General features: G+C 40.5%; 5 protein-coding genes across 8 annotated transcripts in view; 4 read left to right on the forward strand and 1 right to left on the reverse strand.

The window, feature by feature from the left end:
* Window positions 1–2201, forward strand: part of LOC121976430 — a 4438-nt gene extending 2237 nt beyond the window's left edge. Inside the window, exons 5-7 of the mRNA XM_042528587.1 lie at window positions 1064–1141; window positions 1216–1311; window positions 1673–2201. Of these exons, the coding sequence (XP_042384521.1) occupies window positions 1064–1141; window positions 1216–1311; window positions 1673–1933 (435 nt within the window). The 3' untranslated portion in view covers window positions 1934–2201. The remainder of the gene's footprint in view (window positions 1–1063; window positions 1142–1215; window positions 1312–1672) is intronic.
* A 15652-nt stretch (window positions 2202–17853) lies between these two features.
* On the forward strand, window positions 17854–19894 carry LOC121976431 (receptor-like serine/threonine-protein kinase At4g25390). Its single transcript, XM_042528588.1, has one exon. The coding sequence runs from the start codon at window positions 17869–17871 to the stop codon at window positions 19789–19791; it is 1923 nt and encodes a 640-aa protein (XP_042384522.1). The 5' UTR covers window positions 17854–17868; the 3' UTR covers window positions 19792–19894.
* Window positions 19895–24963: 5069 nt separating this feature from the next.
* Window positions 24964–35643, forward strand: LOC121976432 (transcription termination factor MTERF8, chloroplastic-like). 4 transcript variants are annotated; one of them, XR_006110616.1, is made up of 4 exons: window positions 24964–25250; window positions 25327–26643; window positions 35106–35310; window positions 35400–35643. XR_006110616.1 is itself a non-coding variant. In XM_042528589.1 (2 exons), exons 1-2 carry the CDS (start codon window positions 24977–24979, stop codon window positions 26547–26549), a joined length of 1497 nt encoding a protein of 498 aa, XP_042384523.1. In that variant the 5' UTR covers window positions 24964–24976; the 3' UTR covers window positions 26550–26727. The 4 variants fall into 4 exon arrangements, 1 of the variants encoding a protein (XP_042384523.1); XR_006110615.1 differs by having other exon boundaries at window positions 35106–35643; XR_006110617.1 differs by lacking the exons at window positions 35106–35310; window positions 35400–35643 and adding an exon at window positions 32641–32799.
* LOC121976433 (UDP-glucuronate 4-epimerase 3-like) lies at window positions 32682–34531 on the forward strand. Its single transcript, XM_042528590.1, has one exon. The coding sequence runs from the start codon at window positions 32958–32960 to the stop codon at window positions 34299–34301; it is 1344 nt and encodes a 447-aa protein (XP_042384524.1). The 5' UTR covers window positions 32682–32957; the 3' UTR covers window positions 34302–34531.
* Window positions 35644–36089: 446 nt separating the features above from the next.
* On the reverse strand, window positions 36090–41184 carry LOC121976434 (enolase-like). Its single transcript, XM_042528591.1, has 17 exons — window positions 41028–41184; window positions 40737–40800; window positions 40363–40427; window positions 40125–40172; window positions 39941–40027; window positions 39771–39851; window positions 39593–39694; window positions 39434–39514; window positions 39273–39347; window positions 38417–38479; window positions 38258–38338; window positions 37923–38117; window positions 37782–37832; window positions 37214–37302; window positions 37095–37146; window positions 36952–37008; window positions 36090–36447 (listed from the first exon to the last, which is right to left on the reverse strand). Exons 1-17 carry the CDS (start codon window positions 41091–41093, stop codon window positions 36367–36369), a joined length of 1338 nt encoding a protein of 445 aa, XP_042384525.1. The 5' UTR covers window positions 41094–41184; the 3' UTR covers window positions 36090–36366.
* Between the last annotated feature and the right edge of the window lie 25741 nt (window positions 41185–66925).

Consider the following 66925-nt stretch of genomic DNA (forward strand, 5'->3'; position numbering starts at 1 on the left):
ATATTGTTACCCAGTATTGGGGATGAGTGAACACCCAGAGCCTGCCATCTAGATAATAGTATTACATTGCTCAAGTACTAGATCCTAACATAACCTATAGAAAATAGAATGAGGTGGGATAGATATATTATACAAATATCCTCGCCTAATGTAATACGCTCAGGTAAGTACCTTCCCACTGAGTATCCTCTTTTCCATTTTGTTCAGGTTTGCTGTAGGGACCTGTAGGAATAGGTCGTATAATATCTCCTTTGAGGCAGTTTGCATTGAAGTTATGCCCCTCCCATATCTTGCAACAGGATGGTGCTGTAATATATGTGGTTATTTCGGTTCTAGAGTTATATAGTCCACACTATTTATCCAGAATTATGTTTTTCCAGTAGTCACGTGAGCTGACCATTGGGGTTTACATGAACTGTTACTGCTGGCCACCCCTCTAGATCCATAACCTAGAGAAAGGGAGTATTCCTATTTGAGTTTTCTTGTAGAGAGTTGAAGGATTTGAAAAGTGTGTGGCGCTGTTGCTGCATCCAAATAACCTATATGTCCTATTCATGCTCCATCTTTTCCCAAGGAGAAGAATCTACTTTAGTAACTTTTGTAGTAATTGATTTTGCGTATGCATTATTCATTATTCAAAGACCTCCAAGACAATCTTGTGCTTCATGCAAGTACACTCGGATGTATTTGTCCTTGTCCTTCCAGAATAATCAAGTGTTATCTGTGACCTTTACGGATTTGGATGCCATCATTGATGATCTCCAAGGCCATCCAAATGACACATTCTTAGGAGTATCTTTTGAGTTCTGCTACCATTAAGGAAGAAGAGAATGGCGACGAGGAGTCTCCTGTGAAGATGAGAATCTCTAGTATTAGTTAATTTTACTTCTCAATCATGAGTCATGATAGCTATAACATTTCATCTGAAGAGGAAACAATACAACCAAATCAATAAGTACTTATGAGACATAGTAGATGTTAAAGAGTTAAGTAGCAGTTAAAAGATGGAAAAAGTTTCTCATATCAAGCATCCTTGAACGATAAACTAATTTTAGCATCTTAGGCTTGGGAAGCTGCAGTTCAAGCTGTTAAAGATGAGGAGGCAATCAAGCAAAAGCTTTGTGATGATCTGAACCAGCTGGTATATTTTTTCTAGCTCAGAGTGACATACTTGACTAAACTATTTTTGAAATCATTTTGATGCACCGTGAATAGGTCCAAGAAAGTACAAGCACTCAGTTTCTAAGATTGGAGGAACTAAAAAGACGGTTGGAAGCCCTAAACCCCAACAAAGTTTCTTCTGATGCACCAGTATACCTCCCTTCCCTTGCCCTTTATGATTTTTATTTTCTTTGTCCAAGTATACATCGGCTGGATTTTTATTACATACCAGCTGTATACCTCCCTTCCCTTGCCCTTTATGATTTTTATTTTCTTTGTCTAAGTATACATCGGCTGGATTTTTATTACATACCAGCTGTTTCTGTCTGTTCTTGTTGACACATCGTCTATCAACTATGTTTCTTCTTCCCAAGATTTTTCACATTTTGGGAGCTTCCTCGTTGCAGTGCCCTGGCATCTTTCAATCTAATTTTGGCAAACTAAGTAGCCTGTCTTTTTGATGTAGATTAGATTACATATATAACTTGAATTCTTCATAATGCTATGTCAGGATGGAAAATTGGATAGCAATGCTGTAGGACCTCCAATGACAGTGAATCAGTCAACGTCAGTTAAAGTTCCTAATGCAAATGCTGCAACCAATAGCAGTGAGTCAACATTATCAGATGCGAAGCGTCAAGTCGCAGAAGTGAAGGATAAAAAGAGAGTCATGAACACCGGGAGAACAAAGGGCAGCATGATCTTGCCAAAGGAAAGAGGACCTGTGACTGGCTGGACTGGTTCAGGATTCGATGTTGATAGTAGCACATGATAGAAGGTTGAGTTTGGAGCCACCTTCTAAAGATAGGACAGAATTGAACAAAATGGTCAGGACGTTGTGCCAAAATTGTTCTTTTTTTTGCTTGTCTATTCTTAGCGAAATGTGTTCTTTTTTCCTAATCATTGTTTGGGAAATCATGTATCCCAATGAAATTCTGTGGTGTAATAGTTGCCGAAGATTTAGACCGTAGATTAGTTTCTTTCTTCTACAAGTTTGTTGCTTCTATCAGTCGAGTACTTATCAATGTAATTTTAATAGACATATGAAGATCAATTTTATATAAGAAAAATGATATGCTCAAGAAAAGAATCTCAATGAAATATTCAAGGATAGACACGTAAAATGATAGGACTCACAAAAAATAAAATGATGAATCATGAATTTATGTGTTTATTCTTGAGTATTGAGATTTTTATTTCATTGAGATTTTTCCTTGAATTTATGTGATCCTTGAGATAAGCACATGAGTGTATAATAATACTTAAATTATAATTATTAAAAGACAATTAATTTTGAAATTCATATGAAATGTTAAGTATCCTCTTCCACCACCGGTTCATTTGGTTGATTCAATTAATTAATTTGTCATCATGTGGGTCGTGTGCAATTATAAAAGTGAGTGTCGAATAATCTATGATCTCGTCATTCAACTCACTGTATCATTAGATTTTTTACCAATCTCTACCTCTTTTACTAACAAGCCTAATCGCCAGCAACTTTTTTAGACTCTAGATTCATGAAATCTTTAAAAGTTATTTTTCTACAAATACGATAAATAATAAAGATTCATTTAATTTAATGGTTATTCCTTTTTTTTTTTTAAAAAAAAACAAAGATTATTTTCTTCCTCCAACTTAATTATCTATTGAACGTGTGTATAAGATAGTCGATTCCCGATAAGACACAACATTGACCAGTTAAGTATCGGTAGACGAAGTGACCGCCATAGAAATGAAAGAGAGCGAGTACGCGAGAAGGCACGGCGCGTCTGTGGCTCTGGCTCAAGCTCGTGATGCAGGATCGGTGTGGCTAATGAAGTGCTGGGCAAGCAGAGCGATCGGTGTGGCTAATGAAGTGCACGCCGGTCGTGTCGAGGTCATGGCAATCGTCCGTCACCGGCGGTCATGGTAATGCTCCGACACCAGCTCCTCTTCCCTGTCGTCGCCGCGGTCGTCCTTCCTCCAGGTAAACGCATTTCCTCTTTATGACAATCAATTTCAATGAAAGGATTAACTCATTCATTTGTTTGGTCCAACCATTAGCCGAAATGCTCATGCTTAACTAGATTTACTTTTTAAAGACAATTTGATGTTCAGAAAATTTTATTTTATTTTATTTTTTCTCTAAATCATGCTTTCCTAAGTTTCAAAGAAATATTGCATAAACATTTCTCTGTTATAAAAGATGTTGTATGCCACTTCTTTTAAATTTGTGATGGAAATTTCCATTCATTGGGCTTCCTAAACAGACATGCAGTGGACCAATGCATGTAGACTGTAGAAACCAAATTAAACTCTTTCCTTAGAGAACAGTTCGCTCGTAATTTTGTTATTTCAGATCTGCAAATTAGTATCATGCATTTGCTACCGTGGAATATCGATACATTAAAGAGGTTTTGCATGTCTTCTTTATATTTTCCTTCCATGTGATTCCATGGTCATTCATGGAGCATTGCCCAATTGGATTGGTAATAGATATTGATCGGGTTCGAAAATCGAAAAGATAGAAAATCAGGGATGTGGTGTTTTCGCCGACCATCTGTAGACTCTACTCGAATTTATTGTTAGAAATTATAAATGAAAAAATAATCAAAAAGATTTAAATATCTTTTGGATGATTAAAGGTGCATCTAATGAAGAGATAGTATGTCTCTTAGGAAAGGATACGATTTACCTCATCCATTTTGAAATGGATGGATGAGATCTAATTGAACCAAGTGGTTCTTATACTCTTTCATATGTATAAATAAAGTTCCTCACATATTCATTCATTCACTCACTTCCTTCCGAGCAAAGCAAGCATTGCATTCTTGCATTGGAGAGTTCAAGAAGCTTCCTCAGTTCGGAGGTCTTGCAATTTGCAGTGTTGCTATCGCAAGATAAAAGTCGTTGTATCTTGGGAGACGATTGGCGTATTTTGTGAGCACTGTGTGCGGGACAAATTCGTCTTAAAGAGATAGAGTATAACTCTAGCCTTGACTTAGCTGAAAACGGTGGTATATCATCATTCTGACTGTACTTAGTTTGCATCAGCAATAAAGGACCCAACATTTTTAAGACAAATTTTCTTCATGCAAACTGATGGCTGGTGATCCGGCGGTAAGAATGGGGGACCCACTTCCTGAAGGGTCCCAGCTTGAGGACAGGTGGAGGGCTGACTAAGCGGTTAATGATCGCGCCGAGCAGTTGAGTAGGTCCGAGCGGAGCCAAAGATAACCCAGCCATGGGCTTGAGTTTCCGACGCCAAGGCGGGAAGACTGAATGGCCGAGCGGGTGTCCGCACGGCTGGGACCGAAGGGCCGAGCGGGTGTCCGCCCGGCTGGGACCGAAGGGCCGAGCGGGTGGTCCGCTCGGCCAGGACAAGGGCGAGGATACAAAGATTAGCCGAGCGGCCTATTCGTTCGGCTCAGGATAGGGGATGTCAGCAAAGGCATGTCTGATGATTACGCCGTACACAAGAGTGCACGATGGAGGATCTCGCCGTCACATCATGGAGAGGTTGATACAGTAGCGGTATGACCTTATGGATGCCCTTCTGACAAACCCATACCTGAGCATGGTCGAAAGCAGGTGATTGCTTTGATTGGCGCGCCCAGGCTCCTTCGAGAGGTCTATATAAGGCCTCCATTTCTTCATCGGAGGTACGCGGGTCTTAATCTCTGAAGCCACCTCTTTGTTATTCCTCGCCTGACTTGAGCGTCGGAGGGCCGTCGCCGGGACACCCCTCCCGGCTCGGTTTGTTGCAGGTTCGCCGGAGCACTCGTATCCGGGCCGACGAGCTCCGTCGTTAAAGATCGAGAGCCGCGCAGATCGGCTATAAATATCCGGGCCGACGAGCTCCGTCGTTAAAGATCGAGAGCCGCGCCGATCGGCTATAAATATCCGCGCCGACGAGCTCCGTCGTTAAAGATCGAGAGCCGCGCCGATCGGCTATAAATATCCGCGCCGGCGAGCTCCGTCGTTAAAGATCGAGAGCCGCGCCAATCGGCTATAAATATCCGCGCCGACGAGCTCCGTCGTTAAAGATCGAGAGCCGATCGGCTATAAATATCCACGCCGACGAGCTCCGTCGTTAAAGATCGAGAGCCGCGCCGATCGGCTATAAATATCCGCGCCGACGAGCTCCGTCGTTAAAGATCGAGAGCCGAGCCGATCGGCTATAAATATCCGCGCCGACGAGCTCCGTCGTTAAAGATCGAGAGCCGAGCCGATCGGCTATAAATATCCGCGCCGACGAACTCCGTCGTTAAAGATCGAGAGCCGCGCCGATCGGCTATAAATATCCGCGCCGACGAGCTCCGTCGTTAAAGATCGAGAGCCGCGCCGATCGGCTATAAATATTCGAGCTGGGAGCTCGAGAGCGAAGGCCCCCGACTGAGAACTTACTGGACGGAACTAAGGACGCCAAATAACGAGCGTTCGCAAGTATTAAATTGATTAAGTCCGATCGGCCATCGGTTTGCCAATACTTCGCATTCACTGACTACAAATAGTGCAGCCAATCGCTAAACGATTTCTAGGAAAACAAGCCAATTGATTAACCTGATCGGTCGTCCAGTGGGAAACACGTGGAGCTTAACTGATTCTACGAATAAGCACCAAACAGACTAAAAAAGGGCAATGAAGGGCAAACAAAAATACAGGCAAAGGAACACAATTTGGCCGATCGGCACATGCAAAAATTTACATCAGCAGAGCGGATGAAATACAAGAAGTACTTGAAAGAACTCGCCTCACTCCGGGTCCTCAAAAATAAAAAAGGCGTCCGGGATATCATCTATCATGGCCGCCAGGTCGGAGGCAGGAAGGTGCATTCCCGCAGGAAGGTGGCCACCCTTCTTCAAGTACGCCATGGTGACCTTGACCGCCTCGGCGAAAGTTGAGGAGATGTTGCCACCGAATTTTGTGCCGAACCGCTCCGAGCGGAGGTATTCTTGGCGCGCTGCTGCTAGGCGAATCGGCTCTCCCTCCTTATATTTTCTGAGCGCCGCCCGGGAGGCAATAAGTGAATCTTGTAGAACTTTCTGGTCGACCTCCGCTTTAGTACGTTCAGCCGAGCGCCCCTCCCGTTCAGCAATTAGTTGGGCTTCCAGTTTCTTAGATTGCTGATCTAGGGCTCGGACTTCAACTTTCATCTTGTCCAGATCAGCAATCGCCCGCCTCTTCCGGCTACTGGCGCGCTTCACGTCTCCGTCGCGCTTCTTCACCAAGTCTTCGAGTCGAGCCACCTCTGTAGCCAGGTCGGCGGCCTTCTTCTGTTCGGCCTCGAGGGCTTGTTTCTCCCGCTCGGCTAATGGACCCCCCGAGACTTGGAGTTTTTCCATGAGATCCTCCAGCTTGGCTAGCCGATGGCTAGTGGCGATTTGCTCGGCCCAATGCTGTAAGGAAAATAATAAAATCAGGAACCGAACAGTAGCAGGGCACAAGAAGAAAAATGAACCTACCTGAGTGGCCTGCTGCATGTTGTTATCGCCTAGCTGCTTAGGCATCATGAGGGCCACCCGAATCTGGGCGTCCTCGAAAAGCTTGGCGAGCGGACCCGTCAAGGTTATTTCATGAACGGGGCTTGATGGCCGATCGACGGACAATAAATATTCCTCCGAGCGGAATCGAAGGGTAGTCTTGATGGTAGGGTGGCCGCCCGGCACTTCCTCAGACGCAGTCGCCTGGCCCGAGGACTCCCCTATGGTTGAAGTTTCGCCCAATCGTCGTAAGCGACGACGAGTCCGTGGAGGAGAGCCAGAGGGCTGTGCGGTGGGCGAGGCCACTGGGGTCCCGATCTGCGATGGCGTGCGATCTAGCGAAGCGACCCCGATCGGCGCTCGTGGATCGCCTTCTTGGGTCGGCGGAAGGCTGGAGCCTCTTCGACGTTTTCGCCGAACTTCCAGTGGTGAATCCCCGGCCCGGGGGACTCCCAGCTCGGCTGGAGCGGAGGAAACAGGATCCGCCTCAACCTCCGTTGAAGCGGACGGGGCAACCTCTGTTTCAGGGGCGGACTGCGCCCCCCCCCCTCTCCTGCATCTACCGGGCGGCTGGGGATGAGACCCCGCTCGGCGAGTTCTTTTTTAGTAGCCGCCTCGATTTCCACGGCCTTCAGTTTCAGATGATCGATAGCCTTGGAGCGCCACATGACTTCAGCTGCAGTGGAAAAAATTAAAATCAGTTAGATAAAAAAGGCGAAGGGAGTAAAGAGTCCTTACTCATGCGGTAGGGGAGATTGGCCCGAACAGGAGATAATCCAAAAATGTACAACACCCCCTTGAGAAGCAGCTGGTCGATTTTGTAGCGCTGACCGGACAACCAGTTTGCCGAGCTCCGGCTGGGTCGGCACAGCGGTCTGCCATTTGGTTCTGAATGCTGGCCGCTCGGGAAGTCGTATATAGAAGAAGAACTCCTTCCAGTGCTTGTTGGAGGTCGGCATATTCTCAAAAAATTTGAAGCCTATTCTACTTTGGAAAATAAAAGTACCCAACTCGGATTGTTTGGGGTAGAAGAAGTAGTGGAATATTTGGGGGTCGAGTGGGATACTGTGCAGCCTAAAGAGGACGACCACCCCGCTCAGCAGCCTGAAGGAATTCGGCACAAGTTGGCCGAGCGGGATGCGGAAATAATTACAAACCTCCAAAATAAAGGGATGGGTAGGAAATCTAAGGCCGCCCTGGAATTGGTCTAGAAAAAAACAAACGGTGCCGATCGGAGGGTCATGGGGCCGGTCGGTCGGGTCGGCTATAACTATTTCATGGTCATCAAGACGCCGAGCGCCCTCTTCATCAAATCGACTCTCCATGGTCAGATACCAAGGGTCATGAACATCAACAGTGGGTACGGAAGTGCTTGCCATGACTAAAGTACCAAGAAAAAGAAAGAAGGAAGCCGAAAGAAACTCGGAAACGGAGGACAGATAAAAGTTCGCAAGCAAGGGAACGCAAGAAGTCCCACGCGAAAGGGAAAGGCCGAACGAAAGGAAGGGAGAAGCTTACTGAGGGAAGATGAGCGGAGAAGATCACCAGAAAGCCGAAAACCACCAAGAGGCAAGAACTAGGACAGCCGGAATGAGGCAGCCGCGGGCACCTTCGACGGAAGACGCGGAATGAAACAGGGAATGCAGCGTAAAGGCGAAGACGAAGGCTTTATGCGAACGAGGCTGGTCAGCCTCGTCCGTCGGATGCAGGTCACGAGAGGCGAGGTCATCATCTAACCGTCCATTTCAAAGTAATCGGCGTCCCATCGTACGGATCATCACCGCCACGCAAGAAGAGCCACGTGGCGCTTTGTCACCAGGCGCAATTAATGTGCCCATACCGCGCATGCTTCGACTTAATGAAGAGGATTTGCGTGATTTTCCAGAAGATTTAGACAAGCAAACATCCACGTTGAGCGACAAGACAACCAAAACGAAGAGCCGAGCGGCTGAATTTGGCATAAGGGCCGAACGACTCAAGGGATATTATAAGCGACGGTAAGCCGACGACCGCCCGCTCGGACATAGTCCAGTCAGTCGGACTCACTGCCTCCTTCGACTATACTTGAAGGGAAGGCAAGTGATCCGGCGGTAAGAATGGGGGATCCACTTCCTGAAGGGTCCCAGCTTGAGGACAGGTGGAGGGCTGACTAAGCGGTTAATGGCCGTGCCGAGCAGTTGAGTAGGTCCGAGCGGAGCCAAAGATAACCCAGCCATGGGCTTGGGTTTCCGACGCCAAGGCGGGAAGACTGAATGGCCGAGCGGGTGTCCGCCCGGCTGGGACCGAAGGGCCGAGCGGGTGGGCCGCTCGGCCAGGACAAGGGCGAGGATACAAAGATTAGCCGAGCGGCCTATTCGTTCGGCTCAGGATAGGGGATGTCAGCAAAGGCATGTCTGATGATTACACCGTACACAAGAGTGCACGATGGAGGATCTCGCCGTCACATCATGGAGAGGTTGATACAATAGCGGTATGGCCTTATGGATGCCTTTCTGACAAACACATACCTGAGCATGGTCGAAAGCAGGTGATTGCTTTGATTGACGCGCCCAGGCTCCTTCGAGAGGTCTATATAAGGCCTCCATTTCTTCATTGGAGGTACGCGAGTCTTAATCTCTGAAGCCACCTCTTTGTTATTCCTCGCCTGACTTGAGCGTCGGAGGGCCATCGCCGGGACACCCCTCCCGCCTCAGTTTGTTGCAGGTTCGCCGGAGCACTCGAGGGTCCAGCAGGGAGCGCCACGTCCCCAGCGTCCGTTGACTTCTGATTCGGACAGGATCAGCTGGAATAAACAACGTTCCAACCGCCGTTCCAACCGGAGAGAAGCTTGAAAAGTTCAACGGAGCCGACTTCAAAAGATGACAGCAGAAGATGTTGCTCTACCTGACAACATTAAACCTCGTATGGTTTTTGCATGAAGACTCGCCAACCGCTACGGAAGGTAATTTCGATAGTAAGGTTGCATGCGATGCGTGGTCGCACGGAGATTTCCTGTGCCGTAACTACGTTCTCAACGCATTAGACAACGCGTTGTATAATGTGTATTGTTCAGTAGAGACGACAAAATCTCTATGAGAGTCACTTGAAAAGAAATACAAAACCGAAAGCGCTGGGTTAAAGAAATTCATCGTCGGCCGATTTCTGGATTTCAAAATGCTGGATTCCAAGAGCGTAACATCTCAAGTCCAAGACATGCAACTGATAATGCATGATTTGGATGTCGAAGGCATGAAGCTGAACGAGTCGTTCAAAGCAGCCGCAGTAATCGAGAAACTCCCTCCGTCATGGAAGGATTTCAAAAATTATCTAAAGCACAAGCAAAAGGAGATGAGACTTGAAGACCTAATCCTGAGGCTACAAATAGAGGAAGATAATCGAAAGATGTCCGACTCCAGAGGAACGAAGCGGGCAATCGACGAGATGTCCAACTTGGCTGAGCCAAAAGCCAAAAGTCAAAAAGCCGAAGCAATAAAAAAAGAATGCTCAAGGCAAGAAATTCAAGGGCACATGCTACAACTGCGAAAAGCTAGGACACATGTCTAAGGATTGCAGACTCCCGAAGAAACCAACCAAGAGTCAGAAGGATACTGCGAACCAAGTCGTAACTTCTGACGACATGGAACTGAATCTCATTGCGGTCGTGTTTGAAGCCAACATGGTGGTGGATAACTCAAAGCAGTGGTGAATCGATATTGGAGCAACCTGTTATATTTGTTCTGATAAGGCGATGTTCTCCAAGTATACTCCAATAAGTGGAAGAAAGCTCTATATGGGCAATTCCATGACATCCCCGATTGTCGGACTCGGGAAAGTTGTTCTGAAAATGATGTCTGGAAAAGAGCTAACGCTCATTGATGTGCTCCATGTTTCCGACATAAGGAAAAACCTAGTTTCTGGATCGGACACTTGTTAAGACCAATTTCAAACTAGTGTTTCAATCAAACAACTTTGTACTTACGAAAAATGGTGTATTCATAGGTAAAGGGTACTTAGAACAGAGTATGTTCAAAATGGTTGTAATGACTGTACACCGTGAATTTGATGGTAATAAAATAAAAGCTTGCAGTTATGTTGTTGAGTGTTTTAATTTGTGGCATGATCGACTTAGGCATGTCAATAATAATACTCTGAAACGTCTCGTCAAGTTAAATTTATTACCAAACGTTAATGTTGACAAAACACACAAATGTGAAGTGTGCGTGGAAGCAAAAATGACGAGACTACTTTTCATTCGGTGGAAAGGTCAACGACTCCTCTAGAGTTAATACATAGTGATCTATGTGACTTAAAATTCGTACATACTAAAGGAGGTAAAAAGTATTTTATTACTTTTATCGATGCATGCACGAGATTCTGTTATGTCTTTCTTTTAAGAAGTAAAGATGAAGCCTTAGAAACTTTCAGAACCTACAAAATAGAAGTTGAAAATCAACTTGATAAACGAATTAAAATAATTTGTAGCGATAGAGGAGGAAAATATGGTACACCGTTTGATGAGTTTTGCTCAGAATATGACATTATTCATCAAACAACGGCGCCTTACTCTCCTCAATCAAATGGTGTTGCCGAATGTAAAAATTGGACACTAAAAGAAATGATGAATGCTTTGTCGATAAATTCAGGCTTACCCCAGAACTTGTGGGGGGAAGCTATACTATCAACAAACCACATTCTCAGCAAAATCCCTCACAAGAAAAATGATAAAATACCATATGAACTATGGAAAGGCCGCGAGCCATTGTACAAATACCTAAAGGTATGAGGGTGCTTAGCAAAGGTTGAAGTACCTAAGCCAAAGCAAGTAAAGATCGGACCTAAAACGTTTGATGCGATATTTGTTGGATATGCCCATAATAGTAGTGCATATCGATTCATAGTTCACAAGTCAGACATTCCTGATATTCATGTGAGAACAACCATAGAATCTCAGAATGTGATATTCTTTGAAAACATATTCCCAAATAAGAAGGGAAACGTTCAAAGTGATAATAACGAAAGTTCTAACGAAAATGACGTTTCTGAACTTAGTTGTCGTAAAAGGACTATTGACAATCAAAGTGAAGAGTCACGTCGAAGCAAATGAGCTAGAGTTGAAAAATCGTTCGGGCCAGACTTCATGACTTTTATGTCGGAAATGGACCTAAGAACATTAAGCGAAGCTCTCTCTAGTCCCGACGCCCTAATTAATGTGGAAAGAAGCCGTCAATAGTGAAATCGAGTCCATCATGAATAATCATACTTGGGAACTAGTAGACCTTCCTTCTAGTACAAAACCATTAGGTTGTAAGTGGATACTAAAACGCAAGTATAAAGCTGATGGATCAATTGAAAAGTATAAGGCCAGACTTGTAGCCAAAGGGTACAAGCAAAAGGAAGGCCTTGACTACGTTGATACCTACTCATCGGTGACAAGGATTACATACGAGTGTTGATAGCCATCGCATCATTGTATGACCTTGAAATACACCAAATGGATGTTAAGACTGCGTTCTTAAATGATGAGTTGGAAGAAGAAATCTATATGGAGAAACCTGAGGGGTTCGTAGCTCCAGAAAAAGAGGAAAATGTGTGTCAACTTGTTAAGTCATTGTACGGACTTAAACAAGCACCTAAATAATGGCACGAAAAATTTGACAAAATAATCCTGTTAAACGAATTCAAAATAAATGAATGTGACAAATGCATTTATGTCAAAAACACACATGAAGGTCATGTAATGATCTGTCTATACGTAGACGACATGCTTATAATGAGTAGTAATCATGAGGTAATCATGAGTATAAACAAAATATTGACCAAGAATTTTGATATGAAACACATGGGTCTAGCAGATATTATATTGAGAATTAAAATTCTCAGGACATCCGATGGGATAGTTTTGACACAATCCCATTATGTAGAGTCAGTATTGAAAAGGTTCAATGCGAACGATCTCTCTACAGTGAAAATACCTATGGATCTAAGTCAACACTTAGCTAAAAACCATGGTAAGCCCATATCGTAATTGGAATATTCTCGGATAATAGATAGCTTGATGTATCTCACAAACTGCACACGTCTGGATATTGTCTGTACGGTCAACAAGCTGAGTCGTTTTATGAATAATCCAAACGACACTCATTGGAAAGCATTGATATGAGTTCTTAGATATTTGAAATATACTATGAACTATGGATTACATTACGGAAAGTATCCCGCTGTCTTAGAGGGATATTGTGATGCTAATTGGATATCAAATACAAAAGATTCCAAATTCACTAGTGGGTATGTATTCACAATCGGTGGAGGGGCGGTATCTTGGAAATCCACAAAGCAGACATGCATAGCTCGGTCAACTATGGAATATGAGTTTATAGCATTAGATAAAGCAGCTAAAGAAGCTGAATGGCTGCGAAATTTCTTGAAAGATATTCCGAGCTGAACGAAACCTGTGTCCGCCGTACTTATACACTGTGATAGTCAATCGGCGATTGGAAGGGCATAGAGTAGTATGTATAATGGTAAGTCTCGACATATACGTCGTAGACACAATACCATTAGACAGTTGATCTCGAACGAAGTGATTGTAATCAACTATGTCAAGTCCAAAGATAATTTGACAAATCCTCTTACGAAGGGGCTAAGTCGAGATCAAGTATACTGATTATCGAGAGGAATGAGATTAAAAATCTACAACTAAAAACAACTGTAGCGGTAACCCAACCTTGTTGATTGGAGATCCCAAGATCTTGGTTCAATGGGATAACGAAGTTACAGAAGTTGTGTTATAGCACATGAGATATATTATCATTATCCCTATCCCAATCCTAGGATGAACTTGTGCTGTCCAACCACATGTAGTGAGAATAAGCTTATGCTTTTAATGACTTCTATACCTTTATAAGGTGGAGTATGGTAGGATACTCTTGATAGAAGTGTTACCTATATGAGTGTGAAAACTGACCGTTTCAATGAAACACTCATGAATCCAAGATGGTATTCATGGCCAAAATGGAACCAACCATGAGAACCCAAAGTAAGTGAGATAAATCTTTGTGTGGGTGTTATTGTCTTAGTATACACAAACAGTTGAGCAGTTCAAGACATCACGTTCACTGCGCAACCTAGTATGCTCGATAGCATTCCACTACGGAAGGTTCAAAGCCACAAGCTACCTCTCCCGATGCATTGACTTATCGATTGAACTCTCCTTAGGTGATAACATGCATGCATTATTTTTCATTTATGTGGGGAATTGTTAGAAATTATAAATGGAAAAATAATCAAAAAGGTTTAAATGCTTTTTGGATGATTAAAGGGTGCATCTAATGAAGAGGTAGTATGCCTCTTAGGAAAGGATGCGATTTACATCACCCATTTTAAAATGGATGGATGAGATCTAATTGAACCAAGAGGTTCTTATACCCTTTCATATGTATAAATAAAGTCTCTCACATATTCATTCATTCACTCACTCACTTCCTTCCAAGTAAAGCAAGCATTGCATTCTTGCATTGGAGAGTTCAAGAAGCTTCCTTAGTTCGGAGGTCTTGCGATTTGCAGTGTTGCTATCGCAAGATAAAAGTCATTATATCTTGGGAGACGATTGCCGTATTCTGTGAGCACCGTGTGTGGGGCAAATTCGTCTTAAAGAGATAGAGTCTAACTATAGCCTCGACTTAACCGAAAACGGTGGTATACCATCATTCTGTCTGCACTCAGTTTGCATCAGCAGTAAAGGACCCAACACCTGTAACACAAACTACGTTAGTATCGAGACAGGGAAGGGTTCCCCAGCGTTGGTCCTCCGACGCTCAAGTCAGTCACCGACGATGAAGTATAAGGCGGAGCAACAAGAAGACCGCAGCGCAAACAGTGAATATTGCATACCTCCACTGATGCTTGGACCCCCTTTATATAGATAGAGCACCGATAGCGCACGCGCATGCTTCCCAAGGTGAGCACGCTTCTCAAAGTTTTTCTGAAAAGACTTGTCAGTAAAGTGTCCCTGACACAGTAACTTAACGGGCTGAGCATATTTCTGAAGTGACAATGGAAATTTTCGCCGTACGATCTTCTGGCTGTCCATGTCCGGTGTCAGTGACACCAACTCTCAAAAGGATATTGTTAGATATCAGAGGGAGTGCACTGCTAGGCCGAGGGAGTTGACCGCTTGTCTGGGTTATCGCCGCTCTGGTGCCCCCACCGGTCGGCCAGGACTTTGCTACTTCTGCGCTTGTGTCCGCTCGACCGGAGTTCCACTTTGTCACTGTCGAGCCCTGCTGCCGGGCCGAGCGGAGTAGTCGCTCGGTCGAAGTTGAACTCTGCCCATATGAAGCTCAACTGTCTTGGTCGAGCGAGGTAGCCCTCGGCTCGACTTCTGCACCTCGTCTCCTCATCCGTTCAGCGTCCAATAATCTTTTGAGTGTCGGTCGTTTGGCTTCCCTCGCGTCGAAGGCAGGGGCGGATCGGGACCTTCTCCCCCGGTCAGGGCATGCTTCGCCTGACCTGCCGATGCTATCCGTGCGTTGACCGCCTTGATTTTGACCACCGTGGTCACGGGGTGGGCCCCTCATCATCACCGCATCGGATATCATGTTAAACTTGTGTAGCCCTTTTGTGTGGTAACTGTTGAAATACATAATACAGAAACTCATAAACATAAGAAAGAACTAGAGAAATAAGGGAAAAAATAATTGTTTCTTTATTATTGATTGATAATTGTCATAGACTAACTCACATATTTATATGTATTGTCAAGATAATATATGTAAAATATAATGACAAATATAGAAATATATTATTATAAATATGATAATAATAAATATAGAAATAATGAAAAATATGGTTTAGATTATAATCCAAATATGATAAATCATCAATAATTAAAATCAATCTATGAATCTCCTGAATTATTATTTTTGTCGTCATTAGCAACATTGTGTTTTCAATTTGTAGCTTAAGATGGAAATGATTCAAACTGATTTTGTTAAATACACCCAAGAATGAGGGATCATTATATTAGGGTTGAGGAGGTCGATGATGTGGATTATCTTGTAGACGATGAGGGGAGATGGAAGTCAGTAGACAACAAATTGTCTGTGTTATTCTTTTTCATCCATAAAAATATAAATTTGTTTTTCTTGGATAAACTCTTGAACTTATGGTGGTGAATATTAGTCTTGGATGATAGCATGGCATGCATGGGCAGAAATACTACTGACCAAACTCCAAATTTGCTTCAGTTGATACTATACTAATTCATGGCCATGGATGATCAAATTAACCATTCAATTTAGAGCGATGTCGTCATCTCAAAAAATTCAGCAGATTTGAGATGCAGTCAAGGGATATAGCCAGGTTTCTTTGAGAAAAATAGTGCTAATAGTTCAAAGAGAGCATTTCAGACATTACTGACCTAGCAGAACTTGCTTAGCATGATCAACGAAATGAAAGAATTGACAACTTTTAGGCATATATATACAGTGTTTAGAAATTTTTTTGGAGAAACATTGAATATGAATAATTAGCCCAATGGAGTAGTAATTTGGCAACGAATCAGATTTTGAATATAAAAATTAGAGGAATTAGCAATTATAGTATAAATGTGTGACAACAAAGAAAGTAGCAAAGGCATTATTGAATCACAGTTATAGAGAATAACAGAAAAAGAATAAGACAGACAATTTGTTGTTTATTGTTCTTCACCTCCCCTAACTCCTTCATCGCCAAGATTGTCCTCACCATCAATCTCGTCTACCCTGACTGTCCCTCAGGTAAATGCATTTCCTCTTTATGTTTTAAATTTGCAGTTTACCTCAGTAACAGCTCAAATTGATTCTGTTAATGCACCTAGGAGTTTTAAACTGAATCTGTCCAAAGATTTTGTTCTAATGTGTGTTTTTTCTGAATCTAACCAAGGTAAGCATATGCCCTTTCATTCCTTTTTAAACAAACCAATAATATTTATTTTTGTTGGACTAAAGATGGTGGCTTTACAAAATATAATGCCAATTTAAAGAATAAGATTCACCCGAGAAGAAAAGAAATAGAAAAATAGGGGTAGGGAAAAAGGGAGATCAGATCTCTTGGTTCACTCCTAATTACGACCGGATCGTAATTACGATCCGGTTGTAATTGGTTGTGATCCCTCCTTAAGTTCATCGTCCCATTAAATTATAATTTGAGTCAAAGTTGACGGTTGAAAGCCGCCCCCGCTCAACGCTTGGACACTTGCCCACTTTCGATAGATTCCGAGCGACCTCCAGTCATTTGTTTCGACTCAAATTATAGTTTGATGGGGATGATAAATTTAAAAGGGATTATAATTAATTACGATCAGATTATAATTACGATCCGACTGTAATTAAAAATGGACCATTATCTGATCTAATTTTTTTTTTAGATCAAGAGATCTGCTTTTGTAGTACGATGAGAAAGAAACAAAGCATAAAGAGGGACGAGTAAACGCGTCGGCTGTACTTCCTTCCTTCCTCTGCGTTCCCTCACGAGTCAAACCGTGTGTTTAAGTTGAAGAGTCAAGTCAGCATCTTTCATCTGTCGGCTCATCCAAATTTCTTTATACAAGTAAAGTGACGACCATCAAGTGTTATTGTCTTATTAAATGTGACAGACATTTTAAGGTCTACTTTCGAGTATCAGAGGGAAAAGATTCTCAAATTTAAACATTAATCGAGTTAACATTTATTAAATTAGAATTCTTCAGCACTTATTAGTGTTGCTACTCTGTTAAATGAGTTTATTACTAATAGTTTTTATCATGTTTGACCACTATATCATATCCGATCAATAATAATTGGAGCTTACTTTAAAAGAATTTTTTGAGAAGATATTTTAAAAGTTTCTGACTTCTAAAATAAAGAGAAGATCATCATTTTCTTGTATTGTAGGTGGAATTCAACCTAATTCCACCCATACCGTGTATTTAGTGTGTCACTATCATGTTTTTCTCGACTTGCTTCTACTTGAGTTTTATGCAACACGTATTGTGCTCGTGTCCATAGATTGTTAGTTTCATCTAGGAAAAAAAAAGAAAAATTAACTTTATTTACATTTTTCTTCAAAATGTATTTTATTTTATTTTATTTATTTTTGGCAGGATTTGAAGACTATTCCTGTAATTTTATTTTGCTTGTTTCGTAGACTTTTTCTATTTATATAAATCATATTTTATTATATAACAAGGTTATCCAGCGTTGCAGAGGCCTGCGACCACGATATATCTATATATATTCGAGGATTGCGGATGTGCCCTGCATCCGCCGTCCTCGTCGCCGCCCTGGCCGTGCTCCTCTTCCGCTGCCATGCTCGCCGAGGCGACAGCGGCGGTCCCTCCCCTCCCCAGACCCCGCCCCGCCTTCTCCGCCAGTTCTCCTACGCTCAGCTCCGCCGAGCCACCGCCTTCTTCGCCCACTCCCACTTCCTCGGCCACGGCGGCTTTGGTCCGGTCTTCCGAGTCGCCCTCCCTTCCGGCGAGGAATTCGCGGTCAAGGTCATGGACTCCTGTGACTCCCTTCGCGGCGAGCGTGAGTTCCTTAACGAACTCGCCCTTGCCGCCCGGTTCCTCTCCGTGCCATCCGCCGCCTCCGCCGTCGTCCCGGCTATCGGATTCTGCGTCGTCGACGGCGACCGGGAGCACCGTCGTCGTTGGTGGCGATGGTGGGGCCGGGAGGACGCGGTCGACGCGTTGGAGGCCGTCGGGGCATCGCCGAGGCGGCGGCAGCGGAAACTCATCTTAGTCTACGATCTGATGCGAAAGGGGAGCCTCCAGGACGCGCTGCTGGAACGCCGGTGCCCGGAGATGATGAATTGGGCGAGGCGGTTTGCTGTGGTGCGCGACGTCGTCCGCGGCCTCCACTTCCTCCACGCCGCTTGCGATCCACCGGTGATCCATGGCGACATCAAGCCCAGCAACATCCTCCTCGACGACAGGCTCGCCGCCAAGATAGCCGACTTCGGCCTCGCGCGCCTCCATCGCGTCCCCCTCTCGGCCTCCGAGGACGAAACCCTAGGCATCTCGGCCGCAAATACCGGGGAGAGCGCGACGTCAACGGAAACGGGGTTCGAGAACGTCGAGGCATACGGCGCGTCGGATACGTCGGCGGCCTCGCCGGCGTCTGCTTCGGAGGTCGAAGCTCTTCTAGATAGCGTCAGCATCGATGAAGAGATGGGCGAGGCGATTCCCGGAAGCGAGGATGGCAGCCGCAAGAAAAAAATTGGGGCTTTTCCAGGCAAAGACTGGTGGTGGAAGCAGAAGTCGAAATCTGTGTCTTGTGACCGTGCAGAGGACTATTTGACGGAGTGGATTCAATCGGAGACCAAGAAGGAAGCTCCGACATGGGAGAGTGATGATCAGGCAACAGGGAAGAAGAACAAGAAGAACATCATTCGTCGCGGAGCCGAATGGTGGGCATCACTGTATCAAGAGAGGTGGCTAAAGAGGGGAAACAAGAGCCGGCCGACGAGGGAATGGTGGCGAGAGGAGTTCTACGAGGAGCTGCTCCTGCGCCGCCATAAACCGAAGCCGGAAGCATTCACCAAGTCTAAGAGCACCAATTACGGCAGCAGAGAGCAGCTACGGCGGTGGCAGAACGATGAGCACTCCACTTCTCCTCTCCAGAAAAGGAGGAGGAGCAAGAAGAACCATAACCAGTGCCGTGATCCCGGTCGCCGTGTAAATTCTTGGATCGATCAATTTAGCGGCGAAATCAACACAGTCGAAAGGAGTCAAAGAAGGAGCAGCAGCACACTGAGCCGGAGGGGCACCCTCTGCTATCTCGCCCCGGAGCACAGTGGCAGCAGCGGGATGCTAACTGAGAAGTGCGACATCTACAGCTTCGGCGTTCTTCTCCTGGTCATCGTTTCCGGCCGACGACCACTGCAAGTGATGGCATCCGTCGCTGCATCAGACCGGGAGCGAGCTAACCTCATGTCATGGGCGAAATATCTCGCTCGTTCTGGGAGGCTTCTTGATCTCGTCGACCCTGGTCTCTGCGCTGTCGACATGGAGCAAGCTCTTCTCTGCGTCAAGGTTGCGCTTTTATGCCTGCAAAAAACTCCATCCGCTCGCCCAACCAGCGAGGAAATACTCAGCATGCTTAATGGTGAATCAGAGCCTCCAATCCTCCCCCTCGAATTCTCGCCGCCGACGATAATCATCGGCGAGTGAAGTTAAACTGATAGTTTAATGCTATAAGTAACCATCTATTATTTAATTGTTCATTCTAAATCATTTCAACAAGTTAATGTAGAAAAGATTGAACAGGAGGCCATATACACGCTCGGTCTGGATTGAAGCTTTATCTGGAATTCTGGATAAACTGCCATAAATTAAAGCAAAACCCTTGTTCATAGATACAGTTGATTCAGTATTCAAAACCGTATCCGGATGAACTGCCATGAATCAAAATGCTACCGTTTCTGTTAACAGAAGGCAAAACCTTATGCCAAGCGTTTGCACTTTGTAATGGGCAAAAATAAAAAAAAGGCATTTATGTTTTTACAAATCATAAAGAGACATTCCATTTTAATTTTTGTCAAAAAGCATCCATACTACCGCATATTTTTTTTAATCAAAAAGTACTTCACCCATTAGCAACTCATGTACAATCACTTAATTATCATCCATTATAGTATTTTCATTATTATTTTACATCTATATTTTTATCTAAATTGTGAACTAGCAACCTATTACAGTAACTATAAAATCATCATAGTTGCTATAACTTAAATGGTAGGTGAACATGATTAAATTTATATTATGAATCGTAACTATTACAATGTGAATATTTTTAAATAGTTAAATATGAAATCACAATCAGAAAAAAGTAAGATACGATAGATCCTTGGGGAATAGGGAAGTTGATGAATTATCTATCTATCTCTTTCTTTAGCTGAGGTTGTGCCTATTTCTGTTGTATCTTTATGTCTCCCCCTACTTCCTCTTTAAAGGCTTTCGATGCTTGGTCTTTTGAGGAGTTAGGGGCTAAGTATGAAGTGATTAACCAACTTTTTTTTGTCTTTGGAAGGGCATTACTATGAATTATGTTTCCTGCCTAAGTAGAGCCAGCAGAGAAAAATCAAATTAAGACAAGAATTTACCACTTCGAAGAGAAGGAGAAGATATCTTAGAAGATAGGCTAGTTTTCATGGCCATTGGAGAGTCTAAATTCCAGGACCGAGTGAAAGGACGAATGTATGAGTTCATAGGTCATATGAATGACCTCGTGTAGTGAAGTGACTATGAGAGGCGACGTTGATGGGACGACGTTGACAGGACAACATGTCTAGTGGTAGTTTTTTCATAATTTTATTCCAGGGCAAGAGATAGGATAGTCTAAATAGAGTTTATTGCAGTCTTTCTAGCTTACTATAGAGTAGCTGAAAGTATAAGGCATTGAATCATATTTTGCTTAGTTTGTGTTTCTTTATAATTAAAATCTAAATTCTTCTTCCTTCCCTTATTAATATAATGAGATCAAATGGGTTCTTTATGAATGAATTGAGCCCTCAGGGCGTCGCACAGATGGTGAGCGTATGACATCTCTGACATAATAATCAGGAGTCGATTCTTAGGAACTAACGACAGATTTATCCTAACATATGTCTGACGGTTGTGTACCTATATTTACCTCCTTCCATATCGGTAGGGTCGACATTAGGAGACCATTAAGGTAACGGATTTATTTATTTTTTTAATGTATGAATTGAATGAGAAATTACTACAGAGATACATGATTTAAATAATTTCAAATCCAATATTAAACAATTACATCTAGAATAACTAGAAAGAAAGAAGACCAAATAGAATCTCATTGTTATGATCCAATCCGTAAACCAAACCGTTGTCCCATACGAATGCATAGATAAGGAAGAAGCAGAGATAGTCACTTGTTATGTTCAATTTTTAACTCGTTGCTCTAGCAATAGAACGCACAAGTTCATGGTAACATTCACAACCTGAGCATAGTGACAAACAAGTGACAGACAAGTGATAATGATGTGAACTCTATAGCTTATGCTCTCATAGTCGCTTCAATTGTCCCTTAGGCATCAAACTTCTAACTTGAAATTAAACTCCCAACTTAGAACTTCAAACACCATCTCAGACTTTCAATGAAGCATATGAACTCCGGCTCATGGCTCAACATTCACGTTCAAACTCCTTGAAACACCATCTCAGACTTTCAAATACTAAACCAATTATAAATTGAGCTTTTTTACCCTATCTGACTTCTGCTTAACACTTTTCAACCACAAGGTCCCATCCTTTTCTTAACCGGATTTATTTTGTTCCATTCATTTGATTTATCTTTAATCATTAGTGTAAGTTTATTTTTAACTCTTTCCTTATTGAACTCTTTTATCTCATGTTGCTATCACTAGCTAGCTGAGAGAGGAAAAAAGTAGTGAATCGTGAGACCAAAGGATGAGTGAAACAACGAACGAGTGATTAATGACGATTGAACGACATGACAAATTACTAGAAGTTTATTTTTTTCAAATTTATTTTCTCTTTCTTGAGTGATAATTCCATGAGTTCGGAATGACTCTCTCTCTCATCCAGTTGGTTAGTTCATTCTGTCGAGCAAAAGTATGCTGTTTCAGTACCAGTTCTATTTTCGTAAGGGTTCTCTATTAGCCGTCCATCCTTCATGTGGCTTAGACTTGAGCAAAGAACGCCATTCAACCCTCTCCCTGACAGGAGAGGCCTAGTTCCTCTCCCTTATGGTCGAGCGCATTGTTATCACTCCCCATGTCGCCAAAGTAGTGTGTCTCATCCCGTAGTCGTGAATGGTTATGAAAAACTATGAAAGATATGTTCGTGGGGGGTCAAGCCCTCCTTAATTTTGGCCCAACCGCTATAGTCCAATATTTGAATGGAATTGCATACCGTAGTCGAATCTAGAGCCTGATCGATTGTCAGAGAATATCGGGTGTCAGGACTTGTCGGGTGATGGAGGACGTGTGACACCCTCCCATGGGCTTGAAGAACGTTCCATTCGCAGATGACCGTAGACTATTGGAATAATCCCTTATATACAACAGTTATTCTCTGACATGTGGTTATGATTCTTTGATCTTGTTGTTGCCTAGTGCCTTCTGTCTCGCCCGAATCTGATTAAGGGTAGCTCGGGATGATCTTTCAGGTACAACACCGAGCTTGGGTCATGATGAGAAGGACGAGCTGTGGTGAAAGCCCCATCTTCATGTTGGGATTGCTAAAGAGCCGACCGAGAGTTGATCTACTAAGAGCATCATGCCTAGATATGTCGACCGAGCTAAAAAGGCCCGACATGTCGAAACAGGTGAGACATTACCGCAGTTGCACATCATGTCTTAGATCTAGAATCCTGATCTATGAACACCTAATCAGGAATCATGCAACTGATGATATGTTTTTTCCTGACTATTAGCTATCACATTCTGATGATAATTGACGGTCACGTATATCAGATTTTTTTTTTTTTTTTTTATTTTTTTTTACTATCATGTCTGTATTCACCGTATCAAGGATCGCCATAAATTTTTATATGCTTTTATACGATGATGTAGAATCGCTTCATTTCATTTCCTGCCGCTTAAGTTGTGTTGTTTTTTAGTTGGTATTTATGCCAACTTGAGGATGATTTAATTTACGCCAATTAATTCTTAAAATAATGGATCCGACTCCATAAACTTTTTTCTATCGCCTACCATAATTAAATTAGTGATATTTTTATATAATTGGTATTGGTACGAGAACACCTCATTATCAAACTGAACTATTATATCTATTTCATTGATTCTCCAGGTAAATACAATTAATTTTGTTATCTATGAATAATCTCGAATAACAAATAAAAACAAAATCACCCCTTTGAAAAAAATAAAAATAAAAAAAATAAAGAAGAATATTTTCTAAGCAACTAATTAAGGCCATTAATCACTTGGAAACAATATTTTCGAAGCAACTAAGGCCGTCAAATTCCATAGCAAATCGCCACTTCTGCTGGACGCTGTCGTAGCGGCCACTGTTCCCCTTCGCCGTCGAGTCGGCGTGCTTCTTCCTCTCCTCCTCTCTGACAGAATCCTTCTTCGCCGACCATCCGCCGTCGGGGACCGCTTTGCCCTCCCCGCCGCCGGAGCTGAAGAGAGAGCCGAGCCACTGCGCGCTGGAGAAAGCCATGGTCGAATCGAGAAGACAGGAGAACAAACAACCAAGAGCGGTGAATAGACGGCGATTGCTTAATGAATTAGGGATTTGGGTTGTGGAAAGGAATTTAGCTGGGCAGGGCTTTTATAGGCGTAGATAGAGCTGGCAGAAAGGGAATGAATACTTAACACGTTTCTTTTCTCGCCGCCTCAGGGAATCGGTTCCGTTCCATGAATGTGCTAGAAGCGTGTGGACACCACCCCATTAGGCTCGGTCAATCGTTTGCCACCTGGATCAACGAATCTGCCGCGAATGGGTCGTTGATTAAGAATTATTGTGTGTTGGTCAATTAAAATAAAGTCAACATGATGGGTTCGTTGAACGTTGAAATTATATGCCCGTCAAAATTGGCATTCTATTTCTTTTGTTTTTATTTAGAATTTTTTTTCAAAGGATAATCAATTAGGGCAAAAGTAAAAAAACAGACGTCATTTTGATTTTTTTTTTATTATAAGGATTCTTATTTTTCTTCTAAATTTTGAGTTAGCCAGACGTATTATAAAAAAAATAAAAAAATAATCTCAATTAATTTTATTAACTATTCTTATGATGATTGATTTGATTTCATGAAAATTATCAGAATATATAAGAAGCATATATTTTGAATCGTGGATATCTAGGTGATAATCTGAATGTTCTATCATGATATCACGATCCCGAGAATAGTCAGACGTATTATAAAAGAAAATGATAATTCCAGTTAATCTTATTGACTATCTCTTGGGGGGTGATCGATCCGGCCTTATGAAAGTTTTCCATCGATTACTAGAGTAAATCGAGAAGTACACACGATGATCGGTCCAGAAGCCTAGTATCCTTTAATTGCTATTCTCATTTGAAAGAAAAATTTCTACAAATATGTCATAGTTGAGATTTAAACTGTGAATATCTAAATAATAATCTGAATATCTTACCATGACATCATAATTTCAGAGATTAATCAGACTAATTATAAGTACGAGATCATAGTTGTTCAATTGAAAAATTAAACTGAAGATAATAGTATTAAAGGATAATTAGTTAATGGTATATTGAATAATAAGGTGGGATGTTTTTTTTTAATAAAAAAAATAAATGGAGCGCTCTCGATGATTCGGGAAAAAGAGGTTTTCTTAATTTTGTTCACAATTAACTATCCACGAAAATCATAGCAGGTATTATGTGCCACGTCAACTGTTGTTGCTCGGGAGTTGCTCGGTCCGTCGTTGGGGTTTCGTGGCCAGCGGCGGAAGCGATTTCGACAGTCTTCAGTTCAGCCGCCGGGACAGGAGGAGCGATGGCCCCGGTCGCCTTGCGATTCTCTTTCTCAGCACTCACTCTGCCTTATCCTTCCACATACAAGCGCCGCCCCTTCCTCCCTTTCTCGGCTCTCACCGCCAGTCTCCTTCGCCATCTCTGCATCGCTCGCGCGGCAACGGGCACCTCGCCTTCAGGTACCGAATCGAGATTTTTCCCCACAATCATCTTTCGATTTTTGTTCTTTAGGCGACATTTTGAATCCTGGACCAGCGTTCTGGATCCTGCGAGAGCTCCATTTGGACGAGAAAGAAGCGGATGCGCTCCTCCTCGCGCATCCAGAGCTCGAGCTCACGGCTCAGGAATCCCTTCGCGACCATGTACTCACCCTTAAGTCCCTTGGAATCTCTGACTCTGCGCTCCGCCGCATCGTCGTCCGGCGCCCAGACGTTCTCTCGGCTACCGAGTTCGGCCCCTTCCTCGATTTTGTGCTCGCCAAATTGAAGGGGATCAAACGGGAGAAATTGGAGCGGATTTTGGCGACGATCCACTCCGAGTTCCTCGAGGGCATCATTGCGGGCGCCACGCTTCTCTTGGACCACGGTTTCCCCGGCGAGCATCTAGGGCATGTGTTCAACCATGTGAACATCAGGAAGGTGTTCCGCGAAAGGCCCCTGAGAGACTTGGAGGAGATGATATTCTATCTTAAGCGATTCGGCTGGCCCAAATGGGTCCTCAGCCGGCCAATGATTCTGAATCTCGATCTCCATGGCCAGCTGATCCCCAGGGTAGAATTCTTTATCGAGCTTGGCGGCGGAGATGAAGCGGCTGGTGCCGCCTTGATCTCCAAATTGCCTGCCCTGTTAACCTATGCAGCAGATCGCTTCCGTTCCCACCTGGAGTTCTGGAGATCCGTTGGCCTCACTGACGAAGAGCTCTTTAAGGTTGCATTGGTGTATCCCAACATCTTCAGTGTTAGCAAGGAGCAGAAACTCAAGCCCCGGATTGAATTCTTGAGGCAATGTGGCATGAGTGCAGAGGACATCTTCAAATTCTTGGTCAAGGCTCCCTTGTTCATGAGCCTGTCCTTCGAGAAAAACCTCTCCAAGAAGCTGAGCTTCCTCGTAAAAATCGGCCACAGGCACCAGACTAAGGAGTTGGCCTGGGCATTTGGGGCTGCTACGAGAACAAGCTGCGAGAACATGCAGAGGGTGATTGAAGTCTTATTGAGCTATGGGCTGTCTTTTGAGGATATACTAGCTATGAGCAAGAAGCATCATCAGGTGCTCCAGTACAACCATAAGTCACTGGAGAAGAAAATGGAGTTCCTGATAGAGGATATGGAGAGGGATGTCAGCGAGATATTAAACTTCCCAGCATTTCTTGGATACAACCTAGATGACCGGATTAAGAGACGGTACGAGATAAAAAGGAAGATAAGAGGAAAAGGAATGTCGCTTAACAAGCTCTTGAGTGTGTCTACGGAGAGGTTTTAAGGTTCTACCGCTGATGGAGCTCAATCATAAATTTGAACAGAGAGAACCACTGGAGAAATGGTTCTTCATCCAACTGCAGTGTGAAGTTTTGCAAGTAAGATATTTTTCTCATCTTGTACACTAATTATTTCATGTTCACACGACTTGCTCTTCCTCAAGTTAGATAAGCTTTCCATCATATTACAAACATCTCAATAATTTGAGAGAAAAATAATATTGAATCAATATCACAAATCAAGATAAAGAGCAGCATAAAACCAACAAACATAACATTATCTTCTAGTACTTTGAGTTCATGTGGTAGTTTTATTTCACTGCGGTCACAAGTAGAAGAAACTTGAAATTTCATTGAACTCCAACTTTTCATTAAACTTGGATTTAGCTTAACAAACTGTAAAGTGGGCTAGGTTACAGTCGTATTGCTATCAATCTTGTAACTCAATAGAATAATTTAGTGAATTAAATACTATATCAACATAGAAATACCAAGAATCTGTAGTATTTGTTCCATGCATTGGGAGTTTGGTTTTTGTTGTAGGTCCCTTGGCGGCCGGCCCCTGCACAATAAAAAAATCAAACCGTTCTCGAACTTTATAGCGTTATTAAACTAAACACGTGCATAAAAGAAATAAGAAACTGTTTAAAAAGAAAGATGCACAAAAGGGTTACTTGGTTTGCAATCAAGGGATTGCTAATCCAAGGAAATTGAAGTTCACTAATCAATCTCCTTCCGGCGGAGAAACCTCTTACAGCAGTTGAAGCACTTAATTACAAAACAAAACTAAAGAGAAATCGTTTACAAGTGTTGTTCGGAGTTACTGGGACCAGGGTTGTAATACAACCCTGGTTAGGGTGCCTAGAGGAGGATAATCTTTTATCCCCGTCGCAAAGGAACGTGCCACGTTGTGTTTGGATGAAGTTCCTGCTCCGGGCGCCCAAACCAAGAAAGTCAACTTCCTATTGACTTTCAGACCCGGTCTTCCGCTCCAGTTTCGCTCGCATTGGTCCGAGTCTTCTGCTCGGGTTCTACTTGCTTGGGTGATTTTGGCCATCCGGAATAGGGCTCACCCGAACCCATTTTCCGGCCTTTGAGCAGTCTTTCGCTCCAGCTTCTTGTCCCTCAGAAACGTGGCGTGCCTCTTTCTCGTCCGCCAGCGTACTCTTCCGTAGTACCTCGTCCCTCGGACGTACTAAGCCCGTCGGCTCTTTCCTGTGCCGTCCTTCTCGCTACCTGCGTCTTTCGCTCGACTTCCTGTACTCCTAAGTTCCTACACACTTAGACACAGGGGTTAAATACCAACATAACCTAACCTGATTTGGTTAATCACATCAAAGATACCTTGGGGTACTAACAATCTCCCAATTTTTAATGTGAACAACGCAAGTTAAGTTAGGGGGGAAAAAAGCATAAACCAATAATAATAAGGTAAATTTTGTAAATAACAATGTGCAAAAATTAATGATACCCTTCCCTTAGACTTAATCTTCACTTCTCCTCATTTGAACACATTAAAAATGGAGTACTTGTAAATCCTTTGAAAAATAAATCTAAAACAAAGTCTAAGGGAAACACTATTTTCCAAAAATTTTTTTTTTGAAAAATCTGGAATCTTATAACGAATTTTGAAAAAAAAAATTACTAAGGGTTGAGTAGACATAAATTTTTTCAAAAAAACTCTTTTCAAGAAAGATGATAATTTTTCATAGAAAAATAAAGTCTGAAAACAACTCTGCAAAAAAAAATTAACAGAAAATATTTTAAAATTTTTGTATAGCTAAAAAATTAACTTCTAAATAGTTTTTAACAGAAATTTTGACAAACAATTTATTTAAAAACAACTTCTTGCAAAAAGCAGGGTAAGATTGCGTACAATGGATCTTTCCCCAAGACCCCGCATAGCGGGAGCTTCGTGCACCGGGCTGCCCTTTTTTTTTATTAGATCATTTTTAATAACATGCTTAATAGTTAGTCAATTAAATATTCATTTAGTAATTGGCTTCCAGACTGTGGCGAGGCACTAGGCCTTCTTGGTTATTGGAACAACAACCACTTTTAGACGAAGCCTTTTAAAGAAATTAAATATTTAATTTTCTTTCTGAAAGTCCTAGGTCTAACTTTAAAACATAACAATTTAATTTAAGCATGTTTTTGGAACCCAATATAAGTTTCGACCTGGGTTAATTAAAAATTTTTTAGGGATATATTTCTGTAATATTTTTTTTTGTTTGGCCCATGTGATATCTAAGATGTCACTTAAGTCCTGAATTATTTCTAAATTTTGAAGAAATGTAAGTGGAACATGCAGAAATTTTCAAATTTTGTATTTGTTCCTTAAAATTTTTATTTTCTAATTTTAGTTTGTCAAAATCCTCTAATCGACAAGTCGTTAGAGTTCCTTTTAACTAATTATTTTATTTTAATAATTTTTATTTTCTATTTCTAATTTGGAAGAAATTTTTGATAGCATTTTTATAAAGAGAAATAACTTATTAGGAGTTAGGGACCGTACCTGACTTACCTTGTTGATTCTATGATCTGAAACTCCTCCTGAAGTGCTACTTCCTTCTGATGTTGTTCCCCCTTCATCGATGCTCTCGATGCTCATTGAGGATGAGCTTGCTTTGTCTTCATCTTCCTGGTGACTTGCCACTAACGCAAGTCCGACGATGGCTTCGATTTCTGACTCGGACGATATTTCGTCCCACATCACCTTTAGATTATACTCGGTCTGAGCTGGCTTCTTGTTCTTCTCTTTGTCCTTACTTTTCAATTTAGGATAGTTGTCTTTCACGTGCCCTTCTTGTGGTAACATCTTATCTTTCTTTTCCTTCTATTACCCTGCACTTGATTAAATTTATTAGTTTTAAATATTTTTTAAAATTTTCTTACCATGAACATCGTTTCATCATCATCGAGAGAAGATCTAGAATCTGGTTCGTCCATTTTTGCCTTTTAAGGTAACGTTGTGCTTAGGCTCCTTCTTCAGATCTACACATCTTATTTCATGAACTTCAAAAGTTAAAAATAACTCTTCTAAAGTACTTACTTCTAGATCCTTAGAGATATAATAAGTATCTACTAATGATTTCCATTCATTAGACCTAGGAAATGCGTTGTGCATGTACCTTAGCGAATCTCTGTTGGTTACTTTTTCTTTGAGATTCGTGAGTCCGGTGATGAGTTCCTTTATTCTTGAGTCAAGGTATGCAACGGTTTCGCCTTCCTCTAATTTGATGTTGCTGATCTGATTCCTGAGCATATCCCGTCTCGCAAGTTTTGCCTCCAAGGTCCCTTCGTGTAGTTTCAAGAATTTCTCCAGATCTCTTTTGTTGACTCGTAGGCTCCGATCCGGTTGATTTCTTGAGATAGTAAGACGCTAAGCAAATGGAACTCTATTTTGCCATTTTCCACGAAGTTAGCTTGCTCCTTCTTTGTCCATTTGTATTCTTCTTTGTTCTCTGGTGTTACGAAACCAAATTTCATGATTAATAGTAATCGAAATCTGTCTTAAAGAATACCTCCATCTTTTTTTCCCAGCTCGCGAATTCCCCCTTGAACTTCGGTGGGTTGATACTCGGTCCGACCATCTCTTGTGCTTCGTTCGGTGGTTAGTCCTCCTGAAGCTGTTGGGCTCTGATACCAATTGTAAGTCCCTTGTCGGCCAGCTAGAGGGGGGTGAATAGCCTACATAATAAAAAAACCGAACCTTTCTCGAACTTTACAGTTTTATTAAATTAAACACTTGCATAAAAAAAATAAGAAACTGTTTAAAAAGAAGAGACACAAAATGGTTACATGGTTTGCAATCAGGGGATTGCTAATATAAGGAAGTTGAAGCTCACTAAACAATCTCCTTCAGGCGGAGAAGCTTCTTACAGCAGTTGAAGTACTTAATTACAGAACAAAACTAAAGAGGAATCGTTTACAAGTGTTGTTCTCAACTACTGGGATCAGGGCTATATTTATAGCTTTGGTCGGGACGCTTGGAAGGGTTCCAAGCGCCTAGAGGGGGATAAACTTTTATTCTTGTCGTAGCGGAACACGCCACGTTGCGTATGGATGAAGTTCCTGCTCCGGGCGCTCGGACCGAGAAAGTCAACTTCTTGTTGACTTTCGGTTTCGATCTTCCGCTCCGGTTCCGCTCACATTGGTCCGGGTCTTCCGCTCCGGTTCCACTTTCTTGGATAATTTCGGTCATCCAGAATAGGGTTCACTCGAACCCATTTTCCGGCTTTCGAGCAGTCTTCCGCTTTGACTTCTCGTCTCTCGAAAATGTTGCGCGCCTCCTTCTCATCCACCAGCGTACTCTTCCGCAACACCTCGTCTTTCGACGCACCGAGCCCGTCAGCTCTCTCCTATAATGTTCTTCTCGCTAGCTGCGTATTTCGCTTGACTTCTTGTGCTACTAAGTTCCTGCACACTTAGACACAGAGGTTAAATACCAACAGGACCTAACTTGACTTTGATTGATCATATCAAAATTATCTTGGGGTACAACATTTGTAAACTCGTCATTTTGGTATACAAATATAAATTGCATGATTTAACATCTGCAAGTAGAAGAAGCTTTCTTAATTTCACTAAACAAGAGTTAGTGTCCAACTTGCTCTTGAAAAAATCATGTGCACCTCACTCACCTTCAAAGCATCTAGTCTGAGAAAGAAGACTCAATAATCACACATCTTGTTGTCCATGAACAGAGAAAGTGGAAGAAATCTTATTGTGTCATCATCAAAAACATACATCACAGTGTTTCTTGATTACGCACATGAGATGATTTTATTTCTCCTTGTAGGCATCTAGCACTTTAAAGTTTACAAATCAAATTTCATAATTACCACATGACATGGGTATTAGATTGGGTCAGCTGAACATACAGGATTAATTCAGTTGAACACCTTATGGGGGTCAACATAATATTAGATTGGATCAGCTGAACATACAGGATTAGTAGTGTTAAAATACATGTTAAAAGTAGAAAGTGAGAAAAAAAGGGATGATACTTCTTCTCTTAGTCTTACATTGTTAAGTGAAGCCCATTAAACATGCTTAAATAGATAAGTTGACATCTATCTACATCTCTTGTTTTTAATTTTTTTAATTCTTTTCCTATTTTCATTATGGTCTTTTATGTTGTCATTACTCATTTCTGTAGACTTGTTTGGCTGTTGTGGTTTCTGACACTATGAAAGATTGCATTGTAAACCTGCATCATGTACCAAGCATTCTTTATTATGGCTTTAGTTGTCTCAAGAAAAACACAAACCTTAAGAAATGGAAACAAAAAAAAAAAAATCACTTTGCTTTCTCTCATTACTAGTTACATCAATTATGTAAAAAAAAAATATAATAATAGCAACAAACTCATAATTAGACTTCTTCAACCCTGCTGGCAGCAAACTCATACTCTGGGAGAAATCGAAGATTTCTCAAGAACATTTTTTACACTGATCATGGTCTAAACCTCTGGATTTGTACGAGTGCATTGCCCTCATTATTATGATGATGAATTTTGCTTTACTGCTAAGAAAAGTAGTGTTCCTCAAAATCACTTATTGTCCAAGCAAGTGAATAAAAGGCCGACCGATAAATCCGAAATCATTGCAATAGTTCTTTGAATGATGCTCACCTAATAGTAGTACTGGTAAACTCTCGACATCATTTCATACCGTGCCTACCATGTTTGATGGTTTTAGTCCAAGAAAGATTGGAAGAACTAACACATGTCCTCTCTCTATGTTATGTTGATTTTAATGTGTTGATGGATATTGTTTTTCACTCTCTTGCCTATCTAACCATTTTCTTATTTAAAGAAAATCTAAAAAAAAAAAAGACTTTGTGCTGTAAAGTCTAGCAATGTCTTTCAAAGCTAAAACAAAGTCATAAATAAGTACAATAAATACGCATTTATAAAGATTAAGCAAACAAAGTCAAAGTTATTAGTTGCATAGATTACCTCACAAATGACAAGACCGCATCCAACCCTAATAAACCCATGGGCCCCCACCCACTTGACTTGGTTTAGTTCCTTCCTTCCCCCTTTCCCTTGATTCCATTTTTTTTTTAAATTTTATTTGTTTATTTGGGTAGGTTTATTTTTTTGGAGAGGAAACAAAGGCAAATCCTGCCTTCATTCCCCCCCACGGCACTCTTGGCACGATCTCAAACCACAAATATATACAAATAGATTTCATCCTGCCATGAACACCACCACCAACTGTTTAACAGTCGTTGCTACAAGAGGAAGAGGAAGAGGAAGACGAAGAGGAAGAGAGGAGGAAGAAGAGCCAACGTCGAAGTTGAAACCATTTTAATTTGCTATTTTGATTTCATGCTTCAACTTCCGACAACGAATTGATCTATAGGGCAATCAAGAGAGAAGAGGGAGGGATCTTGTTGCCGTGGCCATGGATGCGGACGCGGCACCTTCCACCCCCGGCAAGTGGAAGATGGAGAAGCCCCACCACCACTACCGCCACCGCCTCATCCTCCTCCACCGCTTGCAAAATCTGCCAAAATTGGCTTTTTGGACTTTCTTCGCCTTCGCCCTCTTCCTCGCCGTCTTCCTGCTCTGGCCTTCCCCCCGCTCCCACTTTTCCTCCGGGAGCGTCCGACGCTCCCTCGGCGTGAGCGCCGCCCCCTGGGGCGGCCCCGCCTGGGAGAAGCGCGTTCGGTCCTCAGCCAGCGCGCGCCGCGTCTCCTCCGGGAAGTCCGTCCTCGTCACCGGAGCCGCCGGGTTCGTCGGGATGCACGTGGCCGCCGCCCTCAAGCGCCGCGGCGACGGCGTCCTCGGCCTCGACAACTTCAACGCCTACTACGATCCCGCCCTGAAGCGGGCGCGCCGGGCGCTGCTCGACCGCGCGGGCGTCTTCGTCGTCGAGGGCGACATCAACGACGCCGCGCTGCTCCGCAAGCTCTTCGACGTCGTGCCGTTTACCCACGTCGTGCATCTCGCGGCCCAGGCCGGCGTTCGCCACGCCCTCGCCGACCCCGGCTCGTACATCCACTCCAACGTCGCGGGGCTCGTCGCGGTGCTGGAGGCCGCCAAGGCGGCGGACCCCCAGCCGGCCGTCGTCTGGGCCTCCTCCTCCTCCGTCTACGGGCTCAACTCCAAGGTCCCCTTCTCGGAGGCCGACCGCACCGACCGACCGGCGTCGCTCTACGCCGCCACAAAGAAAGCCGGGGAGGAGATCGCCCACGTCTACAACCATATCTACGGCCTCTCTATCACCGGCCTCCGCTTCTTCACAGTCTACGGCCCCTGGGGGCGTCCGGACATGGCGTACTTCTTCTTCACCCGCGACATCCTCCGCGGGAAGCCAGTGTCCATCTTCGAAGGCCCTGACCACGCCACGGTCGCTCGCGACTTCACCTACATCGACGACATCGTCAGAGGCTGCGTGGCCGCCGTCGACCACGCCGGGAAGAGTACCGGAAGTGGCGGAAAGAAGCATGGTTCAGCGCCCTTCCGAATCTATAACCTCGGCAACACCTCCCCTGTTTCCGTCTCCGATTTAGTCTCCATCCTGGAGCAGCTTCTCAAGGTTAAAGCTGTCAAAAAGTTGGTGAAAATGCCCAGGAATGGAGATGTGCAATTCACCCACGCCAACATCACGCTCGCGCAGAAGGAGCTTCGTTACCGCCCGACCACTGGCCTCCAATCCGGCCTCAAAAAATTTGTTCGTTGGTACCTCGATTACTACTCTTCTTCCTTGAGTAAGCATGGAAGCAAAGGAAGAACAACAAATTGATTAATTGCCTTGTGATTGAGGTGACCTTGGTTCTTCTTCTTCTTCTATTTTATCCTGTCGTTCAAATTTCTCTCCTTGGAATTGGTTCTATTAGTCATTTTGATACATGTAACGAGGAATCCGAGTGCCGCGGTTGGAGAGTGAGTAGGTTCCTATTGCATTATTATTATCCCTACGCACAATCTGTTCTAGCAAACAGCACTTTAATAATTCTCTTCTCGCATCATTTAGTTTGGGTTGTTCATCCGTGCCTGAGATGCGACGAATGACATGGTAAAACATGGGAGAATGAATTACTTTACCTTTCCTTGTGGACCTTTTGCTTTGTTGGTTTGCAATGATGGGCATAATTTGAGGCCTTCTACTCGAATGATTCCAACATGTCATAGCCTTTGTCTATCTTCTTTTAGTTGCTAGTACAAACAAAAAAAAACTATGACAGGGGTTCACATGTCCCAACTTTTCAGATGACAACAAGATTATATTTTCGCATGGATGAGATTTGATAGTTTATCATTTTATGGTTTTTCTTGTTCCCAAGCCCAAGGTGGTGAGCAGGCATCCAAATTTTGTGGCTAGTAGATTGGGAGTTGGAACTTGATAGGTAATTCTTGAAATCTAAGAATTAACAACAGCAGCTCGGTGAGTATTAATATGTCTAATTCATTTTTAATACAAAAACATTTATTCCAATGCAAATTCGCAAACTTCTTAATAAATTATTTCCATGCTCAATGAATTACTATACATCTAAATTTTCGATTAACAACACATAAATCAAGTAACAACACGATGTTGATACAGGAGGAATGCGAAGTGTCGCCCCTCAGGCGTGGTGGAAAAAGATATGACGTATATCCCAAGTAAATAGGGTTTATATTCCATGCTGCAGGGTATATCTACGGAGATTGGATTATCAGTGAAGCTGAGACACCGTGCAGCGATAAGGCACTTTGTGGATATCTGTTTGATTCTTGGCTGATGCATATATTCTATTTGGAAGAAAATGGTAAGAAGTGATACAAAGTACGATTATCTAGGTGAGGTTAGATGACTCTTACCTAATGGAGTAGTCATGTTTGCGGCCCATAATTCTAGGATACGAGTGGAGCATGAGTAATCATGTTTGTGGCCCATGATTCTAGTATATGAGTGAAGCACGACAGCCTATAACAATGGATCAATTGTGGAGGTTGATTGTCAGTGGTCTTCAATGTGAGTCACGTACTTCCTAAATTTATTACAATCATAATTTTTAATCATGTTTGTAGCCAATGATTCTAGTATATGAGTGAAGCATGACAGCCTATAACAATGGATCAATTGTGGAGATCGATTATCAGTGATCTTCAACATGAGTACTTTCTGAATTTATTATAATCATTGATAAAAAAATTTACGAGACTAAATCAATCACTTTAAAAATTAGTTACTCAAGTGTCATAAAAAAAATAGAAGATTTGATTTTGTATCCCTTGAAAATGTTAATTATCTATCATACAAATTATTTATTAATAGATAAAGAGGGTAAAAGAACAAAAAGCAGCCATTATTTTTATATTAGTGTTAAAAGGTTGTTTTGTTTTGATACTTTACCACGTCCTATTTTTCATCCTAAAATTATTAATTATCCAATTATTTTATTTAATGATTCTATTCATATGAAAAATAATCACCCAAATTCTTTTAACAAGTGCAAATTCTATGGCAAGTCTCAAGTCAATAGTTGGCTAAAATAGCCAACGAAAAATATTTGCCAGAACTGACAATAAACGGATGCAAACGGGGTTCATCATGCAAATAACAGCACTTGTTCTCCATTAAAGCTAAGAGGTTTATTTTTGGTATATTAGTAAAAATTTTCCAGGTTCCAAGACTCATCTCCTGATTTAGCACACTCAAAAGAAAAGAACCATTGCCTCAACACGAGGCAGTTGCAACGTGTCAAGCCGGAAATTATTCCTCAGAAGACCAAACTTTTTTCGACTGAAAACTCAAGCCAAAATCAAAACTCAGTTGAAGGACAGCAGCCTCCTATAGCTTCGGCCAAGTGTTTGTTGCCCTTTTAGTAGGGCGCGACGGGAGTTCTGAACTTGTCTCCTGCATAAACTGCAGCAGCGCCAAGCTCCTCCTCAATTCTCAGAAGCTGCAAGCAACGCCCAAAAATAATGGTTTCAGCAAAAGAAAGATCAACTGAGTGAATTGCCGGAACATACTTTGATGTCTATGAAACTAAATTGTTGGACCACAAGAGAGAAATTTCCATAAGATAAACTAAAGCGAGATTGTCCCCAGGATTTGATGTTTAACAGGTATTCAGATGCCGTGATCAAAATTAACAGCGAGGAGCCCTTTAACCTGAATTGCCCTCCAAGTGAACAATGGTCTCAAATTTCTTAATTCTATTCTATTAATCCAAGCAAACAAGGTTAAGAAAAAAAATGATACTTCTCTTGTTCTTCCCTTCCCTTAAATGGATAGGCATATACCCAGAATAATTGAATGCAACCACCAGAGCTGGGTTAAGCCCTATTTTTGTTTTTGCATTTGTTCCAAATGACAACCCAAATTGGTCGGGAGGACTAGGTTACATAACTACACTATGATGATAATATCCACATCACACTACAAGTGGCTCAATATAGTTTACCTGGTTATACTTCGCAAGGCGCTCCGATCGACATGGAGCTCCAGTCTTGATTTGACCCTGTAGGATAAACTCTCAAACATTAGACTTATCAACACAAGCACATACCACGAAATCATGGGGAATATCTGAGTTGAAGTACATACAGTTGCTAAACCCACTGAGAGATCAGCAATGAAAGTATCTTCCGTCTCACCACTGTGAGAAGAAAAAGACAAGTTAAAAAGAAGAGTTAAAAATGACTAGAAATGAACAAAGAACATACCTTCTATGGCTGGCCATCACTCCCCAACCAGCTTGCTTAGACATTTTGACAGCCTCTATACTCTCAGTAACAGACCCAATTTGATTTACCTAAACAACCATGAACACAAAGAAACACTGCTTACTCGGATACACCAGATATAGGAACTTCTGTCATCAAGATAACTAAGGACCAACGCATCTTCAATATGAAGGGGAAATGAACAAATGAAATACCAGTCTTAACAATTCAAAAAAAAGTTGTTCGAGATATAAAGAACTGGAGCTTTGTAGGAAGGTCGTAACCTGATTTTAGATGTCTTTTCTCATCCACAGTTTTTTTATTTACATTTTTTATATTCGTTTATTGCTTCTTGTTGTTACAATTCTGTCAGATTTCCATTTTTTTCCTCTGATTTGCATCAGCTATACTTTTGTGCCTCCCGCGGTCAGCAGAACATATCCTCAAGTCGATCTAAGCTGATTTCTTTTCTCAAAGGCCTCCGCATAAACAGCACCTCTCTCTCTCTCTCTCTCTCTCTCTCTCTCTAAACAAGGAACAAAAGCAGCCAACTAGTAAAAAGCAGTACCTTCAAAAGAAGAGCATTGCAGGATTTCTCCTTTATTGCCTTGGCAACTCGCTGCAGAAATAAATTGAAAAAAAAGGAATTTAAATCTCAATGAGGAAAAAAGATCACTGAGTCTTTAGCAATTTCCAAGTAAAAGATTACTGTTGGGTTGGTGACAAGTAGGTCATCTCCAACAATTTGCACTTGCTTTCCAATCTCTTCTGTCATCTTTGTATAATGAGTCCAATCATCCTGATCAAATGGATCCTCAATTGATACAATTGGGTATTCACTCACAAAGGACTTGTAGACATTTTTCAAACTGTCTCCGGAAATTTTTTGAGAGCCATCATTGTTCTGCATCAACAGACTTTGTTGTTACCATGAACAGTGAATGACAGAGAATCTAGAAGAAAATATTGCAACCGAAGATTGAAGAGTCTAAAATTGTAGCAAGTCATTCACCTATATCTATCAACCAACGAAAATAAGCTTACCTCCTCTTTGAAATTGAGGTCATAAGTCTTATCCTTCTCATTATAGAATTCCGACGCAGCAACATCCATGCCAATCACAACCTGCAGCAATTCCCAAGCACAATAAGATAATGTAACTTTAAGAATAAGTTTACAAATGATAATAGTAATAGTACATACTTTTCCAGTGTATCCAGCTTTAGCTATAGCTGTCTTCAGAAGTTCAAGACCTTCCTTGTTCTCCTGAAATTTCAAAGAAAGAAATATCAGAATCCACAGAAAGTAAAGAGTGCAGATGAAGCAGTTTAACTTATAATTAAAGTCTCTCATAAGCAAGTATGCCTTGTTACAATTTTGTCCAACAACTCAAGCACAGACTTCAAGTTCCCATAAGTTATGGTAGAAAAAATTATATCATGTAAAGAAAAATCCTTAGGAAGACTACATTGTGAATGCAGCTTGACAGAAGATTTTGATAAGTTAGTTGTATATCGAGACTAAGAAATAACAGTTCAAGCAGTACGTCCATAGCTACTTGTGCTCTTAACACTTCCATGTTAACCAGAATTAGCTGGGCATACTAATAACAAGAGTAGCTTCGTGTCATGCCCAAGCTTCTATTTGATTAATTGGTAGATGTTGAGTCAATGTCAATTTCCAATTAGTTTTATATTAGGTAGAATATATGTCAAAAAGTCTAAGCAGCAGCTTAACGAGACCAGCTCATGGTGGATATGATGGGCTGGATGGTACCGAGTAATTAAAGATAGTAATATCCACCAAACTCAAAGTGGCCATCTGACTTGTTCCAAGATAGCATGCCAACTGAGAAAAGCCCCCATGCTCAACAAACACATCCAGCTGAATAATCCAATCAATCCCCAAATGGCTAGCTTAATTCCAAATGTGCAATGGTATATTTTTTTACAACATTTATCATGAAAATAAGATTACTTTAAAACGAGTAATAATATATTCATCATGAAAATTACATCAATCATACAAAATCTCATAATAATGAATATGAGCATCAAACCTGAATGTTGGGAGCAAATCCACCTTCATCTCCAACATTAGTCGCATCCTGTCCATACTTCTTCTTGATGACAGCCTAAAAACAAAAAAAAAGGTTATATCCCAATGTTCTTAAAACAAGTGTTAATAAAATAACTAAATAAGTTACAACACGACACTAACCTTCAAATTGTGATAAACTTCTACACCCATCTTCATGGCTTCCTTGAAATTAGAAGCCCCCACTGGAAGAATCATGAACTCCTGGTATAACAAGAAACCCAAGATAAGAACCATGAATACCTTACATTTTGTGAAACTCATATCTCACATGGCTCTAACCTGCATAGCAAGCTTGTTTCCTGCGTGTGATCCTCCATTGATCACATTAAATGCCGGAACAGGCAAAACTAAGTTCTTGTTTCCAGCAAGATTGGCTATGTGCTACAACCCAAAAAAAGAATATCAGACATAAAAACATTATCAGTTACTCAGAGTCTAGTCTAACCATTTTTCCAACCTGATAGAGTGGAATTTTCTTCACACTTGCACCAGCTTTACAAACAGCAAGGGATACTGCTAATATGGCATTGGCACCAAGCTGAAGCAACAACATTGAACCAAATAACAAATTATTACAAACTAAATAAATAATAATGGCATAATACCAATGACAATAGAGAAGCTCACCTTCTGTTTGCACCATCCCCACTCATTTTGAGTGCCGTCAAGTTGTTGGACCATGTAATTATCAATCTGTGCTTGCTCAGTAGGATCCTGCAACAAGTTTAAACATTCATATTTGTTAGACTTATACAGTATAATGGAAGGAATATAATACAACTAGGAGAAAAATTAAGAACATTTGGCATACCTTGCCTATCAATGCTGGAGCAATTATTTGATTCACGTTCTCAACGGCCTAAGACAGTATGGATAACCATTTTTTTATCATATCATCGAACAACATAAAAAAGAAATCCATAGGTGCAGTCAAATATTCAATCAATATTGAGAACATGTAAATCAGATGCTGACATCTTTGGAGAACCATGGACTGAAATACAACTCAAGAGAGGATTAAGCTAATTTAAACAGGAAAAAACAAGAACCTTGAGGACACCCTTTCCAAGATAATCTGATCCTCCATCTCTCAGCTCCAGTGCTTCATATACACCTTCGATTGCAACACTTTCTAATTAGTAGTTTTAAAACAATAACAGTAAATTAGAGAAATGTTACAATCTACCTATCCGAAACTCATCATTAATAACCAGAACAATAAATGTGTTCAGCCTTCTAGCATTAGTTTCGACTTTCGATGGTGGTTATAAATATTTAAATCGCTGAATTGCAATACGAATCGTCTTGATACACTACTAGAAAAACAACTGAAATACAACAAGGGAGCAAATATTAAAAAAGAAGAATCAGCGATATAGAAGTGCGCCTAACCGCACGTCAACGACTTGACATAATAGGTTACCTGTGGATGCACCACTGGGTACGGCAGCCCTCGCAAAGATCCCATTGTCACATGTAACATCAACCTGAAGCAAAAAACCACATCGACAATTAATATAGCGAAGAATTTGGATTATTTTTCAGTCAAACAACATCAAATTCTCAAAATCCCAAATAGATAAATTAGATCCAACACAAGAGATCATCAACATCGCGAAACCTCTCGCGAATGATGATCGCAGAAGCACAAAATCCAAAACCCTAACATAGACGACCAATCGAAGAGAGAAAGAGAGAAGGAAGAGAATCTGACCTCGACGGTGGGGTTTCCGCGGCTGTCGAAGATCTGACGAGCCTTGACGGATTTGATCGCCACCATGCTTCTCTCGCTTTGATGGATTTGAATCGGAGAAGAAAGTGAGTGGAAACTGAGTTGCTTGCGGCTCAAGCTTGCGTGCCCTGAGACCTCTTATATAGTGTAACAGTGGATGGACGAGATCGGTGGATGGACGAGCGATCTCGTAGACTCCGACTCTGATGCGGCGAATATTCGACCGTATAAATTCAATTATTGATGATTTTTCCAAAATACTTTTTATTTAGATTTAAATCAGGTTTAAGTATTCAATAATTAAATTTCATGAAATTATTATAGATTAAAATTGAAAATCTGCTTAAGATATATAAAATATTATATTATATACATAACTTATATGAAAAAAAACTCCTGGGTGCTTGATTCGTGGAGAAAATGGAATTGGAAATGAAAATGATAGGAGTGAAAAATATAAATGAGATTTTTATTTTTCTCATTTTACTAAGTAATGATTTATTGTCATATTTAGGAGATTGAATTCATGAGGGTACTTTTTGCACCCCTTTTGACGCACCTCCTCCCGGCCCCACCTCACATTTTAAAATTACTTATGTTTATAGCCTTATTCATTTTTTTTAGCTTGTTTATTTTTTAACCCGTTTTTTAAATTTTTATCGATTTTATTTTTTTAATAAATTTTTTTATTATATGTTTGTAATCTTTTGTTTATTTTCTAATTGTAAATTTTAGGAATTATTATTTATAAAAATTTTAAAAAGTATAAAAATATGGATCAAAATAAAAATCATACACATATAAAACTAATAAAAATACTAACAATTAATAGTAAACACATTTATAGCGTAGGAACAAACATTTTTTTTCAAATGAAAAGTACATGTAATAATACAAAAAATATGCAAAAATATATAAAAATATAAATTTTAATCAATATTGCCTCCAAATTCTACTCCCGACACGCTTGGTAATATACCTATTACTTCGTATCACAAATAAGCACGTGTTCTATAACGAGTGACTCATCCTTTAACTTCATATGATGAATATTGCTACCACTACGTTGGAATGGGTGGTACAGGATAATGAGGGTGTAAGAAAACTTGTACGAAATGATTGCCAACATGACTAATAGCTATTTTCTCAACGCTCTTAGTTTGGAACTGGAGTTCTTAATGGCAAGTGAGTTTTTCCCAACATTCTCACCAAATGTATACAATACAAGATTGTACCTTGATGCGATGACAATTCCCAAAGGTATAGAGTCCATCCAATACATTTATAGTGCCCACGGCTCAAACCAATTCAATGAGAATAATAGATTGACTATCAAATTTCGATTTGGATAAAGTTGATCATATAAATCCTTATTTTGTTGAATCTCTTCTATAAGCTCGAATTGTACTTGAAACCAACCTTCTTCACCATACTCAATCAGTGCAGCCATTGCCCTGAATTCACAATGATTATTAGGTTGAACATCAATAGTATGAGAAATATAACACTGCAGAGGCACGAGTAATTTCTCAATATAAGTATCATGAATGGGTGAAACTGGAGAGTGATCATGGGTCGTTTGAGTACTGTGAACCTTTGACCCTCTTCCACGTCTTCCTCTTTCTCGAAATGTTGCAGTCAGTTGAGAGACCCTATATCCTGAAGTGGATGCATCTGCAAAAGAAGATATGTTATGTATATTTTGTTCATCTCTACTTGTAGGTCGACCTCTATGTTTATGTTAACTCTAGGAATTGCTTCCCTTGTGACCTTCTTAGTGACTTTCTTAGACTTCTTTAAAGTCTTAGTCACATTTGTCACAAAAATACTCTTAGGAATAACTTTCCTAATATTTTTGAGTTGACCACTAGACCTAGAGTTGGTTCCATAGCTATATGAAACCTTATAATAAGAAGGCACATCCTTCTTGGTTTTAGGTTTGTATCCCAAACTCCTATGACCATTGGATGACACTTGTTGTTTTCCTAGACCTAGTTTATGATTCTTAGACCCTTGTGTTTCATTTGTAATTCTTCAAAGGGCCCTCTCCAATTTTTCAAGTCTTGACCTCAAGACTTGATTTTCTCTCCATAATACCTCAACCTTAGATTTTTCACTAATACCTTGATTTTTCTTTTTCTTAGGCAAATACCTAGAATCTTTAGAGTTATTGTTTAAATTATTTTCTACCCTTCTAACCTTAGGTTGAGTGGTTTTAGCATGATAGACTACATAATTTTCTTTAATTCTATCATACTTCCTATTTTTATGGTAAATGACATTAGAATGATATAAATTAGAATTAACATGCTTTTTACCATAATTTAAAGGAGTAGGCTTAATAAATGATACTTTCATTTTTACTTTGGAAGCTCCCCCTTGACTTGTGTTTCCTCATTTAGCTTTGACCGCTTTCTTCCCCTTAGGGCATTGACTTCGGTAATGCCCTTTTTGATTGCACGAAAAGCACACAATGTGCTCCTTGCTCTTCTTTGTTGTGGGAGCGGTCTCCTTGGACTTCTCCTTGCCCTTTTGTGCTACTTAGCCCTTCTTCTTGGCCAATTTAGGCACTTACTCTTGTAGTGCTCATGTTCCCTGCACTCAAAACATATAATGTGATTTTTATTTTTAATTGAAACATTTATACCTTCGCATGTAGGGATGACACTTGATCCTCCATTTGATGTCTCTTGATTTTTGGAGGATGCATCATCTTCTTCTCCACTTGACCCGGATGTAGAAGCTTCTCCTTCTTCTTGATCCGGTATCAATGAAGGTCTCTCTCCCTCAATCCTAGAGGTGGAGGTTTCTTCCTCTTCAACATCGGATGTTGAGCATCTCTCAACTTCCGAATCCTCATGCACATGAAATAAGGAGTACACTCCTTTGCCTTTATCTTCGTGCTATATTGAGGATGGACTTTCTTCTTCTTCCTCCGGTGTTGGGCACCTCTCAACCTCGGAGACATCTTCCTCTTGGTCTTGCTCCAATGAGTTTCTCTCTTTGAATTCATCTTTATTTGGTACAGTGGAGGGTTCTTCATGAAGCTTGGCCAATTTGCTCCATAGCTCTTTGGCATCTTTAAATTCTCCAATTTGCTCCAAGATGTTGCTCAGCAATAAATTGACCAATAGCTTGGTCACTTTATCATTAGCCTCACATCTTTGGATTTGTTATTGGGTTCACTTGCTTCTCTTGAGAATTCTTCCTTTTGAATTTGTTGGAGCCTCAAAACATTCTATTAGAGCAAAACATTCCTCTATCTCCATCATAAGAAAATTTTCGATTCTTGATTTCCAAGAATCGAAGCTCGTCATTGTGAATGGTGGAGGCACCCTCGTGTCAAATCCGAGTCCATCTCCGAATTCCATCTTGAAGTTAAGTCTTTTGATGAAGTCTTTGACTTAATGAAATTTACTCAAACTTCTTCACCCTCTAGCCTTGTTGCCCCTTCCGGCGATGATTCTAGTGAAGAGCGACCTCACTCTGATACCACTTGTTAGGGTCGAACTGTGCTAGAGGGGGGGTGAATAACTCGTCGTGCGCTTGTCATCTTGCTTCTTGGTGATGATAGGCAGCGGAAAATACAAGAAACAAAAATACAACACTAATACAAAGGATTTACTTGGTATCCACCTCAAGAAGAGGTAACTAATCCAATGATCCACACACGACACACACTCTCCACTATGAAAACACTCTTTTACGGTAACTACCGAAGGCAGAGAAGCTTGTACAGAACTCACACACAAAGATACACAAGAAGAACAAAATACAAGCTGATAAATTAGTAAACTTTATAAGATTTACACAGTAGGAACCCTAGCTTGCCTTTCTTCTTGCTTGTTGTTGCCTCTTGAACTTTGGAAGTGCACCAACACTAGTTTCCAAGAGCCTCCAAGAACTGGCTGTGAGCTATGGAGAAATTGTTGTGTTGATCGGTGATGAATCGGGCGAATGTCTACTGAAGAAAACGCTCGCAACGGCTTTATCCAGCATCAACGGTTGGATCCCAATTGATTGGATTGCTTCCATTCGATTGGATTGCTCCCAATCGATTTGGGAGGCTTTGGATCGATCGGTTGATCGATCCAGAGCGCCTCTGTGCTCTCTGGAAATCACCTGAATCGATTGCCCGATCGATTAAGGGTTCTCGCGCGATTTCCTGCCTCTCAATCGATCACTCGATTGATTGTAGGCACCCAATTGATCGGGTGATCGATTGGGAGGACTTCTGTGCAATCGGCGACAGCTTCCCAATCGATTGGCCGATCGATTGGAGGCTCCCAATCGATTGGGAGAAGCTTTTGTCGCGGCACCAGTCCAATAGATTAGCCGATCGATTGGACATGATTTAATCAATTGGTTGATCGATTAAATCAACTTGATTTGCCCTAATCAAGTCCTAAGCCCCTAAAACCCAACATCTGGTCAATCATGACCTGTTGGGACTGTTGGACCCCGTGGTAGTTTTGATGTGATCAACCAAGTTAGTTAGGTCCTGCGTTTTGTCTGAACCCTGTGTCTGAGTGTGCAGGAACTTAGGAGCGCAGGAAGTCGAGCGGAAGACGCAGCTAGCGAGAAGGACGTCACGAGAAAGGAGCCGACGGGGCTCGGTGTGTCCGAAGGACGAGAGAGCTGTGGGAGAGTACTCCGATGGAGCGAGAAGGCGTTCGAGGGACAAGAAGCCGGACGGAAGCCTACTCGAAGAGAAGGCCGGGAACTGGGTTCGGGTGAGCCCTATTCCGGATGGTCGCAGTCACCCAAGGAGCCAAACCGGAGCGAGTTAACTGGGAGTTGACTTGTCAACGGTTCGGTCGACCAAACCTATTGATCGGTCGACCGAACCCTTCATTAACCGAAGCCAGCCGTTGGTGACACGTCAGCAACACATCTGCCAGCGGTGAAGTGATCGGCCGACCGAACCTCATGATCAGTCGACCGAACCCAAGTTTATCCAGAGACTGAGTCGAGCGTTTTCATCGGGCCAGCGCAGAGGAAGACCGTTGGCCGATCGGTCGACCGAACACAAGGATCGGTCGACCGAACCTGAGCTCGATCAACAGAGACTGCACCTGGACGAAAAGCTGGGCAGGTATAGCAGGTTCGGTCGACCAAACCTGGGGATCGGTCGACCGATCCCTCTCGAGTCAAAACCTGATCCCGAAGATTAGGTCATCCGATAAGCTCTAGAACCCCTATATAAAGGTGGCTCTCGGGCAGCTTTAGAGAACAACGATCACGAGTGAAACTCAACTCTTGTAATCTCATTCTCTTAGCAACTACTGTGCTGTCAAAGTGTAAAAGGCTTCTCCGCCTTCAAAGAAGGAGTTTCTTACTGCACTTTCCATCGCCCTGGATTAACAACCCTCTTGGTTGTAACCAGGTTAAAATTCTGTCATCAGTTCTCTTTCTATTTAGTGTTGCTTTATTTTAGAGTTGAAAAGCTTTGAGGAGGGTAAGTTTTATTTGCAGGCAATTCACCCCCTCTTGTCGGTCCCCGCTGCACCTACAAGTGGTATCAGAGCCCAACAGCCTCAGAAGGACTAATCGTCATCTGAAGCACAAAGATCAGAACAATGGCCGGTGCGAACATTCATCCTCCAAAGTTCGACGGAGATTTCGCTACATGGAAGCGAAAAATGGAGGTATTCTTTAAAACTGAATTTGATATATTTTTAATAATGAAATATAGATATGCAGCACCGAAAGATAAAGAAGAAAACACGTTGAGCAAGAAGGAACAAGCCGACTTTGTCGCCAACGGAAATGCTGAGTTCCACCTGCTCAGCGTTCTGCCACCTCAGGAGGTAAATCGGATCGGAAGCTACGACTCCACGAAAGATCTCTGGGAAAAATTCCTGGAGCTTCACGAAGGTACTTCCGAAGCGAAGCTAGCAAGGCGCGACATCCTCCGGACCCAGTTGACGAACCTCCGGATGAACCAAGGCGAAAAGGTAGCACAACTCCAAGCAAGGATCAAAGAGCTGATCACGCAACTAACTAATCTTGGAGAAGAAGTAACGAACCGGGACTCGATCCGGTACGCGCTCAACGCCTTCCCGAGAACTCCCGAGTGGGTCTCCTTAATAGATGCGTACTACATCTCTAAGGATTTCGAGGTAAGTACTCTAGAACATTTGTTTTCTACTTTTGAACTTCACGAATCTCGAGTTGCAGAGCCCAATGGAGTAGAAAAGATTAGTCAGAACATCGCTTTGAAGGCAAGAACAAACGATTCTGATTCCGAAGCCTCGATCGACGGATCAGAAGCGACACTATTGGTAAGACGCTTCAATAAATTTTTTAAGTCTAATAAATTTAGATCGCAGACAAAGAGGCATCAACAAAAGAAAAGGGTGGTTCGTTGCTACAATTGCAACGAAGAAGGACATATCAAAGATGACTGCCCAAAACTGAAAAGCAAAAGTAAAGAAAAGAGTAAGAAGCTAGCTCGACCCAAATACAACCTAAAAGCCACGTGGGATGATTCATCATCCTTCGAATCCGAAGTCGAAGAATTCTCGGGACTAGCACTGATGGCCAACCATCAGCTAGAAGAAACGTCTAGCTCAGAAATGAGCATAGATGAAGGTGGAGGAACAACAGAAGAAGAAGAAAGCTGTGATGAAGGGGGAGCATCGCAAGATGAGGTAAGTAAGGTACGTGCTCTAAACCCTAAACAGTCCTTTCGTTTTATTAAAGCTCTTTCTAAAGAATTAGATAAAGTAGAAAAGGAAAATGAATATTTGAAATCAGAAAATGAGGTTTTAAAATTAGAAATTAAAAAATTGGAAACTGATGCATGTTTTAAAAATAATTTTCCAAAATCAAAACTTAAAATTTATAGAAAATTAAATTGGTATATAAGGAAGCATCAGGGTCAACTTAGGAAAATTCCTAAGAATTATATACCCCCTAAGTTTTTGACTAATCCTGTAGGAAGGAACCTTTATTGGGTTCCAAAATCTGTGTTAAACTAAGCTCTTAAAATTAAAAGCTTTATAGAGAGAAAATTAAACATTTTCCTTATGAAGGCTTTGTCTAAGGAAGTGGTTGTTGCTCCAATAATCAAGAAGGCCTAATGCCTCGCCATGACCTGGAAGCTGAAGTATTGAAATAAAATGTTTAATTAACTTTTCGAAAAAGCATTAAAGGTAGAATTAAAATGCTTTGAAAGTGTACAAACATTTTTTTTTTGTGACTTTTCTAAGTTTTGGATTTTTTTTGAAATTTTTTAACTTAGAAAATAGATTTTTACTTCCTTTTGAAAATTCTAAGAAATCATATTAGGAATTTTTTTTATCTTAAGAACTTGATTCCCCGTTTTTGTTGTGATCAAAGGGGGAGAGAAAAGTATAAGTTTAGGGGGAGTTAGGAAAATTAAGGAAAATTAAAAGTTTAAAATTTTCTAAATAGTATTGCAATCTTATTTATTGCAAAACTTATGCTTAATAAGCTAGTTTAGTAATTTTTCTTTAAAATTACTTTTTGTGTCTGTTTAACCCTAACTTGAACTTGGGTTGATGCACATCAAAAAGGGGGAGATTGTTGGACCCCGTGGTAGTTTTGATGTGATCAACCAAGTTAGTTAGGTCCTGCGTTTTGTCTGAACCCTGTGTCTGAGTGTGCAGGAACTTAGGAGCGCAGGAAGTCGAGCGAAAGACGCAGCTAGCGAGAAGGACGGCACGGGAAGGGAGCCGACGGGGCTCGGTGCGTCCGAAGGACGAGAGAGCTGTGGGAGAGTACTCCGGTGGAGCGAGAAGAACATGCGCGGCGTTCGAGGGACAAGAAGCCGGACGGAAGCCTACTCGAAGAGAAGGCCGGGAACTGGGTTCGGGTGAGCCCTATTCCAGATGGTCGCAATCACCCAAGGAGCCGAACCGGAGCAAAGTCAACTGGGAGTTGACTTGTTAACGGTTCGGTCGACCGAACCTATTGATCGGTCGACCGAACCCTTCATTAACCGAAGCCAGCCGTTAGTGACACGTCAGCAACACATCTGCCAGCGGTGAAGTGATCGGTCGACCGAACCTCATGATCGGTCGACCGAACCCAAGTTTATCCAGAGACTGAGTCGAGCGTTTTCATCGGGCCAGCGCAGAGGAAGACCGTTGGCCGATCGGTTGACCGAACCTGAGCTCAATCAACAGAGACTGCACCTGGATGGAAAGCTGGGCAAGTACAGCAGGTTCGGTCGACCGAACCTGGGGATCGGTCGACCGATCCCTCTCGAGTCAAAACCTGATCCCGAAGATCAGGTCATCCGATAAGCTCTAGAACCCCTATATAAAGGTGGCTCTCGGGCAGCTTTAGAGAACAACGATCACGAGTGAAACTCAACTCTTGTAATCTCATTCTCTTAGCAACTATTGTGTTGTCAAAGTGTAAAAGGCTTTTCCGCCTTCAAAGAAGGAGTTTCTTACTGCGCTTTCCATCGCCCTGGATTAACAACCCTCTTGGTTGTAACCAGGTTAAAATTCTGTTTTCAGTTCTCTTTCTATTTAGTGTTGCTTTATTTTAGAGTTGAAAAGCTTTGAGGAGGTAAGTTTTATTTGCAGGCAATTCACCCCCTCTTGCCGGTCCCCGCTGCACCTACAGGGACATCATGCCTAGCATCCGGTCACCCTCGACCTACTAGAACTTCTTCACCAAGTATCCGGTCAAACCTTTGACCTACTTGGACTTCTTAATACCAGGTGTTCGATCAACCTTTACCCACCTGGATTTCCACGTGCCTGGATTCACTCACCAGGACTTCCCTTCTGCTTAGCTTCACTCACTAGGACTTCTCATCTGCCTGGCTTCACTCACTAGGACTTTCACCTACCTTCACTCACTAGGATTTCCCATCTGCCTGGCTTCACTCACTAGGACTTTCACCTAGCTTCACTCACTAGGATTTTCATACTGCATAGCTTCACTCACTAGATTTTTCACTTGGCTTCACTCACCAGGATTTTCCAACTGCCTAGCTTCACTCACCAGGACTTCTCCTCTGCCTAGCTTCGTTCACTAGGTCTTTCACCTGACTTCAATCACCAAGATTTTTCAACTGCCTGGCTTCACTCACCATGACTTCTCAGTTAAGTATCCAGTCAGTCTTGAGCTACTTGACTCTTCTTCACATTTAACTGGTTAATCTTGACTAGAGGAGAATTGTACCAACAATCTCCCCAAATGAACGATTGTACCTGCAATCTCCATGTATTATCAGTCTCCATATATTGTCAAACATCGAAACCCAAACATCAAGACTAAAGCTTGAGCCTTCTCAAGCTTAGTCAACCAGGTCAACCTTGACTTAGGGAATATTGCACTAACACTCATGAGCTCCCAGGTATCTCATCAACAATATCGCAACATGAGTTGCACGTCTGACCAGACGCTTTGCCAGTAAAGTAAAAGAAAAGGGATTTCAGCTTGAAGCAAAATCAAATTATCCAAGCGGCGACGGAGAAGTTGCTAGATGCAGGGCATATCCGGGAAGTACAATTCCCGAGTTGGCTCACCAATGTGGTGCTAGTCTCAAAGTCAGGTAACAAGTGGCGGGTCTACATCGACTTCAGGGATCTAAACAAGGTATGCCCGAATGACTACTACCCTTTGCTGGGCATCGATCAAATGGTTGACTCCATGGTGAGTTGTGAGTTGATATGCATGTTGGACGCATATCAGGGTTACCATCAAGGTTCGCTCGCCAAGGAAGATCAAGAGAAGGTCAACTTCATCACGACAGATGGAACCTTCTGTTATAATATCATGTCGTTCGGGTTGAAGAATGTTGGGGCACCTACCAAAGATTGATGAACAAGGTGTTCTAGAGACGGATTGATAGAAATATGGAAGTATATGTCGATGATATGTTGATAAAATCCCTCTGAGTTGCTGATTTGTGTGTAGATATCAAAGAGACATGCGAACCTTGAGGAAATATGGAGTCAAGCTCAACCTCAGCAAGTGTCTATTCTGAGCAAGGAACGGATACTTCCTCGGTTATATTGTAACTAAGCGGGGGATCGAAGCTAATCCTAGCAAAGTGAAAGTACTGCAAGACATGCCCCTACCTCACAACTTGAAGGAAGTTCAACGGTTGACCAGATGAATTACGGCTCTATCAAGATTCATCTCTAAGTCGTTCGATTGAAACCTACCATTTTTCAAGATTATGCGTCGAGCTACCAAATTCCAATGGGACGCTGAATGCGACAGGGCACTGAAGGAACTCAAGAATTATTTATCTTCTTTACCTATACTTGTAAAGTCTATCACCGGTGAGCCTCTCTAGATATACTTATCTTCCACAGAGTGAGCGGTCGGATTAGCGTTGGTATGACAGAGCGGTAATAAACAAAAGTCGGTGTACTTCTTAAGTCATTTATTAAAAGATGTCAAATGCTGCTATACCTGTCTTGAGAAGCTAGCGTATGGGCTGGCCTTGGTCGCTCGGAGGTTACGCCCTTGCTTTCTCTTGCATCCTATAATCGTGTTAACTAACAGGAGACTAGAGAGAGTCCTGCTCAACCTAGAGGCGTCCGGACGGCTAATCAAGTGGACTATGGAGCTAAGTAAATTTGATTTACAATACCAGCCCAGATTGGCGATAAAGGCCCGAGCCTTAGCTGATTTTATGACAAAATACAAAACTCCGAGTCAGAGGCGACTTAGAAAGTATTTATGGATGGATCATCCACTCGGCAAGACAGTGAAGTGGGAATACATTTGATATCCTCACGAGAAGACAGGATGCAACTGTCCGTTCAGCTAGACTACCGTGCCATAAATAATGAGGAAGAGTACAAGGCTTTGATCGTCAATCTGCAAGCAGCCAGACATGTGAGAGCCATATGAGTTGTTATCCACTCGGATTCCCAACTAGAAACCCAGCAACTCTGAGGTACTTTTGAAATAAATAATGCCAGACTAAAATTGTATGCCAAGGCTTTTAAAAAGTTAAAGGCGGGATTCCAAGAGGTAATCATGCAAAAGATCCCTCAGGCAGACAACCAATATGTAGACGAGCTAGCAAGTTCTTTAAGCCCCGTGGCGCTGGACAGGCCGATCAAGCAGGTGGTGTTGGTAGCTCATATTAAGAGAGCGGCTGAAATAGGAGCACCAATAGGGATGACAATTTCACCCGAACCCGATGGAGGATCTAACATCCGACCCGAATGGAGGAGGGTATGGAGGGACTATCTGTTGGTTGCTACTCGGAAAACCTAGAGGTTCCACTGTACAAAAATTTTGTACAAAGGTCTGAACCTTTTCCTAGCTACCATGTGTTCTTTTAAATTAAATTTTGGATCGCCTGCGGAACTTAACACGTTTGATCCAAAACTTAATCTATTTGTTCTTTTAGGTTTTGACTTGGATCTCCTGCGGAACTTAACACGTTCGACCCAAATCACCTTAAGTTATTAATTCCATTAAATATTAATTTCCATAATTGGTTCCCAGTACTGACGTGGCGAGGCACACGACCTTCTTGGATATGGGAGCAACCATCACCGACTAGACAAAACCTTTTATAGAAATCTAATATTTAATTTCCTAAAATAACTTTAGGTTAACCAAAAAGAACAATCAAATCATAAGGAAAAGAAAAAACAAAAGAACACAACATCGAAAAACATATTCGAAATTCTAGAACGTAAGCCTCTTGTATTTGGTATTATTTCCATAAATAACTAGCATGATGCGGAAAGAAAAATTACTAGTTATACCTTGTAGAAAAACCTCTTGATCTTCTACCGTATTCCTCTTCTAACCTCGGACGTTGTGTGGGCAACGATCTTCCGAGATGAGAAACCACCAACCACCTTCTTCTCCTCCTAGCTAGGTTCGGCCACAAAGAAAGAAGCTTCACCAAGGATGAAGAATAAAACACCAACCAAGCTCCAAGGTGTTGGTTGCTACTCGGAAAGCCTAGAGGTTCCACTGTACAAAAATTTTGTACAAAGGTCTGAACCTTTTCCTAGCTACCATGTGTTCTTTTAAATTAAATTTTGGATCGCCTGCGGAACTTAACACGTTTGATCCAAAACTTAATCTATTTGTTCTTTTAGGTTTTGACTTGGATCTCCTGCGGAACTTAACACGTTCGACCCAAATCACCTTAAGTTATTAATTCCATTAAATATTAATTTCCATAATTGGTTCCCAGTACTGACGTGGCGAGGCACATGGCCTTCTTGGATATGGGAGCAACCACCACCGACTAGACAAAACCTTTTATAGAAATCTAATATTTAATTTTCTAAAATAACTTTAGGTTAACCGAAAAGAACAATCAAATCACAAGGAAAAATAAAACAAAAGAACACAACTTTGAAAAACATATTCAAAATACTAGAATCGTAAGCCTCTTGTATTTGGTATTATTTCCAAAAATAACTAGTATGATGCGGAAAGAAAAAATACTAGTTATACCTTTTAGAAAGACCTCTTGATCTTCTACCGTATTCCTCTTCTAACCTCGGACGTTGTGTGGGCAACGATCTTCCGAGATGAGAATCCACCAAAGCACCTTCTTCTCCTTTCTTCAAGTTTCGGCTAGCACAAAGCTTCCAAAAGATGAAGATCTTTTTCCACCAACCAAGCTCCAAGGGATACAAGCTTTCTCTCCTTCTTCTTCTTCTTCTCCAAGTAGTATCCGGCCACCACAAGAGCTCCAAGCAAATAGAGAAGGTTCGGCCACCACCAAGAGGAAGAGAGGTTGGCCGGCCACAACACCAAGGAAAAGAGGGAGAGAAATAATAGAGGTTGTTCTCCATGAAGCCTTCTCTACCCCCTCTTTTATAATCCTTGGTCTTGGCAAATAAGGAAATTTAATTAAAAACTTCCTTAATTCTTTTGCCATGAAAAGGAAAAATTTATTTAATTAAAACAATTTTCCTTTTCTCAATTTACATGGTCGGCCACACCAAAGCTACAAACAAGGAGAGTTTTAATTAATTAAAACTTCCTAATTTGTCTCCAGAAATTTATAAAATTTCTCCAATAATTTAATCCCTTCATGATTGGTTTATAAAAAGGAAATTTAATAAATTAAAATCTTTCTTTTAAACATGTGGATAAAAAGAAAGTTATCTCTAAAAATTAAAATCTCTTTTAATCTACAAATAAGGAAAGATATCAAATCTTTTCTCAATCTTTTGTAGAAACTAATAAAAGAGAATTATTAATTTTAAACTCTCTTTAAATCATGAACATGGTTAAAAGGAAAGTTTTCTTAAAATTTAAAATCCTTCTTTAATCAACAAATAAGGAAAGATTTCAAATTTTAAACTCTCTTTAAACATGTAGATGATTTACAAATAGGAAAGTTTTACCAAAATTAAAACCATCCTTTTAATCTACAAATAAGGAAAGAGATTAATCTCTTCTCTTAATCTTTTGTAGAAAGCTATAAAAGGAAAATTTTAATTTTTAAACTCTCTTTTAAAATCATGATATCCACATAAGAAATAATTTTAATAAAAAACCTTTTAAATATTCTAGTGGTCGGCCACCTAAGCTTGGGACCCAAGCTTTGGCCGGCCACCTACATGGCTCATCCACTTGGTCTTGGCCGGCCCTAGCTTGGGTTCCAAGCTAGCTTGGCCGACCCCATTGGATGGGTAAGAAGGTGGGTATGCGGTGGGTATAAATCTCTATATACTAGAGGCTACGATAGGGACCGAGAGGAGGAATTAGTTTTGGTCTCCCGATGAAATTAAGCATCCCGTGTTCGCCCCGAACACACAACTAAATTTCATCAATAATAATTCATTCCACTAAAGAACTATTATTGAACTACCGCACCAATCCCAAATTACATTTTGGGCTCCTTCTTATTATGAGTGTGTTAGTCTCCCTGTGTTTAAGATAACAAATGTCCACTAATTAAGTAAGTTACTAACAACTCGCTTAATTAATATCTAGCTCCAAGAGTAGTACCACTCAACTTCATCGTCATGTCGGACTAAGTCCACCTGCAGGGTTTAACATGACAATCCTTATGAGCTCCTCTTGGGGACATTCTCAACCTAGATCACTAGGACACAGTTTCCTTCTATAGTCAACAACACACACTATAAGTGATATCATTTCCCAACTTATCGGGCTTATTGATTCATCGAACTAAATCTCACCCATTGATAAATTAAAGAAATAAATATCAAATATATGTGCTTGTTATTATATTAGGATTAAGAGCACACACTTTCATAATAACTGAGGTCTTTGTTTCTTTATAAAGTCAGTATAAAAGAAACGACCTCTAATGGTCCTACTCAATACACTCTAAGTGTACTAGTGTAATTATATAGTTAAGATAAACTAATACCTAATTACACTACGACCTTCCAATGGTTTGTTCCTTTCCATTATGGTCGTGAGCTACTGTTTATAATTTATAAGGTACTGATAACATGATCCTCTGTGTGTGACACCACACACCATGTTATCTACAATATAAATTAATTGAACAACTACATTTATCATAAATGTAGATATTTGACCAATGTGATTCTTATTTCTAGATAAATGTTTATACCAAAAGCTAGGCTTTTAGTATACACTCTAACAATCTCCCACTTATACTAAAAGACTAAGCTGCCATATCTGCTGCCATACATCTGATTCCCATGCCTTTCAAAAAGCTCTTGCCTTAAGGACCTTAGGTTATCATCTGATACAATCTAGGCGGCAACAACTTCTCCTCGTTATACAATTTCTCGTATTGGGTGGTACTTGCGCTCTATTTTGTTTACTTGCCTTATAGACTTATGGTTTCTTCGAGTTTGCTACTGCACCAACATTATTACAATAAATTGTAATAATCTTTGGACAAACCAGAAATCATATCTAAGTCTATCTTGAGGTTATTGAGTCATTCAACTTTTATGGCTACCTCAAAGGCTTGCCATATACTAAGCTTCTATGGTGGAGTCCAGAAAAACACCTATGCTTATCACTCTTCCATAGTTATGACTTTACCTCCTAGAGTAAACACAAAACCCCGAGGTCGACTTATTATTGTCCCTATCCGATTGGAAGTCAAAATCCATGCAGCCCACAGGGACCAAATTAACTGCCTTGTAAGCTAGCATATAATCTCTAGTGCCTCTAAGGTACTTTAATATATGCTTTACTGCAGTACAATGTCCTTGTCTAGGGTTACTTTGATATCTGCTAACTATGCTCTTGGCAAAACAGATTTCTGATCTCGTGCATAGCATACATTAGGCTTCCAACAGCCGAAGCATAAAGAACTGCCTTTATTTCCTTTATCTCCTTTGATGTCTACAGAGACATATCTTTAGATAAAGTTACTCCATCCTGAAAAGGTAAGAAACCTTTCTTGGAGTTTTGCATGCTTAAAACGAGCAAGGATTTTTCCGATGTATCAAGCTTGGGATAAGTAAAATATATTTTTTCTTGCGATCCCTTATTACTTTGATCTCAAGAATATATACATTCTCCCAAGTCCTTTATATCGAATTGTTTGGACAACCATACCCTTACTTCTGACAACATTTTGATATTGTTTCCAACTACCAAAAATGTTATCTACGTATAGTACAAGAAATACCACCACGCTTCCATCACACCTTTTGTATACACAAGACTTATCCGGTTACTAAATCCATAGATCTGGATTACTTTGATAAACCAGATGTTCCAAGACCTTGAAGCTTTACCTCAGTCCATAGACTGATTGAGCTTGCACACAAGATGCTCTTAGCCCTTTGCAATGAACCCTTCTGGTTGCTTTATATGGATGCTTTCTTCAAGACTTCCATTAAGGAATGCTGTCTTGACATCCACTTGCCAAATAGATAAAAGAATCCGGATAGACTTAAGCATGGCTACCAGTGAAAAAGTTTCATTTTTCATCAAGCCTTGCTTTGAAAGTTACCACCTTCCTGTCTATCCCTCTTTTCCTATTATAGACCTTTTTACACCCAACGGCTTTTACACCATTTGGTGATTCTACAAGCTTCCAGATTTTATTAGAATACATATATTCTAATTCTGTTATTCATTACTCTTTGCCAAGATGCTGTATCTTTATCTTGGAGTACTTCATCATATGACCGGAGATCAGGTTCATGTCCTCCAGGGATCGAATCCAAAAACTCTCCCAAAACATGAACCTATTTAGGTTGCCTAACAACCCTCCCACTATGACAAGGCACTTTCTGCAATTGTGTATCATATGTGATACGTGTTGCAGTTTTCTTGTGGTATCTCATCTTGTACAGTTGGTACTAGGTTAGACATGTCCTTTATTATTTCCTTAAAAACAAATTTACTTATGAGCACGTGGTTCATTATATAGTCCTTTTCTAAAAATCAGTCATTGATGCTAACAATGACCTTCTGATTTTTAAGACTATAAACCTACTTTTGTTTATCTAGGATAACTTACAAACAAGTGAACTCCTATCCAACTTATCATTATCTCTCTTTAACATATGTGCTAGATTACCCGAATCCGAATATGCTTCAAAATAGGATTACGCCTATTCAGCAATTCTATATGAGTAGAGAGTTATGACTTGGAAGGCACTATGTTCACTTTCATTTTCAGAGTTTATCCTTAAAAGAAATTTGGTAATTTTCTGAATAACTCATCATCTATCTAATTATTCCATAAGAGTTCTTTACCTTCTTTCTACTACACCATTCTGTTGGGGTGTACCAGATGCAGTTAGTTGGGATTGAAATCCAACTTCTGATAAGTGACTCCTAAAATCTCTCAAGAGGTACTTGCCACTACGATCTTCCATAGTGACTTTTTACTTTATTCCTCCGCATCAACCTTGTACTCTTTGAACTAATCAAAGTACTTAGTCTTGCTGTACATTAAGTAAATTTATTTGTATCTTGAATAGTTGTCTATAAAATAGACGAAACATTCAATACTACCTCTTGTCTGGATAGTCATAGGATCACACAAATCAGAATGAACCGATTTCAACATATCTTTGGCTTCATACCCCTTAGACTTAAAAGCTTCTTGGTTATTTTTCCTTCCAAGTAAGACTCGCAGGTTGGAAAGATTTCCACTACTAATGAACCAAAAAGTTCATCAGCTACCAATGAATCCTACTCAAGTTAATATAACCTAGCCTTAGATGCCAAAGATATATTGGTTCATTTCCGAAGGTTGCTTTCTCTTAAAATTAGAAGATGTGTTACTAATTTCCATTTGTTGCATCGTGGGAGTTATTGGATTATAAATTGTCAACCATCATACCAGAATAGATAGCTTCCCTATTTTTCTTGATAACAACTTTGTTATCAAAATAGACACAATATCTATAATAGTTTAGAAACTGAAATCAGGTTCTTTCTAAACTTGGTACGTAAAGACAATTACTTAAAATCCATATTTTATTCTTATCAAAGGATAAACATCTCCCCCTGCAACAGCTTTTTACAGTAGTACCCATGTGGACGGTGATTTACCTTTCATTTAGTTGTCGGGTTTCCTGGAACCCTGCAATGAATTGCAGACATGATTAATGGCATCTTGTATCTACACTCCAGGTTATGGTAGATAACACCACTAGACATGTTTCAACTAATGAATTAAATACACCTAAATTGTTCTTAGTTCTTAGAAGACAGTCTACCTTAATGTCCAAGTCCTATTTCCAATCATTACAATTGGGACTACTAAGTCTTTTCTATAGTATGACTACTGGGGATTGACAAACATCTTAAGAATCACAAAAATATTTGGTCAAGATCAACTCCTTAAAATCTCCATGAATTTTGTGTATACAAAATCAAAGATTAATTTTATTATCTCGTCAACTTTACTTTATGACGAATAAAATTAATAGTTGATCTGTCTTTGATCAAATATTTGGTCAAAACTCTTTGAATTTAAAATAACATTGATTCCTCAAACAATATTATTTAAATTCACCAACACCTCAAACACCGTGAATTTTGCATGCCACGTTAGTGTGGACATATACAAATTCATCATTTGTAAAAGGAGGGTTTTACCCATTAACTATCTTGTCAACATATCTTTATGACAAATAAAATTATCGCAAACACCGTTAATTTTGTATGCCACGTTAGTGTGGACGTATACAAAATCAATCATTTGTAAGAGGGTTTTAACCCTTTAATTTTATTATCTTGTCAACCTAGTTTTATGACAAATTAATAGTTGGTTTCATTTGGTTACACAAATAATAGCAGTGACTCCGATGGGAGGATACTATTAGATGTGTCTAAGTGTATACCATTACTTGACACTAAGTCCATTAATAAGATTATGCCCCTTCCGTTGGGGAAGATCACACGCTCTTAATTAACTTCCTATAGTCATCCAAAATTGGAAGTCTGTTCTAGTGATCCACAAACAAGCTCATCCGTTATGGAGGAAGGTACTCAGAGCCAATGCGCAAGCTTGTTTGCATCACTTACAAACCAGTAATGGAGACCATGGGATTTATTTAAAAATCCTCTCCCACTTAGTTATTTATAAGCGAGGAATTTTAACTATGCTAGCCTACTAGTCATGTATACTAACATGCACACACACAATATAAAAGCAATAAATAGAAAATCTAATTTTCAACTATTATGGCTTTTATCTCTAGTTGTCCTCCGTGTGTTGTCATCCTAAGTTGCTGCCATATTTGGCCACCGCCACCGGGTCTAGCTGTCGCATCCATCTTGCTCCTAGTTCCGCTGCGCCTCTGGTCCTTAGAAGGTTCCACGCTTTGCAAGATTCGATCCATGACATAAATAGAATTTTACATTTTGATCCTATATTCCATAAAAGGAATGTACATGTATCTAGATCAAAAATAAAATCCTAATAAAACTAAATACGACTCCGTATTTTATAATACAATCATGCACACACATATAAATGCCCTTGACATGTCCAAGGGTCCAATCACACATAATAACTATAAGCCATAATAGTTGGATCCTGCGTCCACAAAGTTAGCACATCCTACTATTAACCCGCCTAAATTATGTATGACATGTGCATAATTAAACTAATACCAAATACACAGAGGCAAAACCCTAGCTCGATACCAATTGTTGGTTGCTACTCGGAAAGCCTAGAGGTTCCACTGTACAAAAATTTTGTACAAAGGTCGAACCTTTTCCTAGCTACCATGTGTTCTTTTAAATTAAATTTTGGATCGCTGCGGAACTTCACACGTTTGATCCAAAACTTAATCTATTTGTTCTTTTAGGTTTTGACTTGGATCTCTGCGGAACTTAACACGTTCGACCCAAATCACCTTAAGTTATTAATTCCATTAAATATTAATTTCCATAATTGGTTCCCAAGATCGTGGCGAGGCACATGGCCTTCTTGGATATGGGAGCAACCACCACCGACTAGACAAAACCTTTTATAGAAATCTAATATTTAATTTCCTAAAATAACTTTAGGTTAACCGAAAAGAACAATCAAATCACAAGGAAAAATAAAACAAAAGAACACAACTTTGAAAAACATATTCAAAATACTAGAATCGTAAGCCTCTTGTATTTGGTATTATTTCCAAAAATAACTAGTATGATGCGGAAAGAAAAAATACTAGTTATACCTTTTAGAAAGACCTCTTGATCTTCTACCGTATTCCTCTTCTAACCTCGGACGTTGTGTGGGCAACGATCTTCCGAGATGAGAATCCACCAAAGCACCTTCTTCTCCTTTCTTCAAGTTTCGGCCAAGCACAAAGCTTCCAAAAGATGAAGATCTTTTTCCACCAACCAAGCTCCAAGGGATACAAGCTTTCTCTCCTTCTTCTTCTTCTTCTCCAAGTAGTATCCGGCCACCACAAGAGCTCCAAGCAAATAGAGAAGGTTCGGCCACCACCAAGAGGAAGAGAGGTTGGCCGGCCACAACACCAAGGAAAAGAGGGAGAGAAATAATAGAGGTTGTTTTCCATGAAGCCTTCTCTACCCCCTCTTTTATAATCCTTGGTCTTGGCAAATAAGGAAATTTAATTAAAAACTTCCTTAATTCTTTTGCCATGAAAAGGAAAAATTTATTTAATTAAAAACAATTTTCCTTTTCTCAATTTACATGGCCACACACTAAAGCTACAAACAAGGAGAGTTTTAATTAATTAAAACTTCCTAATTTGTCTCCAGAAATTTATAAAATTTCTCCAATAATTTAATCCCTTCATGATTGGTTTATAAAAAGGAAATTTAATAAATTAAAATCTTTCTTTTAAACATGTGGATAAAAAGAAAGTTATCTCTAAAAATTAAAATCTCTTTTAATCTACAAATAAGGAAAGATATCAAATCTTTTCTCAATCTTTTGTAGAAACTAATAAAAGAGAATTATTAATTTTTAAACTCTCTTTTAAATCATGAACATGGTTAAAAAGGAAAGTTTTCTTAAAATTTAAAATCCTTCTTTAATCAACAAATAAGGAAAGATTTCAAATTTTAAACTCTCTTTTAAACATGTAGATGATTTACAAATAGGGAAAGTTTTTACCAAAAATTAAAACCATCCTTTTAATCTACAAATAAGGAAAGAGATTAATCTCTTCTCTTAATCTTTTGTAGAAAGCTATAAAAGGAAAATTTTAATTTTTAAACTCTATTTTAAAATCATGATATCCACATAAGAAATAATTTTAATAAAAATCCTTTTAAATATTCTAGTGGTCGGCCACCTAAGCTTGGGACCCAAGCTTTGGCCGGCCACCTACATGGCTCATCCACTTGGTCTTGGCCGGCCCTAGCTTGGGTTCCAAGCTAGCTTGGCCGGCCCCATTGGATGGGTAAGAAGGTGGGTATGCGGTGGGTATAAATCTCTATATACTAGAGGCTACGATAGGGACCGAGAGGAGGAATTGGTTTTGGTCTCCCGATGAAATTAAGCATCCCGTGTTCGCCCCGAACACACAACTAAATTTCATCAATAATAATTCATTCCACTAAAGAACTATTATTGAACTACCGCACCAATCCCAAATTACATTTTGGGCTCCTTCTTATTATGAGTGTGTTAGTCTCCCTGTGTTTAAGATAACAAATGTCCACTAATTAAGTAAGTTACTAACAACTCGCTTAATTAATATCTAGCTCCAAGAGTAGTACCACTCAACTTCATTGTCATGTCGGACTAAGTCCACCTGCAGGGTTTAACATGACAATCCTTATGAGCTCCTCTTGGGGACATTCTCAACCTAGATCGCTAGGACACAGTTTCCTTCTATAGTCAACAACACACACTATAAGTGATATCATTTCCCAACTTATCGGGCTTATTGATTCATCGAACTAAATCTCACCCATTGATAAATTAAAGAAATAAATATTAAATATATGTGCTTGTTATTATATTAGGATTAAGAGCACACACTTCCATAATAACTGAGGTCTTTGTTTCTTTATAAAGTCAGTATAAAAGAAACGACCTCTAATGGTCCTACTCAATACACTCTAAGTGTACTAGTGTAATTATATAGTTAAGATAAACTAATACCTAATTACACTACGACCTTCCAATGATTTGTTCCTTTCCATTATGGTCGTGAGTTACTGTTTATAATTTATAAGGTACTGATAACATGATCCTCTGTGTGTGACACCACACACCATGTTATCTACAATATAAATTAATTGAACAACTACATTTATCATAAATGTAGATATTTGACCAATGTGATTCTTATTTCTAGATAAATGTTTATACCAAAAGCTAGGCTTTTAGTATACACTCTAACACAAGGGATACAAGCTTTCTCTCCTTCTTCTTCTTCTTCTCCAATTAGTATCCGGCCACCACAAGAACTCCAAGCAAGAGATAGGTTTCGACCACCACAAAAGAGGAAGAAAGGAAGAGGATGGCCGGCCACAATAATTTTCTTCAAGGATGAAGAATTTCGGCCACCACCTATGCTCCAAGGGATGCTAGAGACGAGACTTGCTTTCTCTCCTTCTTCTCCTTCCTTGATCCGGCCACAAACAAAAGCTCCACCAAGAAGATAGGTTTCGGCCAACAAGAGGAGAAGAGAGAAAGGGAAGGGCCGGCCACCACACCAAGGAAAAGAGGGAGGAAAAATAATAGAGGTTGTCCCCAAGAAGGCACCCTCACCTCTTCTTTTATATTCCTTGGCCTAGGCAAATTAGGAAATTTAATTACAAAATTTCCTTAATTCTTTTGCCATGTAAAGAAAAATTATTTTAATTAAAACAATTTTCTTCTTTTAAAAACAATGGTCGGCCACTTTAAAAAAACAAAACAAGGAGAGTTTTAATTAATTAAAACTTCCTAATTTGTCTCCAGAAATTTTATAAAAAATTTCTCCAATAATTTTTATCCCTTTTATGATTGGTTTATAAAAAGAAATTTTTATAATTTTAATTTTTCAACATGTGAATAATTTATAAAGAAGAGAAATAAAATATCCTTTCTAATTTACAAATAAGGAAAGAGATTTAATCTCTTTCTTTAATTTTTTGTAGAGACTTATAAAAGAGATATTTTAATTTTTAATCTCTTCAATAAATTATATCTTTCACATAAGAAAAATTTAAAATTAAAATTCTTTCTAAATTAAATAGGGCCGGCCACCTAAGCTTGGGTTCAAGCTAGGGCCGGCCACCCATGAACCAATGGTTTGGCCGGCCCTAGCTTGATCCTCAAGCTAGCTTGGCCGGCCCCTATAACATGGGTATGAAGGTGGGTATAGTACTCTATAAATAAGAGGCTGCGATAGGGATCGAGAGGAGGAATTGGTTTTGGTTTCCCGATAAAATTAAGCATCCCGTGTTCGCCCTGAACACACAACTTAATTTTATCAATAATAATTCATTCCACTAGAGAACTATTATTGAACTACCGCACCAATCCCAAATTACATTTTTGGGCTCCTTCTTATTATGAGCGTGTTAGTCTCCCTGTGTTTAAGATATCGAATGTCCACTAATTAAGTGAGTTACTGACAACTCATTTAATTAATATCTAAGTCCAAGAGTAGTACCACTCAACCTTATTATCATGTCGGACTAAGTCCACCTGCAGGGTTTAACATGACAATCCTTATGAGCTCCTCTTGAGGACATTATCAACCTAGTATCTCAAGGACACAGTTTCCTTCTATAATTAACAACACACACTATAAGTGATATCATTTCCCAACTTATCGGGCTTATTGATTTATCGAACTAAATCTCACCCATTGATAAATTAAAGAAATAAATATCAAATATATGTGCTTGTTATTATATTAGGATTAAGAGTACACACTTCCATAATAACCGAGGTCTTTGTTTCTTTATAAAGCCAGTATAAAAGAAACGACCTCAAATGGTCCTACTCAATACACTCTAAGTGTACTAGTGTAATTATATAGTTAAGATAAACTAATACCTAATTACACTACGACCTTCCAATGGTTTGTTCCTTTCCATTATGGTCGTGAGTTACTGTTTATAATTTATAAGGTACTGATAACATGATCCTCTGTGTATGACACCACACACCATGTTATCTACAATATAAATTAATTGAACAACTACATTTATCATAAATGTAGATATTTGACCAATGTGATTCTTATTTCTAGATAAATGTTTATACCAAAAGCTAGGCTTTTAGTATACACTCTAACACTATCAATACCCGATATCCTACCCGAATACTCGATTAAATAATATATATACATATATATTAAAGAAAAATTTCTTTTTCCAAAATCAACTTACTATTTTTGTTGATGTTAGGAGGAGACTATATAGATGTTTAATCTATTTTTTTTAATTATATATATATATATATATATATATATTTAATATGTTGTTAATTTTAATATATTTTTGTTGAATGATAATAGTTGGATAGAAAGAAGAAAATTTATAACTATAAAAGATATTCGATCATTTAATGGGTATGAGTATAGGATCTCCGATGGGTATGGGGACGGAGGATATAGAATCCGACCCGAACCTGACCCATTGTCATCCCTAAGCACCAAGTTATTGGAGGACGCCTTTGATTGAGTTCTTCTAATCGGGCATCGCACCGGTCGACCGAGAGCAGGGTCGGTGGATAAAAAAGAGGGTTGGGATGTTCACATTAATAGGAGATCACTTATACAAGAGAGATTTTTCGAGGCCATTACTCAAATGTATCAGATCGTAAGATGTTCAGTACATCTTGCAAGAAGTACACCAAGGCTTTTATGGCAATCATCCGGTCAACCATTCACTAGCTTGGAAAATCTTATGGGTTGAGTATTTTTGGCCCATCTTGCAAGTAGATGACGCTCAGATAGTAACAACTTGTCTATCATATCAGAGACATCAGAACATACCGCGCCGACCTATAGAAGAGTTGAAGGCATCTATTGTCTCTTGCCCGTTCGACCAGTAAGGCATGGATATTGTTAGACCTTTCCCTATGGTGATCGATCAGAGGAAATTTATCCTTGTAGTTGCGAACTACTTCTCTAAATATGTGGAGGCTAAATCGCTCGCTAAGATAATCGAGAAAATGGTTATTAAATTCTTATAGCAAAATATTGTGTGTTGGTTCAGCATTCCTCACAAGGTTGTCTCTGACAATGAAAGACAATTTCAAGGACGAAGGCTTAGAGAATGGTGCGTAATTCTGCAGGCTTTCACTTCAGTGATCTATCAACAAAGTAATGGCCAGGCGGAAGTTACGAACAAATAAATAATCTAAGGACTCAGAACTCGACTCAACCACATCAGGAGAAGCTTGGTCGACAAGCTGCCGAGCATGCTATGGGGTTATCGCACCATGCCTCGAGAAGTCACTGATATAATCCTGTTCCACTTAGTATATGGGGGAGAAGCAGTAGTACCGGTCGAAATTAGCATGGAGTCCGATCGGAGATGACTATACGACGAAGAAAATTCCGATCGGTGTCTTATGGAGCTAGATTTAATAGAAGAAATCAGAGATAAACCAGTCATTCGGTTAATGGCGTATCGACAGAGAATGAACTAAAATTACAACAGGCGGATTATCCCAAGGTCTTTTCAGGTCAGCGACTTAGTGTGAAAAAGATCAAACCAATAGGCGACATTAACTAGCTAGAGGCTCCATGGGGTGGGCCATATAAAGTGGTACGGAAGCTCAGTTCGGGATCTTATTATCTATAAGATGAAAATGGAAGAAATTTGGATTGGCCTTGGAGTGTAAACCATCTGCAACCTTATTGAGTTGGGTAGTAAGTTTGTAATTGAATTTATGAAAATTGTAAAAATATTTATTCTATGAATACAAGAAAATTTAAATGAAAAATTACTAAGTGTCCTAGACTCTCGTGTAGTTCAGTCGAGTTATAAGAAAGTAAAGCCTTCACGTTAAGTGTCCTAGACTCTCATGTCGTTCGATCGAGTTATAAGTGAGCATGCTTTCACGTCTCCAAACTTTCGTGTCGTTTGGCCAAGTTATAAGCGAGCAAAGTCCTCGCACTAAGTATCCTAAACTCTCATGCCGTTCGGCCAAGTTATAAGTAAGCATGCTCTCACGCCTCCAGACTCTTGTGTCGTTCGACCGACTTATAAGCAAGTAAACCTCTCGCGCTAAGTATCCCAGCCTCTCGTGTCGTTTGACCGAGTTATAAGTGAGTATGCTCTCATGCCTCTAAACTCTCACGCAATTCAACTGAGTTATAAGCGAGCAAAGCCTTCGCGTTAAGTGTCCCAGACTCTTGTACCATTCGACAGAGTTATAAGTGAGCATGCTCTCACGCCTCCAGACTCTCGTGTTGTTCATCCAAGTTATAAGCGAGCAAAGCCATTATGTCAAGTGTCCTAGACTCTTGTGTCATTCGGTTGAGTTATAATTGAGCATGCTCGCACTCTCCCAGACTCTCGTGTCGATTGATCGAGTTATAAATGAG

Source organism: Zingiber officinale, chromosome 4B, assembly GCF_018446385.1.
Source record: "Zingiber officinale cultivar Zhangliang chromosome 4B, Zo_v1.1, whole genome shotgun sequence".
NCBI classification, from domain to species: Eukaryota; Viridiplantae; Streptophyta; class Magnoliopsida; order Zingiberales; family Zingiberaceae; genus Zingiber; species Zingiber officinale.

Excerpts from the sequence above, each read along its gene's own strand:
- LOC121976431 (XM_042528588.1), top strand. The coding sequence starts at position 17,869 with ATGTGCCCTGCATCCGCCGTCCTCGTCGCCGCCCTGGCCGTGCTCCTC.
- LOC121976432 (XM_042528589.1), top strand. The coding sequence starts at position 24,977 with ATGTGCCACGTCAACTGTTGTTGCTCGGGAGTTGCTCGGTCCGTCGTT. Across the intron at positions 25,251-25,326 it reads AACGGGCACCTCGCCTTCAG|CGTTCTGGATCCTGCGAGAG; the intron begins GTACCGAATCGA and ends ATCCTGGACCAG.
- LOC121976433 (XM_042528590.1), top strand. The coding sequence starts at position 32,958 with ATGGATGCGGACGCGGCACCTTCCACCCCCGGCAAGTGGAAGATGGAG.
- LOC121976434 (XM_042528591.1), bottom strand. The coding sequence starts at position 41,093 with ATGGTGGCGATCAAATCCGTCAAGGCTCGTCAGATCTTCGACAGCCGC. Across the intron at positions 40,801-41,027 it reads GCGGAAACCCCACCGTCGAG|GTTGATGTTACATGTGACAA; the intron begins GTCAGATTCTCT and ends TTTTTGCTTCAG. Across the intron at positions 39,515-39,592 it reads GAAACAAGCTTGCTATGCAG|GAGTTCATGATTCTTCCAGT; the intron begins GTTAGAGCCATG and ends TTGTTATACCAG.